This window comes from Terrapene carolina, unplaced genomic scaffold, assembly GCF_002925995.2.
Source record: "Terrapene carolina triunguis isolate 2854851 unplaced genomic scaffold, T_m_triunguis-2.0 Scaffold17, whole genome shotgun sequence".
In the NCBI taxonomy this organism is placed as follows: Eukaryota; Metazoa; Chordata; order Testudines; family Emydidae; genus Terrapene; species Terrapene triunguis.
Window position 1 is genome coordinate 10,261,364 of NW_020664368.1, and position 72,089 is coordinate 10,333,452.

Genomic DNA, 72,089 nt, shown 5'->3' on the forward strand with positions numbered 1-72,089 from the left:
CCTCTGGGTACTGACTCTCCCTGCATCATACTCTTCCATTTTTCCATATCCAGCCATTTTTCTTTGCAATTAAAAAAGGTTGTCACTTACTCACACAGTGTGTAGAACTTGCTGGTGGTTGTTTTCAGTTTCTCCTTGTCACCAGTGTAGTATATGGAGACCTAGACCAGATTCGAATTGAAAAAGAAGATCTTTTATTGTAGTACTGCCTCCATCTTGGAAAAACTTGCTCACCTCCTGCCCAAGCCCCCTGGAACGTGCTACGTACAATCTTGGGGGTTCTACCAATAAATAGTTATTCTTACGTTGGTCACCAAGTGGCAATAAGCATAACAAAAAATACTTAATAATTTATAATACATATAATAACTTAATAATACATATAATACTTATAATTCCCGTCACAACCTGGAATAGAACCCAGGCTTTGTGAGTCTCAACAGCTCAGATCCACAAAGAGTAACACAAACAGGTCCAATTCATAAAAGAAGAGTTTGAGTTTGTGACTGGTAGTATCTATAATCTTAAGTTTCCAAAGGGTGACTAAAATCATTTTTCAGAAACAGAAAGCATGTTTGGAAAATGGAAAAAAAAAGTTGTTCTTTTTAATACTGTCATTTTGCTTTGCATTTGTAAGCTACAAAGCAGTGTTTACATCATGTAAGGACTGGAGAGTGTACAAAAGATTCAAGCAAACCCAGTGAACTTTAACACTCAGATGATTGACAAAAAGCTTATCTGCTTCCCTAAAGGCTTTTAAAGTAATTAACTCCCCATCATTTTCAGAGGGAACAGTAATTGTATATTGATTTAGAAAAGGCAAAGTGTAAACCACATATGAATCAAACGAAATCAGTAAGTAACATCTGTATCTGTGTACGAATGTTCCCATTCCATATACACTACTCAGTGAGAGAAGAAAAAGTGTAGGTCAGTGGCTCTCAAACTTTTTTACTGGTGACCCCTTTCACATAGCAAGTCTGTGAGTGCAACCCCCCTTAAATATATTAAAAAAAGTTTTTTAATTTATAACACCATTATAAATGCTGGAGGCAAAGCGGAGTTTGGGGTGGAGGTTGACAGCTTGCGACCCCCCCATGTAATAACCTCGTGACCCCCTGAGGGGTCCCAACCCCCAGTTTGAGAACCCCTGGTGTAGGTGGACTTGTGTGGTGCTTCAGCTCAAAGGGAACAAAGTACAGGTGGAGGATAAGTCACATACAGCAGAACAGTTCTAGTCCACTCCTTAACTGAGCTGTTTGCTCTCCTTTCCCTATCAAGATGGGGTTTTAAACCTTCTATACTATTTCTTTCTTTCAAACTCTTCATCATTAGCATTTCCTTTTTGTTCAAGAACATTTTTTATTTTCTTCAGGACAAGTGCTGCTACAGAGCACCTGCTGGAGAAAAAATGCAGAGGCTCGAGTCCTTGTGAATCCTGCTCACTTTGAACACTGCATCCATGTTGACAGCAAACGATGTAGGTATAAAATATACAGACACCAGTCTATCAAAAAGTACTGTTAAAACTCACATAAACTGGGTGAGCTGGGCTTCAGGATCAGAGGATGAGAGAGGCTTCACAAAAGATGTGGGCCGATGTGTGTAAAATCTCAGAGACAGAGACTTGGGGTATGCCTACATTGCATTAGATACGTGATTGTAGCTTGTGTAGACATACTTGAGCTAGCTAATGAGGGAAGCCACAGGAGTATGGACTTAAGCTGTACAGGCCCGCCAAGGACCCTGGGTACTTACTTGGGTGTCTAGCCCACACTCAATTCCATGCTGCTCTAGCTTCTTATGAGCGATACTCACGCTAGTTAGATTAAAACCAGCTGAAAGCTAGCTTAGGTATGTCTACACAGGCTGCAATCATACCTCCAACTGTAGTGTAGACAAACCCTGTATTGCCTCTGGGGCCTTGTCTACACAAGAAATTTTTACTGTTAAAATTCGCCTTTCATTTGGCACATCTCTGTGTACATCCACATGCAATTTTGTGTACTGCTGGTAAGACCCTTACTTTCTGTTGGTGGCTGAAAACCACCTCCCTGAATGACATACAATGTTTACTGGTACAATGCCAGTACCACTAAAAACAGTCCTCCAAGAACAGTCCCACAATGCTCTTGTCCCCACACAGCAACTGCTCTGGTCACAATTTTGAAGTCTGGTGCCCAGACTGGAAGCTTCCCCTCCTCTTTAAAATTCCCAGCATGGTTTTGAAATGACTCTCTTCCTGCTTTATGAGCACATAGGTATGGCTCCACTTAAAGTTACTTTACGCTGCTGCCTGGTCCAGGAAAGCAGCCTTTTTCACAGCCTTTGGGAAGATTGAGCAGCACAAGCCTAGCTGCAGAATAGCCATAGAAATAAAGATGTCTATCTGGACATTGCAGAGGGCATGCAGCAGCTGAGGTGCCATGGGAATGAGCTGCAATGCCAGGCAAAGGGGAATGAACTGTGACAGTCCTACCAGATCGTGAGGGAGGGCAATAGAAAATCTGCTACCCCCCATGCCTGCTGCTTCTATCTGGAGCTGGATGCCATAAATGGAGGGACCCTTCCATCACCTATAAGTGGCAGTGGGCACCTCATGAGACCAGTAGTGCCTAATGATGATGAGCTCATAGAGGATGGGGATAAAAGCCAGGAGCTTTTTTTTGAGATGCGGCCAGAGCTGAACCAAACGAGTCCAGAGACAGAATCCAGAGGGGAAGGGAGTTCAGGTAGGTGTATTAATACACATTTCCTTTTTCTTTTCTCTCTCTTCACGTTCCCCGAAACAAACAAACAAACAAACGGCTTCACATTCCTCAGCTTTCCAAAATAGTTAGTGCATGGGCAGAGAAATTTTACAAGAAAATTGCCTTGTAAAGTAGCCAATTTTTATTTCAAAAACATGCCTTGGTGGTAAAATTAGAGAAAACTGTAAGAATTTCAAGATTGTGACCATTTCAAGATTTTGTCCAGGCAGCCAGATCAAATTTCTACTAACCACTGCATAAATCAGTGCATTGATTACAAACATGAAAAGAAATGTACTGAAACTGATTCCTGAGGAGTCAAATAAAATTCACAGAATATTTCAAATAGCCTCTGTAAGTGGTCATTCAGACTACCCGATTTTTATGAATAAACTTGAAAACTGAACATGTAACGTAAATATACACAGGGCTGTGCTTTGGTTCTCCAGTCCAAGAACCCATGTCCCAAATGAATCATTCACAGGCTGTGCTCTGGGGCTGGTTCACAAGAAGTCAGGGATTGGAGGAAGCACATGGTAAAAGAAAAGCAGAAGGATCAAGAGGAAAAGTAGAAGAATCGAACAATCAAGAAGTGCATCAAGGAACAATGCCGCTCCTGACAGCAAACTCAGATGCTTCAAAACATAATGAAGCAAAACACCCAGACTTTTACCCCAGTAGCAAGGTTTGAACAATTCTATGTTCTTGGGCCATATGCCATACACACCACCCCCAGCAAGACAACAGCGTAACCAGCCACAGTACCCTTTCCACCAGGGCCAGCTCCAGGCACCAGCGCAGGAAGCAGGTGCTTGGGGCAGCCAATGGGAAGGGGCGGCATGTCTGGGTCTCTCTCAGAGGGAAGGACTGGCCGCCGAATTGCCGCAGAAGAATGAAGCGGCGCGGTAGAGCTGCCGCTGAAGTGCTGCCGATTGCAGCTTTTTTTTCTTTCTTTGCCACTTGGGGCGGCAAAAAAGCTGGAGCCAGCCCTGCTTTCCACTCAATCCCAGTATAAAACAAGAACGGCTATGATTTAACCAATGGAATGTCATGACATTTTTAATAAGGCATGCAACAGGGCAGGTGCAGGGCATGTACCTGGGAGCTCAGGTGCTGCTTCAGGCGCTAACTGCATACTGCCTTCTTTCAGTAGGAGAGGGGCTTGATGGTCTTTTCCTCCAGATACAGCCGGCAGCTCAGTACCAGGATGGGCCTGAAGTCGCCTGCTGTCAGGCCAGAGAACGGCATGGGCAGCAGATAGAAGTCCACCTCGATGCTGAGGACAAGGGGTCTTTGGCTTGGTCTGGCATATTGTGGGCAGTACACACAACTCCACAGGGGATGGCAGTGGCTGCTGTGCCCCTCTGGCCCTGCAGGGGGCAACCCAACCTTTGTGCCACGCCTGGAGACTCAGTGGGTGGCTTCAACGCCTCACTCCACTTAGGCCTTCTCCAGAACCATGCAGGAAGTGGTTCCTGCTCTCCGCTCCACCTGCCACTGCTGGGCTTCAGGTCCCATGGACAAGTCCCTTCCTGCTGTGGCACCTCCTATCTGGGCTCCTGGTTTCTGCCAGCTGGGAACAGCGGCTGAGCTGCAGCTGCCCGCGGGCACTCAGCAAGCTCTGCTGCTCCCCATCCAGCCATCTCCTGCGCCACTTCTGCTTTCAGGCCCTGATCCCTACTCCACAATCCAGCGGACGATTCAGTTCTACATTTGCATGCCTTAGCTACATTTTCCAGTGCACAGCTGGTCAGGAAGTCTAGGCAACTTGGAGCATTGTATACCTTACCAGCAAAACGAGCTGAGAGGGCAGAATTGGGATGTGTGTCCCGTCTATTGCACCACCACAGTTAGGGAAGCCCATCACGTTGAATCTATTATTTTCTGTGCATTGCCCAGCACCACCATCCTGTGCAGCAGGACATACTTAATGGCCTTGCACACCTGGATGATGACAAGCACCCACCACAGATTTTTTTCCAATCCCAAACTGGTTGCACGATTCAACTCATGACAGCCACCCATTTTCCCACCGTCAAAGCAGCTCTCATTTTGGTGTGTCGGCACTGGAGGGTTGGGGTGAGCTTGGTACACAACTCCAGGAAGGTGGCCTTTCACACTGAAAGTTCTGAAGCCACTTCCGATCATCCTATATTTGTATAAAAGGCCAAAGGGTGAAATCCTGGTCTCATTGAAATCAATGGGAGTTCTGCCATTGTCTTCAATGGGCTCAGGATGTCACTCCATTTGTTTAAAATGGGCCTTATCTTTATAATGAGACAAACGAAGCTATGGAGCTGAACAGTCTCAGAATTATGCGTGTTTTGAAATCCAGAGCCAAATGTTAATTATATCACAAACTCCTGATTCTCCATTCCAGTCCATTTATTTTGGTGGTTACATCAGTACATGGATTGGAGACTCAGGCACTTAGCATTTAATTGCCTTTGTGCAGAACATTTTTCATTTTACAACAGTTCCAGAACATTTGGACAAAGTGGGCTCCAACTTTGATCTAATGACAATATATTTATTTTATAGGAGGTGATTTTTTTCCTGGCTGATCATGTAAAATATTAATTTAACTTTAGCAGAGAGCGCTTCAATTTGTTCCTATACCCGAATCTGTTATTATCTCACCATTGCAGGCCTAAGGTAATTTCCCATTTTTGTATACAAATCTTAAGTGACTCACAAATAGATTTCAGCTGTTATCAGAGTCGAGGCAAGCTATTTGTCAACTCGTTGGATCTGGGCTCGTACAGATTTTTAATCTTGTAGCTGTTTCTAATATCTTTTATTCTTATTACATTTTTGCCCGTCATTAAGAAAATATCCTTTCTGAGGAGATACCAGTAGAAATACTTATTATTGATTTTAAGCCAGTTTTCCATAGATCATATAAATGTTTGAATAACAGGGGGTTGTATGTTGTCCACTGTCTTTTTAGCTGTTTAGTAAGACCTTTAAATAAATAAATGGAGATATACCTATCTCATAGAACTGGGAAGGGACCTTGAAAAGTCATTGAGTCCAGCTCCCTGCCTTCACTAGCAGGACCAAGTACTGATTTTTGCCCCAGATCCCTAAGTGGTCCCTTCAAGGATTGAACTTACAACGCTGGGTTTAGCAGACCAATGCTCAAGCCACTGAGCAACCCCTCCCCCTAAGACTTCTGAGACTACATGGCGGAGCTATGTGACCTTTATTTTGATCTGAAAACCTGTTGTGCAGCCTTCTTTCATATTCTAGTCCGGAATTAGATGTACTGATAATTTGTTACTTTGTTTGATATCTTCATATAAAATATCTAAGAAGGGGATTGGAACAGTTTGATTTTTTGGAATAATTTTGCTATGTTACATTTACACTGGGCTGCTTTCATGTAGGGAATTTGCAAGGTCTCTTTTCTGATTCTAGGTACACTATTTGGCCCAGAAATAGCTGGATTGATTCTCTTGAAAATTATGGGAATATTAACAGAAAAACTTGATGAGATATTTAAAGGGTGGCAAGAGTAAATTAAACAAATTAGGAGGGGTAGATCCTCAGCTGGTGTAAATCAACAGAGCTCTGTTGAAGTGAATGGGGTGAAGGTAATTTAACCAGCTGACAATCTGTTCCTAGGGTTTATGTATTTTTTCTTCATTTTGCTGTTGTTTTTTTATATTGAGAGGCTTGTGAATGAACTTTTTGACTAAATTGTTCTGTTGGGGGTCAGAGCACATCCTGGATAAAACAAGATTAGAGATCAACTGATATCAAGGTATTTCCTTATGAATTATATCCTAAGCATGGCATCATGTGGGCCCACAACTTTCTTTGCAGTCTGTATTTTCTTCCCAAATGAGCCTACTCTAGAATTACACTGCACCTAAGGATTGCTAGGCCATGGAGAGTACTCTCTGCTTTCAGCCAGAAGGATAGTGACCAGGCCTTTCTCCATTGTGATATTCATTTAGTTTCCAAACTATGTGGATTGAACAAATGAGTCCATTGTACCTATCTCCCCAGTACTTAATCTCTCTCTTGTTACAGTAATAATGGGAAACTATAGCATACCAATCAGTTAATGACTACTAATTGTCCTGGAAATTGAAACCACAGGCAGGTTGCTCTTGAAATATGCAGTGAGAATATGTCAAGGTAATATATTACAGTGGACGGTGACTCTCTAATTTTTTCCTGTAAATGAAGTTTGTAATTCGAGGAATTTATTTAGATTTGGTAAGGATAAAATCACCTAAATGGGAATGTTTGTCTATTCCATTGGTTCTCAAACTTACTTGATCAGGCCCCCTTCTTTGTGTTTGTAGTTGTTTAGGCCCCACCCCCAAACCCGGTCGCTTGGCCAGCAGCCACTGCTCTCTGGCTGCCCAGCTCTGAAGGTAGAGCAGAGAGCAGTGGCTGCTGGCCAGGCATCCGGCTCTGAAGGCAGCACTGCCACCAGCAGCAGTGGAGAAGTAAGGGTGGCATGGTATGGTATTGACACCTTTACTTCTGCGCTGCTGCTGGTAGCGGCTCTGCCTTCAGAGCTGGGTACCCAGCCAGCAGCCACTGCTCTCTGGCTGCCCAGATCTGACTGTGTGTAGTAAGTTTCTTTTCCCCTAAATTTTCTCATGCCCCCCAGAATACATTCCATGCTCCCCAGTTTGAGAACCTCTGGTCTATTCTAATGAAATATTAATACATTGACAAAAAGTACTAAAGCAAGAGATGATGCAACCAGTCAGAATGCATAAGAGCTAGGTTTTACAAGGCATTTACCAAACAAAAGCCTATTTTTCTATTCTGTAATTAATATAATTGTAGTTAATGTTTATATTGTTTCTATAGTGAACATGTAAATAGTGAATTGCTTGTTTTGACTTTTTTTTTAAAAAACCCCACAGCCTAATGAAATATTTTAATATATTCAGCTCTAGTTCTAATTCAATGGAAGAAAATGAAGGTGTAGAATAAAATTGCATTTTTCTTTTGAAATTTCTAAATAGTTGGTTTCAGTCATCTCTGTTTAATAAGGACTATGCCATGGCAGCAGGGTGGATTGATTTAAATCAAAGCAATTTAAATAACTGATTTTAATCCTGATTTAAATCAGCACACAGGAAACCTTGATTTAAATAATAAATTTTAATTGTGTTTTGCATTTGTACTTTTCAGTTATTTTCCTAAAGAAAGGTTGATTTCATGTTGATTGGTAACCATTAAAACACATTGATTTGCAATTAAATATAGCATTTGCACTATATTTGGTGCTTCTTTTTGTTAACCAGGAGGATACGTTATGTTGGTACACTTATTTAAGCAATTGTATAGCTTAACTTATATATTTTCAGATTTTTAATTTTTACATATTTTATTATATCAGAAAATGATGAATGCTGTGTTTCTTATTTATGAGATGATTACTCTTCTACTTGTGATTTGTGTCAAGCACTGTTGGATGGAAATTCAAATTCAATTACAATGCACAAAAACAGCATTTAGGATTTGTTATTACATAAAAGTACTTTATGCTGGATAAATAAAAAAAAAGTTTATCAAAACATATTTGTATTTAAAACGAACTAATTTATTAAACAAAGGAGTATTATCTGTACATAGTGAATTGAACTGATTGTTTCTGGTCACCATGACCTTCAAGATTTTAGAACTAGTAGATCTCATTTTCTTACGCTTAGTTTGTATTTATAGACTGGAAGATGAAAACAAGCTTTCCTGTTTTTTCAACTCCCAATTGATTTCTCAACTGTAAATGAGCCAGTTATTGAACTGAGCTAGTTGAATAAACTGAAATGAAAAAATATTCTCTCTGCACAAGAAGAAGTGGCTACTGTTGTAAAAAGTCAGCTTAGTACAGGGGTCGGCAACCTCTGGCATGCGGCTCGCCAGGGTAAGCACCCTGGCGGGCCGGGCCAGATTGTTTACCTGCCGTGTCCGCAGGTTTGGCCGATCCCGGTTCACTGTCCCAGGCCAATGGGGGTGGCGGGAAGCCGCGGCCAGCACACCCCTCGCCGCAGCCAGTGGGAGCTGCGATCGGCCGAACCTGCAAACGCGGCAGGTAAACAAACTGACCCGGCCCACCAGGGTGCTTACCCTGGCGAGCCACGTGCCAGAGGTTGCCGACCCCTGGTTTAGTGCTTCAGCAAACTCTGGTTCCAGGTGCTTACCTAAGTGGATTGACTTTCTTTAAAATTTGGCAGCAAACATGTTCTGCTTAATATTTTTTGGTTTTAATGTACATTATTATAATAGATTATAATAAATTTAGATCTTAACAGAGGCTGTCAGTTTCAAATTTAACTTCGGGTTTATACTTTAAAAATAAACCTATATTCAATTTAAATTTAAAAATCTAATTTTTAAAAGAATCATTAATCACATTTAGAATTTGAAAATATTTCCCTAAAATGCTCTACAAATATTTCAACAAATTTGCAAGTGACTGTATTAGTGGCAGAGATCTTCACTATATGTGCATTTTACAGGTATTCAGGAATAATATTAAATGTTTCTCTATTTTGTACGCTCTACAATTTCAATATATCTACATAGGTTCATTCCTGTTATTGCATAGACACATACTTCCTGGGAAAATCAGTCAGAGTTTTGTGTTTTACTGAAAGATCAGACCTATGTAATGGAACCAACCTTCGTATTCTGAAGTGACTGGATAAACTTAGAGGGTCAGACTAATGCTAGTGGTGTTATATGAGGCATACATGTAATCTGAACATAATTTGAGAGCAAATCCAAGCCTTTTAGATTGAATGGCCACCATTATGAAGTTTGGATTGTGCAGGAGTAACTATGCCTTGTCTTCTCTTGGGTCCTGAAAACAGCATGTGTATCTGATCATTCTAGCTGATTGGTTAAGCTGGCAGCAGGGAAATGTGATACTTGTCGTCTCTTATTGAGATCTTGGGCATCCTGACATAAGACTTCTAAGGCACCTAGACACCACAGAGATGAGCCACAGATAAATATGCTGACACTATTTCACAGAGCTCAATTTTAAATCCATAAGATCTTCTGGGATATTGTTACATCATAGAGATGGATCTTTGTTGTTTCAGTTATGTGCCATGCTGAGAAATGCAGCTGGAGTAGCTGAGAGATTAGTTGGTGGGCCCTAGCAAGAGAGAGATGGCTGGGGAACAGATTGGGGCAGTCTTTCTATCCATCTTGTGGTATTTATATGACCCCCCCCCCCTTATCTTACCATGGTATCTGAGCATCTCACAGTCTTGAATGTATTTGTCTTCATAACATCCCTGTGAAATAGAGATTATCCCCATTTTACAGATGGGGAACTGAGGCATAGAGCGCTAAGACACTTACCCAAGTCACACAGGAAGTCTATGGTGGAGCAGGGAATTGAACCTGTGTCTTCAAGACTAGTATCCTAAACACTGGACTATCCTTCCTTGTGTAAATCACAAACATGTGGGCAGCCTCAAAACTTAAATATAAATTGATGCCTTAGTATTCACCTGATCTTGGAACATCTGTGTGCTCGACCAGTGTCTCACTGCGACTTTGAGCATCCCGACTGCTGCTCCAAATTATACCAGCTCCCCTAGGAGTCCATATGGCAAGTATCAATTTTCAGAGCTGTCAGTGGGAGTCAGAGATAGTGTAGAAATTGCTGCATCAGTGCTATGTCACTGGAAGGCTCTCCTGCACTGAGGTAATCTACCTGTGTAGCACAGTGTAGCTACACTGCAGCATAAAATATAGGCCTGGATGTGTAAATTCAGGACTGGTCTGTTCTGTACATAGTAGTTGAATCTCTAGAAAGGATAATCTCTGCCCAATTATTGTTGAGTGAATTGTGTGCAAAATATGGTGCATAGCCAGTGCCTCACTTGTTGTATTTTGAACTTTGTGTTAGTCTTTAGGTGATTCTGACCAAATGCCTTTATTATTTCTTAGCTGGTCACAGCTTTAAAATGTAATCATAATTATTCTGAAATTGTTTCCTTTATTATACTTCAGTTATTAATGGATGCACTCAGTATAGCCAAACTGCTTACAAGTAATGTAGTCTACTTCCCTAAAGTTAAATTGACTTAGATGTATTACAGCCCAAACTCTGCTAATATGTTTCTTTCTTTGTCTTGTCGACTTTAATCATATCCAGTATTAAAACAGAATCGTTGTTAAATGTAGTTAATAAAACGTTCAAATTCCTGTTAATACTTCAGCTAGTTGTTGAATCTCAGAGAGTCAAGTACTTTAGAAGGACACTCTGAGAAGAGAGTTCAAGTGATTATGCAGAAAATTGTGTGAAGGTAAGTTAGTGATCTGTGTTGTGTGTGGCAGAGGAATAGTTTCCCCTATTGCTCCATTCCATTTGAAATGTGTTAGATGTTGCGTGACATATTGTAAAGCTCCAGTGATTGTAACTGAACTTTTGTGAATGTTGTAACTTTTGAGCGGCTGTTAGAAAGGTTAAATCTTGGTTATTTTTAACATTTTCTATGCTGATACAATTTTTACCTTCCAATATTTACTTTATTCCAAAATTGTTTAATACACCTCTACCCCGATACAACGTGGTCCTTGGGAGCCAAAAATCCCTACCGCGGTGAAACCCTGTTATATCGGGGTAGAAGCGACAGGGCTCCAGTGGTGATTTAAAGAGCTCCGGGCTCCGGCCGCTGCGGGGAGCCCGGGCCCTTTAAATCGCCGGCCAAGCCCCGCTGCCACAGCTCTGGGGTAGCAGCGGCAGGGCTCCAGCGGTGATTTAAAGAGCCCAGGGCTCCGGCCACTGCGGGGAGCCTGGGCCATTTAAAGCGCTGCCCAAGCCCTGCTGCCGGAGCCCCAGGGTTACCGTGCAATATGCGAACCCGTGTTATATCGGGTCACGTTATATCAGGGTAGAGGTGTATGTATTTTTATTTCTTTAACCCTTTGGTAGTTCTTTTCTGTCTCATTTGTACAGTATTTCAAGAGTCCAACATGTAAACTTGGCTGTAAATACCAACCTTTTCCAGAAGAGGCTCTTAGCTACTATTGTTAGCTTGTCTTTGGTCTTTTATTTTAAACTGCCATAATTACTTCAGACCAACATATTTCTCATTGATTATTGGCCAGTGAAAGAGACATTCTCCTGGATTCATTAACTCCCAGTGGTCTTTATTTCCTGCAGAAATGCATGGTTACTATTATGATCTACATAACGATATCCAGAAATAAACCTTTAAAACATCTTTTTGAACCATACCAACAGCCTCTTTTTAAGTTATTTGTATTACTAATTAATTATTTTCATAGCACCAACATTGTGCTAGACATTTGCGTAGGGCTTGGTCCTGTACCCTTGAGCTTAGGGCAAGTGTTTCCATTAAATTGAATGGATGCAGTTTCAAGCCTCTAGTACAGTGGTATTCAACCTTTTTTCATTTGTAGACCCCTAAAACATGTTGAATGGAGGTGCGGACCCCTTTGGAAATCTTAGACATAGTCTGCAGACCACAGGTTAAAAACCACTATTCTATGGTAATGACAGCCTTTTGTGGAGCCCTTAGACATAGTCTGTGGACCCCAGGTTGACACCCACTGCTCTAGTGCACTAGATGCTAGTTTAGTGGCAAAATTGGGCTGCTGTGCTTTGCATTTGCATTCCTCACAGTTCAAGGGCTGGGCGTATTCTAGAATCAGCAAACCTCCCTTGGAGGGGAAAGACTGACAGTTGGGCTGATTTGGATAATCTCGAGAGGAAGTTGCATCTGAATGGTCTTGGCTGGGAGAAAGATTGCCCCGATGCAAGGCACTAGAAAGGTGAGGTAGGGAAAAAGAAAATGAAGCTTGATGTTGGTGGATCACACCTTTACCCAATCCCTTTGGGAAGTTCTGGTGGGCAAGGGGGATGCCTTTTTTCTGCTTCTTTTGTTGCATGTGTAACACCGTCGGACCCCGGTTGTCGGTGGCTGGGATCAAACCTGGCACCTTTGGAGCTTAATGCATGAGCTAAAAGACATGGATCTTTTAGCTAAGGCTGTAGCAGGCTCATCAAGCTCTAGTTGCCCCTAGAGGGGGATAGAATGCCACACCAAGAAGGCATGGGTTACATACTTCCCTTAGCTGAGGAAGTGCATCCTGAGCTTCAGAGACTTTCCAGTTGATATCCTCGATGTGCCCCCTCTTGTAACGCCAATGGACCCAGGTCGTTGTCTGCCAGGATCAAATCTGGGACCTCTGGAGCTTAAAGCATGAGCCTCTACTGCATGAGCTAAAGGATACATGTCTTTTTGCCAAGTGTGTAGCAGACTCATCAATCTATAGCTGGTCTAGCTGCCACTAGAGCAGGACAGAGTGCCACACCCAGCAGGCATGGGTTACACATGCACATGATTTGACTGTTCCAGGCATTATAAGGAAATGGAATATGCCCTGAGGAGAAATAAAGGGGACTATAAAGGAGGTCACTCACCACTGTGGCACCTCCTGCTGGCTTATCTCAGTGGCAACTGCAGTCCATTGTCCCAGGGCTGCTTCCCATGTGGCTCCAGCACCCTCTTTGCCCTTGCTTCAGGGCCTCAGCCTGCAAACCCCAGTAGTCAGCCAGAAGTTGTCTCCCATTCCCCTGGTCTCTGCTAGCAGCACTGCTCTGTCCAGGGTGCTGGCAGTTCTCTCAGCCCTCCTAAGACACAGTCCTTCCTCCCTGGGCTCCCAGCAAAGAACTGCCCTCCTCTGCCCTGCAGCTCCCTTTTTATATGGACCTACTTGGCCCTGATTGGCTGCTCCCTTCAGCCCTTCTCTGATTGGCTGCCTCCTGCGCAGCCTCCCTAGGGCTCTATTAACCCCATAGAGCAGGGGTCGGCAACCTCTGGCACGCGGCTCGCCAGGGTAAGCACCCTGTCGGGCCGGGCCGGTTTGTTTACCTGTCACGTCCGCAGGTTTGGCCGATCGCGGCTCCCGCTGGCCGTGGTTCGCCGCTCCAATGAGGGTGGTGGGAAGCCACGGTCAGCACATCCCTCGGCCCACGCCGCTTCCCGCCAACCCCATTGGCCTGGAGTGACGAACCGCCGTCAGTGGGAGTTGCGATCGGCTGAACCTGCAGACGCGGCAGATAAACAAACTGGCCCAGCCCGACAGAGTGCTTACCCTGGCAAGCCGCATGCCAGAGGTTGCCGACCCCTGCCTTAGAGCCCAGTGTGGGGCAGGCGCCCCATCACGCAGACACTTTTACTATTCTATTGATGACTTCCTCAGTGCAGTTGCAGAACTAAGCAAGTCTCACTCCTCCTATCATATTTCCACTCCCTTCTCCCCATTTGTGTGTGTGGTTACTCCAGTGAATGCTTGGCAGATTGGCCAATCAGGTTTCACTGCTGCTTTATGACCACTACACTTAGGCCTCACCTGCAGAGGTTTATAAGTCAACAATTTTTTTGGGGTATAACTAAGGTGAGAATTTAAACTGCAGGTACACTATTCTGGTATAAGAGTGTCTTTTCCAGATTTGTTTGTAACTTGGGAAGAGATGTAAGCTATACCAAAAAGACACACTTATTCCAGAATAAGTGTGCCTACACTGGAGTTATACCATCATAACTATATTGGTATAACTGGTAACACTTTTTCATGTAGCCAAACCTGTAGCCTATGGATATTCTGGGATTTCATTTTGATCACCCTCCTAAGAGGTCTAAATGCTCTACTTATTCTATTTTTCATATCTTTTCCTTTTGTCTCTAACTTCACAATGACTGCAGGGAGAATGGAGATATGTATATCTGGGAGTAGTAGAGCTGTTAAAATGTTCAGTGTTCTTTGCTGAGAAAGGGATACTTTTACAACAAATCAATGATTACATTTCCTGATTACTAAGAGAATGTGGGGATATTAGTATTGCCTTTTAAATTAAAAGAAATCTAATATGGTGATTTATCTGACACAAGTTGCAGTACCTTATGTATGGTGTTGAGTTGTTAGGGTATTTGTTTTGATTTATATATCTGCGTGCACTTAATTATTTCTGTTTCTTCTTGACAGCCTGCTAGAAATGCTGCAGCTCACCTTGTCCCTTTGTAGAGTTGATGAAAAGCACCTGTGTGGGCTGGAAGCCTTCACAAAAAATTCACAAGGTAAAAAAAGGTATCAAGATCCCTTCCTTTTATAGACACTCTAGTATCAGTGAAGTATAAGGAAATAAACTGTAATGAGCATACAGTGCAGTTGATGATTCCTCTGCTATGAGAATTGTTGATTCTAGAAATGTATTTTAAAAGATCCACCAGCAAACATTTAAAAGTAATTGCAGGGACCTCAGTGGTACACATAAAAGCCAGCACATCACAGCTGAGGTTGAAATGCTGGGTTTTATACTGCAAAAAAAGACTTATGGCAAAGAGTCTCAGAGCCCAGGTCAACTGCTTGGGCTAAAAATAGCAGTGTAGCTAGTCCAGCTCTGGCTGGAGTCCAGGCTCTGAAACCTCGGCAAAAGGGTGGGTCTCAGAACCCAGGCTCCAGCCCAAGCCAGAATGTCTATGCTACTATTTTTAGCCCCATAGCCAGAGCCCTCCGAGCCTGAGTCAATTGACCCTAGCTCTGAGACTCTCTTCTGCAGATTTATTTTGAAGTGTAGACATACCCATAGACTCCTGCTGCTGTGCCTAGGTATTAGCATGATACATAAGACTACCCACTCTTTACAGATCTCTGTAATGACTACACAGAAGGTAGTGAAAGCGAGCTGGTTATAGGATGTGGCTGTGGGACAGATTGTGGTAAAATGAAATCTAAATAGGTAAGGAAGTTCTCCAGTGGTGATAGATGCTGTGATATTGGGTCTTGTCATCATGTGGAGATGTGGCACTGTGTATTCAGGGCCGTCCCTAGCTATTCTGGTTTCTGCACTTCCTGCCGCCGGTGAGTGCAGGCCCGGCCCTGCTGCAGTCCTCAGGGGAGTGGGGGCAGGGCTCAGCCGGGAAGAGGCGGGGCTGGGGTGGAGGCTTTGGGGAAGGGGTTGGGTGGGGGCGGAGCAGGGGTGGGAAGAGGTGGGGCTGGGGCTGGAGCAGCACTCAGCTGCGCAGGGCACCAGGAAATGTGGTGCCCCAAATTTCCTGGTGCCCTACGCAGCTGCCTACATTGCGTATGGGTAGGGACGGCCCTGTGTGTATTGATGGGATGCAGTATGAAGCAGATGAAAAGAGACACACACAGAAATAATCTGAAAGGAGCTTGTCCTCAAACTAAGCAAGAAAAATTTAGTGTATAGGTTGCATATAGAAAAATAACTGGTAACTCCTCACCTCCATACCAAATTCTGATCCTGCTTGCCTTACTCAGATGTGTAATCCTACTAAAATCAATGGTGCTGTGTAGTGGCGTGGCAGATTCCAGATTGCATAGGACAGCAGAACTCCTTTTTTGACCCACCCTAAGCTCATTGCTAGTACCCTGCATAAATCTCCAGAGTAATTACTGATGACTCATGCAGGCAGGCAGTGGTGATCGCGGATTAGCCACTGGGCCAACAGAGCCATGCCCAGGGGCCCCAGCCAATTGGGGGTCCCCAGAAAAATGGGTGCCCCCATGCCCCGATGCGCTCCGCCTGCCTAGCGATCCTGCCGGGGAGTGGTATCAGGACTTGGGGGCTTGCCTCGCTCCGCCTGCCTGGCGCTCCAGCCAGGGAACGGGATTGGGGCACAGGGGTTCCCCGGCAGGAGCGCTGGGTGGGTGGAGCAGGGCAAGCCCCCAACCCTGCTCCCCGGCAGTAGTGCTGGGTTGGCGGGGCTAGCCCCCCACGACCTGACCCCATTTTCCCTGCAGGAGCGCTGGGGGTGGGGCAGGTGCGACTGCAGGCGGAAGGGGTGCAGAGGGGCCCCCACTTGCTCTGGACCAGGGGCCCCACAAAACCCTAATCCACTCCTGCTGGCAGGTGGATCTTTTAGCTCCAACCAGGAGGCTTGGAAATATCTCTCTGAATGATATAGAACTAGAGTTGGGGACAAAAGAGGGTCCTTGAGGATAATCAAGCTTGCGGAGAAAACACTGTGTAACCTGAACAATTATTACATTTATATGATTATGTATTGGGCTGCAACTTACACTTGTCAAGGATAACGGGTTCTTTTCCTGGGTGGCTACTTAAGGTTAATTGAGAAGATGAAATGTGCTGAGACACAGCGAGAAACTTTATTTAATGCAGACAAGTATAATTGAAATCATAGGAAAGGATCAGTATACATAAATATAAGAATATGATAAATACAATAAAGTGCTTTCCTGTATTGTTCATATTTACAATCTTGTACTGTGCCTACTTACAATTTATGGAGACCATATATAATCTCCCAGCAGCTTGTCATTAATTAACTATGGAAGTACCACTAACAATTCCAAGAATATGGTCAGCTTTTCTCTATACTACAGTCCTAATCCTGCAAGTGTGAGCATGTGTATAGCGCCAGGGAACTCAATGGGACTATTCACATGGGAAAGTGGCACAGGGTTAGATTCATAAAGGGACTTAGGGCCTAACTGCCTTTTTAGGTACTATGGTGGTATGAAGTGTTGTTGTAGCAGTGTTGGTCCCAGGATATTAGAGAGACAAAGTGGGTGAGGTAATATCTTTTATTGGACCCTGTTGGTGAGAGAGACAAGCTTTCAAACTGACATAGAGCATCCTGAAGAAGAGCTCTGTGTAGCTCGAAAGCTTGTCTCTCACCACCCACTTTGTCTCTTTAGATACCACTGACATTCACAAAACTACTGTTCAGCTGCTGCCTAATGCTGTAGGTGCCTAAATTCCCACTGGTGGGCATGTGCAACACCACTTAAGTCCTGATGTTGCCTCAAAGCTAACAAGCTGCTTGGAGCCCTTACTTACGCCTAAGCCCCAGCCCTCAAACCAGGCATTTCCCTGCCTATCTTGCCTGTGAGACACGATCTGGTAGGCATGTTGAAAGCTTCTCTAACTCACACAAAAGATAGCTGGGGCAAGCAGGTGTGTGTGTGTGTGTCTCCCACATCCCAGGTGAGTGTTCTAACCACTGGGATATTAGTGTGTGTGTGTGTGTCTCGCTCTTTTGTTTTTTGCAACCCTCCAGGAGAGGGTTCACAAATGAGAATCCTGGGAGGAGGGAGGTGCCTCCTTCTGGCCTATCTGTCAGGACCAGAAAAATAGGAGCTAGGCACCTAAATGCCTTTGAGGGTCTGGGCCTGAGCCAAGCCCTTTTCTTTGTAAACCTAGTCCAAAGTGCATAAACATTTGCAAGGTTCAGGGAGGTCTAACTTTTTGATAGTCTTAGATTGTTTTTGTATTCTAGTGTATGCCCACTCTCTTGTTTTGCTTTTGTTTTAACTTTTCTTTATCTTGAGAATCATAATAAAGAGCAACCAATGTGAGTTTTGACTGGGTAAGGACAGCAGAATTTGTCTCTGGGAAAAATACTGTCTATCTCCCATCCACAACCAGACTTTTAAGTTCCTTCATCCTTACACAATAATGTCCTCTGCCAACTAAATCAGAAAATATGTAATTTATTATTGTATTTTTAACAATGCATTACCTACAAAACAATTTTAGAAATTGACGTTTGCCCATATTTTTGTTCTTCCTTTTTCTACCCACCCTCTGTTTCTTTTCCTATCGTTCCCGCCTCCATTTTCCTTCTCTACCAACCTTCTAATCCAGGGGTCAGCAACCTTTCAGAAGTGGTGTGCTGAGTCTTCATTTATTCACTCTAATTTAAGGTTTTGCATGCCAGTAATACATTTTAACGTTTTTAGAAGGTCTCTTTTTATAAGTCTATAATATATAACTGAACTATTGTTGTATGTAAAGTAAATAAGATTTTTTAAAAATGTTTAAGAAGCTTCATTTAAAATTAAATTAAAATGCTGGTGGCCAGGACCCGGGCAGTGTGAGTGCCACTGAAAATCAGCTCGCGTGCCACCTTTGGCACGCGTGCCATAGGTTGCCTACCCCTGTTCTAATCCATTCTCCTGTATATCCCCTAATAATTCTGTCTCTTCCTTCACCTCTTACTCCACACTTCCACCTCACTGTTCATCTCTTTTCTTCAAGGTCACACACTTGTCTGCAGGGTTGTTCTCTTACCATTAGACAATACTGCCTTCCACAGATACAAGGGAAGAAATGTAGCTAAAAGCAATGATTCTTAAATTATGGTCCATGAAGCCCTTTTTGTTGTTCCAAGAATACAGTATCTTAGGAACAAAACGGTATTAGGTAGGTGATTGAGAGGCCTAGGAGAGAAGTCCATGATAGACTATTTATCTTAGAAAATGGTCTGCAAAATGAATAGTTTAGAGAATCACTGGGCCAAAGTATGAGTTATATCTTCTCTTATGCATTACTTACTGATATTAAAGATGCATGATATACATTTCTGGAAGCTAACCACCATGTGTCCTAACAATTATTCATGTAACAGTGAACATTAATTTTCCAAAGATGTGCACTTTTTTTTTTTTTTTTAGCACAGTGTGGATTTTAAGAAATGCCCTTAATAAAACAATTAAAGCAAACAGAGCTTTGTCAGACCCACTTGGAAGAAAATGTTTGATGTAATTTTTGATAATGATTGTATAAATAGTGTACACTTTGTTTGCATTAAATGCCTCATGATTCAGATATTCTTCATGAAACCTATGGTGGATTTTTTTCCTCAGAGGAAAACAACATTATAAATGGTATGATTTATAAAATTCACTGCATAAATATTTGGAAGACACTTTTTCACATCCCATTTAATATTGTTTAGAAAGTTTTAATATATAAATCTTTGAATAAGATAAAATTAAATATTTTGAAATTAAATCTATGAAAAGTTTACTATGGAAAAAATTAATTAGTATCCTGAAAATGTTGCTAGTAACAAACTTCAGGTTATGAGACATGAAGTTAAGTATGCATATACTTAAGTTTTGCTTTAAATATACAATAACTTATTTGATAGTCTTGTGCTTAAAAACTATATGTAAAGTATTATGACATTATGCTTCAATATACGGTATTGAAAAGGCAAGTTATTCTCCCAAATTTTTTCTTTTGATAGCATCTCTAGGTCTATTCTGTATTGTCCCAACATGTGCCTAGCCTGCACTCCTTGGGAGTCTGAAGCTCCCAAAACAGCTGTTGTAAATGTGAATGTTTCAAGACCAAGAATTGAAATGTGAATGTTTCAAGACCAAGAGTTGTGTCAGGTCCACCTGACACAATTTATCCTTCTGCACAAGGGTGTGTGCAGGAATAAAAATTTGACCCTTTTTGGAGGGGCACATCCTGTGCCCCAGCTGCAGCCCCGGGGCTGGAGGAGCTTATTCTCTTCACCCTGGTCCTGGAGCTGGAGGAGTTCTGTGCCCCTGCTGATTACTTGGGGGGATGGGGGGCTGTGCCCCTGCTTGATCCCCTTTGTGCATGCCCCTGCTTCAGTACTATTGAACTGTCAATAGCAAATTAAAGGCCTGATCCTGCACATCTCGGCCCTGACTCCCACACAGAATCCCATTGACTTCATTGGGATTCTTCATGGGAATAACAGGCTAGGTAGAGCTGCTTGAAGCATTTGGCTCTAAAATTCTTTTTTTTATAATGTATTTCTTACTGATGACCTCTTGTGTGTGTATATAGCATTGTAAGTTACCTTTTTTATTTTTTTATTTTTTTTGCACAATAGAAATACCAGGGGCCAGAGTTTGCCACTACTCAGCCCAGGTAAGAGTGACAGAATCGAGCCCCAAGTAAATATTGTTCTTTTGCCAAAAGGTCTCATATTTTTAGGGTTTTCCCATGGGTCGGTTACCTGTCAGCAGAGAAACTCGGTGACATTGACTCAGGGTATTTTCTAGTGTAACATATTTATTTACAAAATGTATACAAGTCCTATTTGCTTTCAGCATAGAGAAAAAACAGCAGAGTGGTACAAAGCCTGCTAGCCAGGAAAGCAGCTCTGACTATTGGCTCCCTCCCTCTTTTGGCATGTCTCTCTTCCCATCCAGCCTATCTCTTTGGCCAAGGAAGTCCATCAACCCAAAGTCAAATGGCCTTCATTTTCCTAAATACTGAGACTGGATGTTTCAAGTGGGCCTGGCTACCAACTCTCCCCTTGTCCAGCTGCTCTGAAACTCAGAGGAACTTCAAATTTCTTTTAAAGGTATTTCTTTGAGGTTATAGATGCCCATCTTATAGGTTAAAACCAACAAAATAATACAAAAGAGTGGCAATATCTTCAACTCAGTCCATTCCCCCTCCTCAATAGTCTCAGAAAAGATGGGTTATGTAGCAAATCTGTGCTCTGGCTGACAAAGTGGGGGGAACTGGTTCCAAAACTAAGGTCCCCTCCCAGAGAATGCTCTATCATCAGTGAGGGGCTCCAGCTCAAGATCCTCTGCTGATCTTAGCTGTGGCCATATGTCAAAAGGAGAGAGAGGCAGTCTTTCAGGAAACCAAGTTCCAAACCACTTAGGGATTTATATGTTGAAACCAACACCTTGAATTTCACCCATGAGCTAATTGGGAACCAGTGGACACCAGAGCTCCCAGCCAGTGACCCTGCTTAAAATGTAGACCTCGGCATTCTGCACTACCTTCTGCTTCCACATAGTCCCCAGGTGTGGCCTTGTGTACAATATATTGTGGGAAGGCCCATATCAGAGAGAAAATGTTGTACTGTTCTTGCCAGGAGAAAAAATTGCTCTTGGTCTCAGCTACCACTTGGATATCCGGAGCAGCCCAAGATCTATCAGCACCTCTAAGTTGTGCACTTGTTTGATTAATGGTGGACATCCTCCTTCAATGGCGGGTGCCAGATGTTTCTCCAGCTGTTCCCCCAGACAGGTCTGACTATAAGCAGTGTCCAGTGTGGACAGGTCTCTGCTAATCTCCATGCAGATAAAATGAGGGCTTAATCCCTAATGATCATTTTGGTGAGGCTGCTGCAATCAACCCTGCATAGCGTGGTCCTGGGTGATGCTCCAAACATTTAACCTTTCTATCACGTTTTGTATCAGATATTTATATTAGTATTTCACAGCATGCTTTTCATTGCTACCCTTGCCCTAATAATATAGTGTAATAGGAAATTACTGATTTTTAGTACAATTTATGATTTTGGTACAATTAAATCGATATCAGATTTGTCTGCAGCATTTGGCATTGTTAGTGGTAGGCTGCAGATTTATTTTTTAAATTTTTGGCTTGTGTGTCAGCCTTTGAGGGGGAAATAAGACTTTTTCCTTACATTTATTTTACCACCTCTTAGTTATTGTGCATCAACTGTTGCTCAAAACTTATTACATATAAATAACTATGCCTGTTAAAGAAAAGAAAGAACAGTCAGCAGCACAGTTTTTTCACAAAATTTCATAACTTCTGCTAATAAAATAAGTATTTCCTTCCCATAATCCACCCAGGACAACTCCAGTTTGAACAAGCAGAGCTATTTAGTTTTTTTTTTTTTTTTAAATAAAGAAACCAGTATGTTTCTGGAGACACACGGCCATTAGCTCCAAGCAGTTTTAAACCGCCTGCTATAAAGAGGGTGGTTTATTCATAAATCAATTGATATTTTTCTGTAATCTTTCGAGCTTGTAGTTTCTTAACCTTGTGTCACAAAATATTTCCATAGAATAAAAGGCTCCAAGATGAAATAGCAAGCAGAGGAATCATGAGTAGTAAATTGTAAAGACTAGGAACATTCTTTTCTTTATTAAACTGTATCTTGTTTGAACAACAGAGAAAACCAAAGTCTCATTCTTCGAAATGTGGTGTTATAACAATGAGTGATTTACTATTTCAAGTTAGTACTGTAGTTGGAAAAATCACTTTTTTGGCATATGTTTTCCAGTACTCAATCATACAGACAGGATTATTTATTTCACACATTTGTTTCTCAGGGCGAAAGGCAAAATAGTTATAAGGTAATAGTGTCCCCCTCTCCCAACTGGCTTCCAATCCCCTTCCATTTCCCTCACTGGCTCCCAGTTCTGGTCTCCTTGCCCAACCAGTCACAGTCTCCAACTCCCATTTGCAGTTTCTCTCCACTTCTCCATTCCCAGTGTCACCAGTCTACTCCCTTCCTCCCCCGTCCAGCTTTTCCCCCCCGGCAGCAAGGAAGTCATTCAGAGCAAAAGAGAGAGAGAGAGAGAGGCTCCATACTCTCAGTTCCAGTGCCCAGTCCCACTCAGAGCAGCTGTGGGTAACCATTATAGGAAAAGTCCTTCTGTATTGCCATAGGCCTGGACTGGAAAGAACATGCTCAGTCACTCTGTGGAGATAGCACACATGCAGTATGGTCGCAGGGAGAGTATGTGACGAGATGAAGCATGCTCAGTTGCTTTGTGGGGATGATGCATGCAGCCTGGTCAGCACTAGGAGCCATGAGAGGCTCAAACGTGTTTAGTGAGTATGAAACCTTCTGAGATTTTAATTGTTAAGCTCTAGCTAGTGTCTACTGAGTAGGTGCAAACTGTGATTTTTTTTTTTTCAAAGGCTCATCACTTGGCCAGATTTGAGCAGATTTTCACAGGGATGACAAAACGCCACCCCCTGCCAAATTTCAAGACCCCTTTTCCAAAGCAAAGGGGCACTAGAGCATTGACAAGACGGGGTCTGAGGCAGACACCCAGGATGGGAAAATTTCAACCCAAATGGTTGAAGTTTGGCAAAGTTATGAGTTACTGAAAACAGGGTTTTATAATGGGACATGTTGGGCAGCCTCACCTATAATATGTCACGGACATGTAAATTCAAGTCTGTTTATGACTGAGGTAAATACTATTTCTTCCATCTAATGAACTAACTTCTGTGAAGTGCTATTGCATCCCCAGGCAGTAGCTTTGCTACTGTTGTATTAAATGTACAAATGGTTTATGTATCACTGTGTTCTACTCCGGGGTGGGGGTGGGGGTAAGGTTAATAAAGCTCCTATAGGAACTATAACAGATGGGGATGGTTACCTCTGGGATTGTAAAACAGCTCCAGAGAAGTTCCCCCCGTTGGGGTTGTTCGCATGTAGCGGTTCAAACTGGGTTTTCCAGAGACTAGGAGACAAAGAAAGAACTTTGTATAAAAGGGATGAGCTTGAACGGACACAGAACCTTCTTTCTGATCCAGCAAATGGACAGGGTCTTCTGTCCAAGGGGGGCCCAATCCTTGCAGAAGGGTTGAAAAGATTTGGCTTACTAGTGCCCCATAAGACTGATGAGTGACTCCTGGTATTGTCAGTGTGTATTTAAATCTGTTTATTGTTTTTATATGTTTTCTTTTTAATGCTCTTCTCTTAAGAATAACTGTGCTTGCTTAGAAGGAGCTGTGTGGTAACTGCTGGCAATACACTGCTCATAGCCCTTGGAGAGAAAGAACAACATGCAGGCACTGGCCATTAGGCAGACTGGCTTGCTCGGTAGAGAGAGAGAGACTTGAAACAAATCAATAAAACTAACACCGAAAATCAATTTATGAATTTTAAAAAGTTGCTAATTTGAAACACTTAAACTCACAGAGCTTTTAATTAATTAAGTTATGCTTAATCTAAGCAACTAAAATTATTTATTTAATTATGGCATTAGTCAGTGAAGTCTAACTCAGTCATGAGACGTGTTCGGAGTCTTTTCTGCAGACAGAAAACTGCACAGGTCCAAGATATCTCCGGCAGATTGCTAGATAAAAAAACAGCATGGAGTCTGTAATGCTACTTTCTGTAACTGGAGGAGTAAAGGTGGACTGACGGGGCGGGAAAGGAGTAGATTGGGATTCTGGGACTCGGGAAGGGGGAACAGTGACTGGGAAATGGAGATGACTGGGACTGGTTGGGCAAGGATTACATTTGTCCAAGTTGAATTTCATTTTATACTGGTAAATTTCAAATATCTGAGGCCCTTTGGATTATTTCTCTGTCCTCACTACACACACTAGGTTTACTATACCTTTCACTTTCATTTGATGCCCTAATGATGCACCAATGAGCAGTGAATAAAACTCTATAATGCATTATTTTAAATAAACATAAATTACTTTAGTGTAAGAATATTCTATGCCTTTTAAGGCACTTTTGCTCCTCTGGATTGAATCTGTAAAGTTTAGAATTTTAACAGACATATTTTTACTTGTTTTTTTTAAAGGAGTTTAAATAACCTGGTTCTCTATGCATTATTCAAAATAGCCAGATGCTTTGGGGATTTTGGTTGCCTTTGGAAGGAATCTAGCATTTCCAATTTAGTGTAAAAGTTTAAACTGAAATATCTAGGTCTAGCATAGTTAGCATACTTCAATACTTTCTAGCTCATTGAAGACATGAGTGAATTGTCTCTGTAATTAGTTAGTTTTGGTTTCTAAAGTCTTCCAGACTCTCTTGTGGTTGGAAAATATGAATGTTTTTTATGTCTCAAGGAAGTATTTTCTCCAAACAGCTTTGAAGAGTTTTACACTCTTGGCCCCATTGCCTTTTAATTTATTTTCTGACTAATTAGGGCCAAATGCTGCATTATAAAGACTGAGGCTAGGACAAGAAGCAATGGGCTTAAATTGCAGCAAAGGAGATTTAGATTAGACATTAGGAAAAACTTTCTAACTGTCAGGGTGGTTAAGCGCTGGACCAAATTACCTAGGGAGGGTGTGGAATCTCCATCATTGGCAGTTTTAAAGAACAAGTTAGACCAATACCTGTCAGGGATGGTTTAAATAATACTTAGTTCTGCTTCTGTGCAGGGGACTGAACTAGCTGACCTACTGAGATCCCTTCCAGTCCTACTTCTATGAGTCTATGTAAAACCTCCATTGATTTGGAGTTGTGCCTAAGACCTTGATTCAGCACTTTAGAATTTTTCTGTGGTTTTTTTTTTTTTAATGAATTGAAAGCTCTTCCTGCTGGCTTGTTTGCTGAACTGACCACAATTTCCACAGTTTCTCTGCATTTCTGGAGGAGAACTGATGTTTTTTCTTCTGCTCTCTGAGAGAGACTTTGTTAAGGATTTTTTTCCCCTGGGAGTTTTCTCCCTTTTTCCCCAGCTTGGCCTTTGTTGGGAGGGAGAGGGTCGACATGGAACTTCATTTGGGAAGGCTGGGGACTCTCCTAGCTTAGTGTCAGTGATTGCAGTAGTTGAGCAGCCCTAGCATTAACAATGAAAGGTCACTTACTTTCCCATTGAGTGAGTGAAGTGCAGTGCATGGGGAAGATTACCTTAGTGCCAGAGGTTTCTCCTGGTGATTACCACCCTATGGAAACATGGCAGGGCCTGTTCCTGTAGCCAGGGGATAACTGCCCCCTGCTTTGATGCATAGTGCATTGACGCATGCTAAAAGGTTCAGTAAGGTGGTTCATCATCATGCCTCCTGTATAAACAAGTCCTCCACTTTGCTACCAAATATTCTGGGATCGCCTTGAGGCAGCTTTTGGACCAATATTGACTGTTTGCTCTTTCACTGGAATCTGCCTCCAGACATACACACACGAAAATAGCCCATTCTCTCAGAAAATATGGCAATTTGGTGCTTTCATTCAGATATGGCTCTCCAAGTCTGGTCCTGCCAGTTTGGCAGACAGTCTCTCAGTTGCTTGATCAATGCTCTTGAGAAGTTGAAGGAGAAAACAGCCAGCGGCTGGCCCAGCACTGTGGGATTCCAGGGTGGTGTTTTATTTTGCTGTTATTTTAAAGTGCATTAGTTTCTTTCCAGTGCAAAGGTGTATTGACCATGCTGAGAATCTCTGAAAACAGGTTCTATTTCATTTACAAAAAATAGGTTATGAGCAGGAACATGTAGTGGTGAATAGAACTGGCCCAAATATCCATTGCTCCAGAGGGAAATGCTGACTCTAGCCTGGTTGTTAGGGTACTCACCTGGGATATGGGAGACACAGGGACTTGAACCCAGGCTATAGGGTCAGTCCTTCTGGCCTAATGAATATTAAATTATTTCTATTACGTGAAACATCTCCAACAGGAGCAAATGAGAGTGACACACCTCAGAATAGTCAATAGCCTGGCAGCTATGGCACTCAGCTGGAATGGGGGACACCCAGGTGCAAGCCCTTGGTTTAAATAGGGCAGAGCAGGGGTTTAAACCTAGGTTTCCCACATCCCAGGTGAGTGTCCTCACAGGTGGAGTATTCTGGGGTTGGTCTCTGTTTAGTTATTTTTTCACAAGAAAAGGACAACACCATTTCCTGCCCAGCTCCAATGTGAATAAATTGGGTTAAAAATAGAGGTCTGATACAGCCTAGTCACCATCTGGTCACATTAGAAATCCTGCATGCAGTATTGGCATGCCTGGCAGTTCGAATAAGTAGGGCGGGTGGAGATAACGATGGAGATGCATTGTTTGGGGAAGTTGGTGTTATATCTTATCACTGTATGACTGGCCAATGGCGGTGGATTAACTTCTCTCTCCAATAAATTCACCCACAAGCTTACGGACAAAGTGTGATTTTCTCTCATATTAATTTTATAATGCCCCAAACTGTGCTAAGTATTTCACAGAAAACATAGTATCAGAGGGGTAGCCATGTTAGTCTGGATCTGTAAAAGCAGCAAAGAGTCCTGTGGCACCTTATAGACTAACAGATGTATTGGAGCATGAGCTTTTGTAGGTGAATACATGCATCCGACAAAGTGGGTATTCACCCACGGAAGCTCATGCTCCAATACGTCTGTTAGTCTATAAGGTGCCACAGGACTCTTTGCTGCTTTCACAGAAAACATAGAAAGTTCTGGTCTCTGCCCAGTGGAGCTGAGAATCTAAGGACTTGATCCTACAATTGGCTGCAGGTGGTCAGATTGCTGTGCCTCCAGAGAGCCCTACTGAAGTCAAAGTGTGTCCACGTGGGTGCAGGGGAGCTTCCCAAACATGACTCATGGTAGGATCTGGGACTGAATTTTAGACAAGACAAAATGAAGTGAGTCAGGACAAGAGTTACAGAAATAGAACGGGGGTCGCAATAATATGATCATGCAGTAAGTAAGTTTTGGCCTGTCCACATCTTGTTTCTGTTAAGATTATTTTAAATAAAAAAAACAAGAAAGTGATAATGCATCCAGTTTTGCCCCCCTCACCTCCAGAAAGGATGTGAAAAAATTGGAGAGTCCAGTGGAGGGCAACGAAAATGATGAGGGGGCAGGGGCACATGACTTATGAGGAGAGGCTGAGGGAACTGGGATTAATTAGTCTGCAGAAGATAAGAGTGAGGCGGGATTTGATAGCAGCCTTCAACTACCTGAAGGGGGGGTCCAAAGAGGATGGAGCTCAGCTGTTCTCGGTGGTGGCAGATGACAGAACAAGGAGCAATGGTCTCAAGTTGCAGTGGGAGAGGTCTAGGTTGGATATTAGGAAAAACATTTTCACTAGGAGGGTGGTGAAGCACTGGAATGGGTTACCTAGGGAGGTGGTGGAATCTCCTTCCTTAGAGGTTTTTAAGGCCCAGCTTGACAAAGCCTTGGTTGGGATGATTCTAGTTGGGGTTGGTCCTGCTTTGGGAGGGGTGGGTGGGGGGAGTTTGGACTTGATGACCTCCTAAGGTCTCTTCCAACCCTAATCTTCTAGGATTCTCTGATTATATGATAAGGGAATGAATATTATTGGCTCATTTGTTGTGGGCATCTCTGAAGAAGTCTGTTTGAAGGAGGAATTTAAATGAGGGAAAGAAGGTGGCTTGTCAGATTATTTCCTACATATGAGTGATATTAGAAAAGGTGCAGAGACCAAGTGGCAAGGATTGGGTTGGATTTCAATCAAATTTAAACTTTTATAGTGGGGGAATCAAAGAAGGGGAGAAGATGGTCAGATTGACAGTCCAGGAAGATAAACTGAATGTCTGCAATTTAGATGGACAGGAAGGGAGGCTATGTAGATTTCAAGCTGAGCAGGGAGGAGGGGCTGGGGAATGGTTGAGAGTTCTGGCTGGGTGTTGGGGTGGAGAAAAACGATCAGATCTTTGAGATGTCGTGGAGGGAGAAATGGCAATATTTGGACATGGCCTGGATGAGAAGGGAGAATGAAAGGGTGGAGTTTAAACTCACAAGCCTGGGTGACAGAGGTTGGTGTTGGGAGTGCCAACAATGATGGAAAAAGAGATGCTAGTGAAACTCACTAGTCAGTTTATGTTACAGGGTCCCCTATTCGATCCCCAGAGGATATGAATCTGTTGCAATCTCAGCTACAGAGGTTGGCTTTTTAGCTCAAACTGTAGTGACTCATGCTTTTACTTCTGAAGGTTCTTGGTTCAATCCCTGGTGTGTTGATCAAGATGGAAGCTGTCACACTATCTTACATTGAACACTTACTAGTTGAACACTTGTGTCATGTTCAGTCTCCTTCCCCTTCCAGCAAAATGTCACATGCCTCTTTCTGCTACACAAGTAAGATAGGTTTCTTTAAAATCAGAGCCCTACTTTCTACCTTACTTTGATATTCTGATTTTACCATTCCCTCTATTATGTTTTTTAATAATATATTTGGTTGTAATTTATAGATGGTACTAGGAAAAATGAGTGATGTCATGTCACAATTGCAGCCTTAGAAATTTAAAGTTTAATTATTATCCAGTGAGTGTATATTAAGGCTAATGAAAGAGTAACACAGTGGATTTATTGTTCACCATTAATCCACACAGCAGAAAAAGTTTAGGCAAGTGTAGTTGAACCCTTTCCCGACTTTCAGCACCATGCCATAAACTAGCTTTGCTGTGCAGTGCTGCAGCTTGCAGATATGCTATTGTTGTTGCCTCATTTTTCCTATTTATTTCCTTTTATCCAAAACAGAGGGAAGAAGACAATTGGCTTTTATGTTGAGATTATCAGTTAGGTGGGGGCAATCAACACTGGGGGCAAATTGCTCAGCCAGGGCTGGATTAAGGGTAAATGGGCCCAGATCCACCAAAAACTTTGGGGCTCCTTGAAATCAAAGGGTCTCTTTTGAACTCTGATAGTCTAACTTCATCATCCCGCAGAAAGATTCTTTCTCCTAATCCTCCCTTAACTCTCCAGTGGGCTTCTTGATCTAGTCCACCCATAAATCTTGGTTTCTCACTGCAAACCAGCTCCCCTCAGACCTCCAGGATGGATCCAAGCATCTTGCTTAAATCTGCCCTAGCAGAGCATTCTCTTTTTAGGTGTTTTCTAAAAAATCAAAGATAGAGTGGATGGCAGAAAAATCTCACTGTTTTGTTAAAATTAGGATAGGTTAAGCAGAGCCAGAGACTTAAATCTTTAGAATGCGGCTGTCACATTCTAAAGGGGCAGATGGTAGGTAATTCTTCTGTGATCTGGCACAGTGAGAGTGAGGAGATATATGCTCCTCCCGATATATTACTCCTTCAAGAGTGATTTATTGTAAATATATAGAAGTCATGTAAGTGTATATATGTCCATAAAATAAGGAGAACCTGGGAAATTACAGACCAGTTAGCTTAAATTCAGTACCTGGAAAGATAATGGAGCAAATAATTAAGCAATCAATGTGCAGACATCTAGAAGATAATAAGGTGATAAGTAATAGGCAGCATGGATTTGTCAAGAACAAATCTGTCAAACCAACCTAATAACTTTCTTTGACAGGGTAACCAGCCTTGTGGATGGGGGAAGCATTAGATGTGGTATATCTTGACTATAGTAAAGCTTTTGATACTGTCTTGCATGACCTTCTCATAAACAAACTAGGGAAATACAATCTAGATCAGGGGTTGGCAGCCTCTGGCACGCGGCTTGCCAGGGTAAGCACCCTGGTGGGCCGGGCCAGTTTGTTTACTTGCCGCGTCGGCAGGTTCGGCCGATCGCGGCTCCCACTGGCCGCGGTTGGCCGCTCCAGGCCAATGGGGGCTGCGGGAAGCCGCGGCCAGCACATCCCTTGCCTGCGCCGCTTCCCGCAGCCCCCATTGGCCTGGGCCGGTGAACCGTGGCCAGTGAGAGCTGCGATTGGCCGAACCCACCGACGCGGCAGGTAAACAAACTGGCCCGGCCCACCTGGGTGCTTACCCTGGTGAGCTGCGTGCCAGAGGTTGCTGACCCCTGATCTAGATGGAGCTTCTATAAGGTGGGTGCAAAACTGGTTGGAAAACTGTTCCCAGAGAGTAGTTATCAGTGGTTCACAGTCAAGCTGGAAGGGCATATTGAGTGGGGTCCCACAGGTATTGGGATTTGGTTCTGTTCAATATCTTCATCAATGATTTAGGTAATGGCACAGAGAGTACACTTATAATGTTTGCGGATGATACCAAGTTGGGAGGGATTGCAAGTGTTTTGGAAGATAGGATTAAAATTCAAAATGATCTGGACAAACTGGAGGATGAAATGGAATAAGGACAAATGCAAAGTATTCCATTTAGGAAGGAACAATCAGTTGCACACATACAAAATGTGAAATGACTGCCTAGGAAGGAGTACTGCCGAAAGGTATCTGGTAGTCATAGTGGACCACAAGTTAAATATGAGTCAAAAGTGTAACACTGTTGCAAAAAAAGCAAACATCATTCTGGGATGTATTAGCAGGAATGTTGTAAGTAAGACAAAAGAAGTAATTCTCCCACTCTACTCCATGCTGATTAGGCCTCAACTGGAGTATTGTGTCCAGTTCTGGGTGCCACATTTCAGGAAAGATGTAGACAAATTGGAAAAGTCCAGAGAAGAGCAACAAAAATGATTAAAACATGACCTATGAGGGAAGATGGAAAAAACTGGGTTTGTTTAGTCTGGAGAAGAGAAGATTGAGAGGGGACACGATAACAGTTTTCAAGTACATAAAAGGTTGTTACAAGGAGGAGGGAGAAAATTGTTTTTCTTAACCACTGAAGATAGGACAAGAAGCAATGGACTTAAATTGCAGCAAGGGCGGTTTAGGTTGGACATTAGGAAAAACTTCCTAACTGTCAGGGTGATTAAGCACTCGAATAAATTGCCCAGTGAGGTTGTGGAATCTCCATCATTGGAGATTTTTAAGAGAAGGTTAGACAAACACCTGTCAGGGATCGTCTAGATAATACGTGTCCTGCCATAAGTGCAGGGGACTGAACTAGATGACCTCTTGAGGTCCCTTCCAGTTCTACAATTCTATGATTCTATGAATGTCCCATTGAACCTTACATCTCAAGATAGTAGAGTTGGAACCATGAAGAGTAGCAGTAGACCTTTATTACCATTCCTATGTAAAGTTATATACCTAGGAACATAGATTGCATTCTGGGATGCAGTGACTCTGAAAGAGACTTGGGGGTCATGGTGGATAATCAGCTCAACATGAGTTCCCAACATGGGCTAATGAGATCCTGGGATGCATAAACAGGGAAATCTCAAGTAGGAGTAGAAAGGTTATATTACATCTGCCTTTTGCATTGATGCAACTGCTGCTGAAATACTGCATCCAGATATAGTGTTCACAATTCAAGAAGGAAGTTGATAAATTGGAGATGGTTTAGAGGAGAGCAATAAGGTTGATTAAAGGATTGGAAAACATGACTTATAAAGAGAGACTCGAGAAGCTCAGTCTATTTAGCGTTTCATGCAGAAGTTTAAGAGATGAATTGATCACAGTCTACAAGTACTTACCTAGAGAACAAGTATTTGATGATGAAGTGTTCTTCAATCTATCAGATTAAAGTTGATTGGAAGTTGAAGTTAGACAAATTTAGACTGGAAATAAGGTGCAAATTTTTAACACTGAGGGTAATTAATTGTTGGAACAATTTACCAAGGGTTATGCTGGATTTTCCATCACTGGCAACTTTTGAATCAAGATTGGATACTAAAAGATATTCTGTAGTTCAAAAAGGAATTATTTCGGGAAAGTTCTATGTTCTATTATGCAGGAGATCAGACTCTATATCAGGGATCGGCAACGGCATGCAGCTTGCCAGGGTAAGCATCCTCGTGGGCCGGGCCGGTTTGTTTACCTGCCGAGTCCGCAGGTTCGGCTGATCACGGCTCCCACTGGCCGCGGTTCAGCGCTCCAGGCCAATGGGGGCTGCGGGAAGCGGCGTGGGCCGAGGGATGTGCTGGCTGCCGCTTCCCGCAGCCCCCATTGGCCTGGGATGGCGAACCGCAGCCAGTGGGAGCCGTGATTGGCCAAACCTGTGGACGCAGCAGGTAAACAAACTGGCCCGGCCCGCCAGGGTGCTTACCCTGGTGGGCCGTGTGCCAAAGGTTGCCGATCCCTGCTCTATATGATCACAATGGTCCATTCTGGCCTTAGACGATATGAAAACCGTTTCTTGTTTATACAAAACTTACTGGATCAAAGATATGGTTAAAAAGCATGAACAGCGACCCAAACTGTTTTAAAATTACTATATCTCTGTTACCAAGCACCTAGACCACATCACGTTGTCAGACCTGTGCTACCAAATATGCTGGACTGCCTAGTCATCACTGCAATAGTGCTATCTGGCACTCTGCACTTTTCAGTCATAAATATGCTAGTGCCCTCAAGCATTCCATACTACTTCAGAATTTCTACACCAGAGTTCTCAAACATATCAGAGTGCTCCAGCATCATTCAACAGTGCTAATAAGCACTTCAGTCTGCTCCAGCATAATAATACCCCAGTACTACGACCATTTGCAGACTGCTCCACCAGATTAATCAAATACTATCAAAGTACTCCTAAATGTCTCAGCACCATCACCCCACATCTATACAAGTTGCCTGTTGCTAGGCTCCAGTTGTATTGAACCTGTTATTCTGACCTCTGTTTAGAACCCTTGTGAAATCAATTATGCAAAATTCACTTTTATGAGCAGTGCTATATTTGGTGTGCATTGATTCTCCCTGAAAGACTTCTATAGTGGAAACTGTTACATACTCATTGCCTTGGCTAAGAGTACATGGGGACTGTAGTTATCAACATATTGACTTCATTAGGAGCTGTGGGTACTCAGCACCTTGAAAATCAAGCCATTATTATAGAAGCATTTCTGCTCTCAGTTACTCCAGTTTAAAGCAGGAGAAAGTCAAACGAATTTCATCAGATTTAAACAGAGATTAGAATCAGGTCTTTAGATTTTGAATAGCAACATAGAACTTGAAATGTGTTGCCAAGAAGTCAATGAAAAAATGGAGTGTAACAATATCCTTTTTTTCAGAAATTTGTTTTTGGTGAATTTAAATTCCATCTCCTCAAATTATTTTATATCCAGTATCTGAGAATACCCCACAGCTGGAAATCCAAAGAAGGTCATTCTGCAGGAGCATTTGTTGATAGGCTTTTGGGGATTTTTGTGGTACTTAATACATAATATATAACAAGATGCCACCTCATAATATAAAACTGTCAGAAGAGTGCACACACAGTAATAAGAAATAGTGAGAGGTACAGTAAATGAATCATTTCTTTGTCAGCCAGTAAATTCTTCTCCAGACCTCTTTAGAGGAAGTTCTTCACGTCTAGCTATGTTTCTCTATTTTTTCTGTGGTGATTCAAGATGACTCTTACTCTTCAAAGCAGTATCTTTAATTCCTGCTCTCTGGCAGGGGCTTAGAGTTTATGCTAAGCTGTGGCCTAAAAAGAGAAGACAGGAGGAAAAGAGAAGTAAAATAAATAAATCACACAGTAATGTAAACATCTTAGAAGTCACTGGCTTGCTGTCAATGCAAACTGATTAAACTTGCATGGAGGTAACCTCAAGAGATTAAAGCATTGACATGCCGCACTGTGCTGCTGAACGTTAGAGTACATATTAATAGTACAGAAAAAAATCCTACACAGTTTCCAATGATCTGTACAATTAAGGAATGAAACATTTTGATTGTCTCATGTGTTGGCAGTGAATGCTGCATCAGACACTTCATTAGTATGCATTGTTGTATGATCTGATTTCCTATTGTAGCTGCAGACTACCACTGGCAATCATAGGAGGTACAGAAGATTATACAATCTATAGATCTTGGAATGATTTCTAATTGAATGTAGCAAATAAGGAATCTGTAGTTTGCTCTGATTCATTTATGTCCAAGTTAATATAGTTTTGGTGAAAAATATAAACATAATAACACTTAAATTCAAAGTCCAAACACAAATTATTGTTTAGTAACTCAGATTGAGAGTCAGCTATGACAGTTTACTGAAATACACTAGGTATTTAATCTGTACTATGTATTTTGTCAGTATGTGGAACATTTACCTATATTAGGTGTGAGATCTTCTACAAACCAAAAAATACTTCAATTTGACTTTAGCTGTCAGTACCTATTTCATAATGGAATGGTCATGAGAATTATAGGTTTCATTATATGTCTAGTTCTTAACAGAGGATGATTTTATCAATCTCCTTCTCATGAAACATTTGTTTCAATCTCAGAGCATTTGTTTGTAAATGTTGCGAATGAATAAATTTATGAATAAGCTGGAAAATAAACATTTTTTATTAGAGGTCTACACCTTTTTGACTGGCTTTGTTCTGGGAATCTTACAATACCTTGCTGGCTATCAAATATTAGCTGTTAAAAAGATTTAAGATTGTTGTCTAATATTTCAGTGACACCAATAACTTATGCCATGGTTATGTTTGCATGGTAAACCCTGGTTTTCAGGGAATAATATTTTAGCTATAACCATTCATTTTGCTTTAAAACTCAGCTAACAAGGTCAAAGCCATTGTAGAGGCCTGTTCTTATTGAAGTCAATCGTACAACACACATTTTGTGATTAGTATCAGGGGGTAGCCGTGTTAGTCTGAATCTGTAAAAAGCAACAGAGGGTCCTGTGGCACCTTTAAGACTAACAGAAGTATTGGAGCATAAGCTTTCATGGGTGAATGCCCACTTCATCAGACACAAGTAATGGAAATTTCCAGAGGCAGGTATAAATCAGTGTGGAGATAACGAGGTTAGTTCAATCAGGGAGGGTGAGGTGCTCTGCTAGCAGTTGAGGTGTGAACACCAAGGGAGGAGAAACTGCTTCTGTAGTTGGATAGCCATTCACAGTCTTTGTTTAATCCTGATCTGATGATGTCAAATTTGCAAATGAACTGGAGCTCAGCAGTTTCTCTTTGGAGTCTGGTCCTGAAGTTTTTTTGCTGTAAGATGCCTACCTTTACATCTGCTATTGTGTGGCCAGGGAGGTTGAAGTGTTCTCCTACAGGTTTTTGTATATTGCCATTCCTGATATCTGACTTGTGTCCATTTATCCTCTTGCGTAGTGACTGTCCAGTTTGGCCAATGTACATAGCAGAGGGGCATTGCTGGCACATGATGGCATATGATGGCACATGATGGCATATATAACATTGGTGGACGTGCACCTGCACGTCCACCAGTGTTATATATGCCATCATGTGCCAGCAATGCCCCTCTGCTATGTATCAGGGTTGGCAGGGACCTCAGGAGGTCATCTAGTCCAACCCCCTGCTCAAAGCAGGACTAATCCCCAACTAAATCATCCCAGCCAGGGCTTTGTCAAGCTGGGCCTTAAAAACCTCTAAGGAAGGAGATTCCACTACCTCCCTTGGTAACCCATCCCAGTGCTTCACCACCCTCCTAGTGAAAAAGTTTTTCCTAATATCCAACCTAAACCTCCCCCACTGCAACTTGAGACCATTGGGCCTTCTTCTGTCATTTGGTACCACTGAGAACAGTCTAGATCCATCCTCTTTGGAAACCCCTTTCAGGTAGTTGAAAGCAGCTATCAAATCCCCCCTCATTCTTCTCTTCTGCAGACTAAACAATCCCAGTTCCCTCAGCCTCTCCTCATAAGTCATGTGCTCCAGACCCCTAATCATTTTTGTTGCCCTCTGCTGGACTTTTTCCAATTTTTCCACATCCTTCTTGTAGTGTGGGGCCCAAAACTGGACACAGTACTCCAGATGAGGCCTCACCAATGCCGAATAGAGGGGTATGATCATGTCCCTCGATCTGCTGGCAATGATCCATTATTAGTTCATAATGAAGAGTAAGGACCTACTATTTAAAAACACCAAAACACTTAAAACAACTAATTATATAAGGTAGAGAAAAGAGTCACTGTTACTGCAACACCCTTGGTTTTTACTACATAGTCAGCATTATGGAAACATAAGAGTGTACCAGCGCATATGATGGATCTTTCATATGCAAATGTATTATATTGTGAATATGCATTTGCACTGTATTGTACATAATAATGATGTCAAAGGAGCCATTACAGTGTAATCTGTCAATGTGTATCTGTCAACCTGTCAATTAAGACTCAAAACATGACTGAATACATTTGATGTTGTGGTTCTATAAGACACATTAACAACAGTTTGCATGCTATATTTGTAACTTTCTCAGTCATTGCAGTGTGCACTGTGAATGCATATTAAGAATAACGTATTGTGCTCAGCTAAATTTTAAACATACTGATTGGCATGTCTCCTCCACCTTTTTTAAAGTACTGCCATAATTTCTCCTACAGTCAAAACAAATTATATAAAACTGCCATGGCCTATGTTTATAAAATGTTACAGGTCTGATTTAAAATCACAAAAGTATGACTGTATTTCTCTGGGTGTTTGTAATAAGAAAACTGAATCTTTAATTCAAATCACTGGCAATAGTGGCCTTAAGTTATTATCATCTTCAGGCTGCATGGTGGTCCATGTGAAATAAGTTAATAGGCTCAGTCCAGTTCACAGTGGGCAGGTATCCACATCATACAACTACCTCCACATTTGTTACTACTGGGAGCTCTTGTTGGAGTCTTCAAAGAGAGGTCAAAGATTCTGTGAGCCTGGAAATACTCCATTATCCCACTAATAGTGGTCCTGTCAGAACAGAGTTGACGCACATCGATGGTGACGTATGGGAAGTGTGCACTCCCACTATACTTGCTTTGCCTGCTTTGGGGAGTATACAAGTGATTCACTCTCCAAGGCTGTTAATCTGTGCACTTCTTTGGCTTCACCCTGATGCCAAGTGGCAGGACCTACTGCCATTTTGTGAAGGTGTAGATCCTTGCTGAACAAGTTGCGACTCCACCCTAGTTTCACATCCTGCAGGAACATTGCTTCACATTTCCTCCATGGAGTCCTTTGTGTTCACTTTTTATGTTGTTTATAATTTCCCAGAAATGTATTAGTGTGTCCTATATAAATTAATAAATGAGCAAAAATCAGTGCAAAAATTAATTTGTCTGGGTTAGTATTGAGGACTGGGAAGACAGAAAAAAGCAACAAATAGAGGAAAAGTAAGGGTATTTAAAGTAAAAACAGTTTAATGCTGGGGTTTATTTCATAAACTGTAAATTAACAGTTTGTACACATATGTGCACACATGCATGTATGTGTATCTTCTATTACATTGCCTTATTTTAACTGACAAACTCATATTTACACTTAGACTAATTTATTATTAAGATAAAAATATCTACCCAGTATAGGGGGATTGGCTTTTCTTAACATTATCAGTATTTTCATGAATGTTCCAAAGTGTGGGTGAAAATCAGTTTTTGCCAGTATAAAATCAGTAAATACTGAAAAAAGGGCCTTAGCCCATGTGGTTGTGAGCACAGGAGCATCATTGGTACTGTTCACTGATACCTTCCGCGCCTGCCTCTTCTGGAGAGAGAGGAGGACCCTGCAATGTGCCAGGTTGCAGCCTCATCTTTCATCTTCTCTAGAACCTCTTATGGAGTTTCTGGTTTCATTTTTTCCTGCTCCTGTTCCTCTATGCGCTTCCTATCTGTGGCTCTGCAATGTCCTAAGATCTCTTCATCAACTTCCTCCTGGCATTGGCCTAGATGACCATCTGTCAATCCAGGAGAAGGAGTCTGGACTGGGCGTTGCTCTGTGAATCTGCAGCCTATCTACAGTCCTTTGTCCATTCATGCATCTGTGCAGAGTTCCTTTGGGTGGTGTCCATTGACTCCTTGGACGACTCCTCAGAGCAGCGGGCATTGTCTGGGGTTCTCTGCTTGATCATGTCACCCTCTGAATCCCTTGTTTTGACCCTGCACCTTGCAACTTTGTCCCTGTTCTCCTCCCCTTCTTTGTCTCATAGAATCTGTTGGCCTTAGTCACTCTTCCCTCACCTGAGGTGCCTTTTATTGTTTTTGGCTGCATTCTCTTTTGTCAAATAGGCTGGGACTTTTCATTACATTCATATAATGATTAGTTGCCACTAGATGGCACTGGTTATTGTTTGAGGAGTACCTACCTCTCTGGTTATTATGAGCCCAGCATGGCATGTGAGATTTTTTCACTTGTGACCTGGGAGCCCAGAACAAGCAGCTGTGCCATGGAGAGACATTTATTAAAGAGCACTCTGTTACCTAAAACGTCTGGTCTTCTCATGCTACTGTTACTAGCATACTAGGAAGAATCAGCCTATTCTGTCATATATACAGCATATGATGTGATTCCTGCAGTACCTAGGAACAGGCAGAGGGTTAAAGGCAGAATTAAATCTTAGTGCAAATTTTCCCTCCTTGAGGAGTTTAAGTCAAACTCAGTATTATTTCTGTATAGTTTTAACTCATTTAATTCAATGAAATCAGCTTTATGGAGATCATGGCCACTGTGAGCACCCTCCCCCTTGTGTCTTTAATTGAATTTCCTATGCACATCTCATTTATTACAATATTATCAAATGATACTGAAAGTCAGTATTATTCTCTACATCAGACCCTGCTCATCTCAATATGGCAATTGCAGAGATTGTTATTCAACTTGTAGGTAGAATGGGAAAAAAGACATAACAGGAACATAGATTATTTTTATTTTAAAGTCTTCATTCCAGGCAAGCAGAAATTGCTTGTTTGCTGCATCTACTAGTCCACTGACTAAATCCTTTATTGGACTGATGATGATAATATATGGTAATTAATATGTTCACTCTGCCTGGTGGGAATATTTCACAATTCAAGTGATTGAGTTCTGACAGGGATTTCTTGTTAGTGGAGTTCACTTATTTATTTCCTAATGCTTATTGAGTTCTCTGAACCTGTTCAGTGGAATTTCTTGAGAGCAAGAGGATAAACTAAATGGGCTGGTTTCATGGAGAGGTGTGTTCTGTTCTTTTTTCTTTTCAGCTTTTAAAAACTTTGTAAGGGCATATGTACAGTTAAATAGAATATCTCTTCTGTGATAATTGAGGGAAAATAATTGACAAAATCCGATGGAAACCTGAATATGAAGAAGTCAGATAACACTGCTTGAATATTACATTGGGAAAATTGAGTTTATGTTAGAACTTCAGATCATATGCTGCTTTCATATTGGAAGACACATCCAACTGATGGAAAATGCATTTCCAGTGAAATTATTCAGGGTGGGATTTTAAACAGTTGAAAGTCACTGGCACTTGTGCTCCTAGCTCTGCTTTTAAAAATCACACCTCAGCAGTGTTCCATACTGATTCGTCTAACACATGGGACCATATTTGATTGATATCAGATTTATTGTAAAGTAAACGATCACTGAATTACAAGGTTATAAATAAATTGCAGTAAAGGATTCTGGTGCCATCATTAACACAGGAGCACAGCATCACTTTTCTTCTATCTGTTTTATTGATTTAAATCCATTTTTAAATTCACATTTTCTATTAAGGTATCAGGCCAAACTATTTTTGATTTCATTTTTTTAAAGTGAAGCTGAGAGCTTGGTAATGATTCATTGGAGACTGAGAGTGCTCAGAGACAATGCCTCAGTGCCAATCTGGAAGGACCATTCCTAAATCTCTCTTGCTGCAAACTAAGCTGATTACTTCTTTTCTTACCTTTAGTGGGCATAGAGAAAAATTGACCAATACTGTTTATAACAACCTTTAACATATTTGAAAACTGTTATCATGTCCCCCTTTAATCTTCTTTTCTCTAGGAGACTAAATATGCCCAGTTTTTATTAACCTTTCTCATAGGTTGTTTTTTCTAAATGCTTTGTCATTTTTGTTGCTCTCTTCTGGACTCTCTTCAGTTTGTCCAAATGTGTGGTGTTCAGAACTGGACACAATACTCCTGCAGAGGCCTCACCAGTGTGGAGCAGAGTGGAACAATGTAGACACTCTTTGTATTACATATAACACTCTTGTTAATGCACCCCACAATGATATTTGTGTTATTTTGCAACTGCATTACATTTTCGGTTCATATTCTATTTGTGATCCACTGTAACCCTCAGCTCCTTTTCTGCAGTGTTATTACCTAGCCAGTTATTACCCATTGTGCATTTGATTTTTCCTTTCTAAGTGTAGTACTTTACATTTTTCTTTGTTGAATTTCATCTTGTTGATTTCAGACCCATTCTCCAAAGTCTCAAAGTCATTTTGAATTCTAATCCTGTCCTCCAAATTGCTTGCAACCCCTCCCAGCTTGGTGTCATTGGCAAATTTTATGAGCGCACTCTTCTCTCCATTATCCAAATCATTAATGAAAATAGTAAATAGTACCAGACCCAGAACAGACCCCATGCCGGACTCCACTAAATACATCCAACCAGTTTGACAGCGAGCCATTGATCACTATTCTTTGAGTACATCTTTCAACCAATTGTGCACCCACCTTATAGTTATTTTATCTAGACCACATTTCTCTAGTTTGCTTATGAGAATGCCATGTGGATTTGTGTCAAAAGCCTTACTAAACTCAAGATATATCTACTGCTTCCCACATCCACTATGTCAGTAGCCTAGTCAAAAAAGTTTAGGTGCATTTGGCATGATTTGTTCCTGCTGGCTATTATTTATCACTCTATTATGCTCTAGGTTTGAGCAAATTAAGTAATCAATAATTTGTTCCAATATCTTTCTGGGTATTGCAGTTAGGCTGACTGGTCCCCTTTGCTCCCTTTTTAAAAATGGGTACTATGGTTGTGCTTCTCCAGTCCGCTGGACTTCACTCATCCTCCAAGCGATCTTAGCGATAATCCCTAATAGTTATGAAATTGCTTTAGCACGTACTGTAGGGTCAATTTCATCAGGTCCTGCTGACTGTAATACATCTAATTTATCTAAATATTTATCTAATCTGTTTTCCCTGTTTTGGCTTGTATTCCTTCCCCTTCTTTTTTTGTACAATGACCAGCACAACGAGGTCTTTGGGTATTACCGTAATGTAAATGGATGATAATAAAGACTTGCATGATAGTTTAAAATTGCAGTGAGTTAACATTTTTATGCTACATATTTGCAAATTACGTTACTAAACCTTATGGAATGTTATAGCACTATAGAGCATACTACCTTAATTTGACTTTCTGCAACTGCTTACATAGAAAAACAATCCCCTTACCTCTGGGGCAGCCGTCAGTCCCATATTTGGAGATGTTCAAAGCCTTGTGGGAGTACCAACCTTCATCTTTAGAAATAATCAGATTGGCCAGTTTTGCCAGTCCAGAAAACAGGGAGAGTCTTGGGAGAGAAATATATTGTCCCCTTTCCAACTAGTTCACTGAAATGCAAGAACTGGAGGGGTATGATTTGGAGTGCCTCACTTCTGATAGTCCGGTTCAGCTCTTGAGCAGAGTAATTAAAGAAATACTTAACCTTATTTCTATGCAAAATTACACCAGAACTCTGTTCTAGACTAGACCCTTGGCAAAGTGGCTTATCCATAAAGTATTCATTACTTCTCGCAAACAGGGGCCCTGTACTGTGCTAATAAAGATCTTTCCACTAAAAAGGAGAAAATATAAACAAACAAAACACACAGACACAGTCTGAGTAGCACAATGGAATCTCTAGGAGCTCGGCACTTCTGGAAATCATGCCACTTTATTTAGATGCCGAACTATGGATTTAGGTACCTAACTTCAGATATCTGACTTTGGAAAAACAATTTTCAACTGACTTGACCAAGGCAACAGAAAGGAGAGACAGTGCCATCTTAGTCTGACGAGGAATAAGTTCTAAAGAGATTTGAAAGAAACATGGCTAGTAAGTGTCACTCATCAGAAGTATTTTATATATTGGGATAGGTATAAGGGTTCTACTTTAAAAAAAATCATTTGCATGAATTGGCTAATGGAACTAGAGATGTGATTCTTTACTACTTGGTTTATTGTTTTCCATTGTGAATAGCTATAATCTATCATGTTGTGGTTAGTAAATTTCTACTGAGAGTGTTTTTACATCTTGTGATGAAAATGAATCTGTAGCTAACTTGCCAGTTATCTCACTTATCAAATTCCCATGCTTTTTGAGTTTACATAAGAGTTTATTGATAATGGCCTTGAGTGCTGTTGATTTATCCATGCCTAACTAGGCAGGGAGATTGTCCATTTGAGCACATGGATTTCTATTCCCCATACACTCTAAAATGACCTCCTCATATGAAAAATCTTTAACTGTAGTCACTGCTGCAAATGGTATGGAATAGTGGGAGGATGAAAAGAATGCTGCAATTCACATGAAAAATGGTAACAAGGCTACATAAACATGGCTGTGCAACCTTGAAAAGAACAATATGTTAAAGGAAGTTAGCAGTAATACGTTTTTTTATTGGACAGCTTTATGTAGGTACAGAAGCTATTTAAATTTTAGTAAGGCATAGATGAAGCTCACATGTACAGGACTGCAAGTCCTTTTATCAGGTTAGTCAAAATATTAATGGAACTGTTTATGGGTTCACTACATCAGTAGGTTTCACACACCTCCTGCAATTCACCTCCCTGTGCTTGTATCATCACCTCATTTCACTGCTTCCTTGCTACCCTTTTCTATGATTACTTGCTGTGTGTAACCATCTTCCATGCCTGCTCCTATACTATTTGCTATACTACTAATCAGCTGTTTGTAATGAGTCTCCAAAGTGAGAATTCAGAAGTCCCAACTGGAATGCACCACTAGCATTTTAAGATAGCACATTCATCTTACCTGGTTCGTGTCGCCATATGCCATCTCTGAAGCAATTGTCTCATTGTTCCACATTGACTCCAGCTCCAGACTGTTCAATCTACATCACTGACTGGGTCATATGTGTTTCCTCTTCCATCTCTTGATTTTCCTTGTGATAATGTTCATCATCAGCTAACACAGTTGCACAGCCCCTATGGTGTGGTTCTGTTGACTAAAACATTGCTTGTACTGTATTTTTTCATTCAGTTTCCACAACTTCATCCATGTAATGTCTCTTCATAAACTCTTGGTTATGGATGGTGGCAAGATCATATTCAAGGATCTTTTAGGTGTGTAATTTTAGATCAAATGTCCTTTTAAAAATGGGCTGCCTCTTTTGTGTGCAGTCTACAATGTTGTTGCTGGACCAGTGGTTCAGGTGTTCTGAGCCATACATCAAACCCTATTGGTTTGGTACACTAGATAAGGTGGGCCAGAGTCTTGACCATAATATTACATCCAGTACAACATCATTTCTAGTAATGTCACAGCTCCGTCAACCGGGCCAATGGGGGCGGCGAGAAGCGGCGCGGGCGAGGGATGTGCTGGCCGCGGCTTCCCGGAGCCCCCATTGGCCCGGGACAGTGAACCGCGGCCAGTGAGGGCTGCGATCGGCCAAACCTGCCGTGTCAGCAGGTAAATAAACTGGCCCGGCCCGCCAGGGTGCTTACCCTGGCGAGCTGCGTGCCAAACGTTGCCAACCCCTGCCTTAGTATATAGTGATACCTCTGTGCTCTATTTAACTTTGAACAGTCTTAGAAATTTTGCAAACCAGTGACCTGTGTACATTGTGATTTTCCCTGTCTGAGTTTTAAATAGTAACCCCCACCACTCAGGGAATCCCCAAACCCAAATAAAACATATTTAGGGAAAAATCAGTAATCAGTTTACTTTTACACATGTTGCATCAGGGAATCAAGGGTCTGTTTTCTTCAGATCAGTTCTTAGCATGCACATAGACAGCTAACTTCTATGTCAGAAGTTATGAACCATGCATCATGGCACTCTGCACTTCTTCAGAGAAAATTAGATCCAACAACATTGTCAAAAAACCGTTTTTATATCTGTTATTTAGAGTCTTAGCTATTAAAAATTGATCTCCTGAAAACTCAAGATTCTTCATAGAAAGTTGATACGTTAAGGATACAATGAATGGATGCAATTAAAATCTCCACATTTTCTAGGCCAGGTGTCTGCAGTAACTGGAAAAAGAGATACTGTGGAATTAGTCTGTGGGGAGTAGCCAAAATTGGATTTTATTGGTTCCCAACATATATTGGTGAGCTTGGAAATGAGAAATTTAGACTAGTGAACCATTATAACAGGGTGATGGGATGCAGAACTATTTTTTGCTGACTCACTCAGATGTCAGGTGTTAGACATGCAGAACTATTTTTACTGACTCAATCTGACGTTAGGTCAGCTAAGTTCTATCAGCTATACCAGAATACAAGGTGAGATGGAGTACTTCTCTGAGGCAGAGAGAACTAGGGGGCTCCTGTCACGAAAACACAAGGAACAGTTACGCTCAGGAGAAAACTTAGGCTGAGATTTATATTGCAGTTATTTAAGTTTTCCATAAAGGGAAACTCCAGGAAGAGAGGGAGGGGGGATTCTGGGCCACTTTCATTAGCTACTGTGGTAAGAGCAAGGTAAGAACTACACCTGCCCTGTGCTTGTGGGGAGAGGTTTGTACTCTTGGCCTTAAAACTTGTGAAAACAATAAATGCAGTCAAGGCAGAAGAGAGGAGTACCTATGGACCAATGGCTGAGGATCCACCTGCATGGAAACCTGTGCATTGTATACTCAGTCTAATAAGCAATTACAAGCAAGCCAGCTAGTTAGCCTATCCTTCACTAAAGAGATTTTCTTTGTTAAGGATTTTTTTCACACCAGAGCATTGTAAAGATGTCTCGAATGTTCTCCTGGCAAAGAAAAGCAGGCAAGAAAGTTCTTAAAATAAATCAAAACTCAATAAAAATATGGATGCTCTTCTTGCTGTACTCTCTTTTTAACTTTATTTTGTATTGTTTTTATATAAAATATAAACACACAATGAAGCAAAACATAGAAAGAAACACACAAGATGGAAATAGCATATAAACAACAAAATTCAACTTTCATTATTTACAAAACCTGAAAAAACCCCAAACCCAAAACATAAACAAAAATACCCTGAATCTGTAGAGGTCATGCAGAGCATCAATTATTAAAGTGACTAAATAGTTAAACAAGTGAGAGCATAACCTATGAGTTTTGGGGACTAATGTATACCACACTGCAAAAGTATGCAATAATTTCATGAATGACCAGACATCCTCATATACTGTACTGGCTTTAATAAACTTGTAAGGAACTTGAATACTATTGTTTTGGACATGATATAAGAACCTAGACAGACAGTGGTAGTGTTAGACCCACATTATGGAGCAATAAACTGTGGCACCCTTTCTGTATTTAAGGGGCTGATGTTGCATCTGATTAGGCTCCCACTGCTAAGATGCAGTGCTACAAGACCGATCTCCAGATCATCCATCATACCATAAAATGGGGCATAATTTGACTAAAATGGGATGGAAGCTGCACAAAATACTAACCCACAGTCTGTCATCGGGAAAATGTGGATAGGAAGGTGACATTTTAGCATGTAAATGTCAACCTTATGTGGAATAAATTACACACTTCTGTATCCATAGCAATAGGGGCACTAGGAAGATTTTTGGCTTCTTATGACTTCCATATCAACCAGCTACATCAGAAACAAAAATATAAAACTGAGGAATACTATGTGAATTTGTCACATTTCCTGGAGGACACTGGGTCCATAAACCAACAAATGCATGAAAATGAGATAAAAATATACTATTTTCATCTGGGATAGATACAATCTTGCTTCAATACTGTTCATTTTATGTAAATTTGTTCTTACTTTCCTTAGACCAATAATACTAAATTTTTCAAGTAAAGAATACGTTGTGAAATATGTATCATCATTAACTTGTCATTTTCTTATTTAGCTGAATACATCTGAGATGAGCAAAATGGGTAGCGTTGTCTTTTTATTGTTTTACAATGCCCTGTGTGAATGAACCCTTCAGAACAGAAATAGCTTGAGCAAAACATGAAATGAACTTGCAGTATTTTCTGGAAAATGCTTTTTTGTAAAGTGAGACATGACAGAAACATTTTTGTGTGTGTGTTATAATACCTCAGATGTGCTATACTAAGAACTAGTTGTGGTGATACAGTCTAGATCAGTGTTTCTCAAACTTTTGTATTGGTGACCCCTTTCACGCAGCAAACCTATGAGTGCAACCCCCCCGTATAAATTAAAAACACTTTTTTTGTATTTAATACTATTATAAATGCTGGAGGCAAAGCAGAGTTTGGGGGTGGAGGCTGGCAGCTCGTGACCCCCCAAGTAATAACCATGTGACCCCTGAGGGGTCACAACTCCCAGTTTGAGAACCCCTGGTCTAGATAGCTCACCACAGTCAAAAGACGTGTGTATGTTCTGCTCTTAATAGTATCAGTTGAGAAAAGCTATTTCTTATGCTTGATATCATAGACAACATAATGCTTTAAGAAGACAATAAAGAGACTGACTGGACCAAACAGTATTTCCCTTGAGACATTTAGAGGATGCTTTCAAGAGCAGTTAAAATAACGTAGAGATTCTCCACTAGTATTTGTGGTGATTGGGTTCACAAAGCACATTGTTGGGTCTGTCTGCAATACTGTCATTACTCCCTGCTAGAAGAGTTGACTTGGTAGAAGACTCTTAAAACTTTCAGGCAAAATTTCCAGGGGTATTAGAGGACCTGAGCAGACTCCAAGGAGATTATAGGATTCAGATGTGAGAAAATGCATTTCCCATATTCTTTCACCTTGCACACTTCTCATTTTTGTAATGGTAAAAAGTTTGTGATGAGTTACACTGCCTACAAAGTAGCTGGAAGACTTCTCTCATGTTCAAACTCCTGGTCAACCTGACCAGTGCACACAGGTGCTGGCTAGGCTAAAACCAAATGGGAAAATCCATGCCTGTATAGATGTAACTTTTCGAAATGAAGAGACTAAACCCACTGCAGTATTCACACCATAACTAGACTTAAAACCAGTGGACTGGGTGACATGGATGAAGCTCTATTCTCAGTAGTTGTTGCTGGTTAACCTGACACACATTCCTTTTGAGACTTTAATCAAAGCAAATAATTTAAATAAAACAATTAACATGCAACAAAGATATAGCCATTTTTTCCATTTCCATTTTAACTTTATTTGCAATGTTTGTAGTAGCCAAATCGACTTTATCTATGTTTACAGAGCCACTGCTTTCCAAAATATAGTTTCCCATCCTGTAAATGCTACCTACATTTTTTGTTCCTAAATGCATCACCTTGCCTTTGGGTGTATTAAAATATATGTTGTTGGAATGAGACTAGTTTATCAAACAATTCAGATTAGTCTGTATAATTGACCTGTCTTTTCATTATTTACAACTCCAACTTTTGTGTCACTTAAAAATTTTACCAGCAATGATTTTATATTTTCTTCCTGATCATTGAGAAAGATATTGAATAGCACTGAACCAAGAACAGATCCCTAGAGGGCCCCAATAGGAGCACATTTTGGATGATGATATCCCGCTGATAATTTTTTTTTGGAGATCTATATATAGAGTTGAGCCTGGGACACTTGTAGCACATTTAAAATGAGGATAATAGCTGGGTAATTGGTTTTGATTGTAATAAGCAATTCAATACAAGGGATCAGCTCTTGTGGGTTGGCTTTTATTGTTTCTATTGTGTTTTAAAAACATATTTTCTACACTCAAATGCCATTAGTTGTAGTCAGTCTTGTGTTGAATAAGCCATATTGTTCTATGACTTTTTTGCTATTAACCAGGAATGTCTCCAATAATTTTGATGAAATTTTGGCTGGAAGTATGTGATGCTTCCTGGGGGATACCCAGCATTGTGAGGCACTTCATTACCATCTGCCTTTAGCGGGAGGAAGTTGTGTCTGTGCCTGCCAGGGGTCAGCTCCCCAACTCCACTGGCCACGGGCACTCCCATCTAGGCTTATGCAGGCCCCGCTATCACTCTAAGGGTTAGCGACAGGGCCCTGAGCCCTCTGAGTGTCTCCCGGGAGAGTCCAGCCCCTGTTCCACTGGACACACAGTATTCACAGATTTGCTGCTTCCAAAGAAACAGTACAGCCCATCTTACCAGTGTCACCTCAGATCACTTCTCTGCTTAACACACAGCACTTAGATGTGCTTATAGTGAAATCAAGATTAGATTTATTGACTAAACCGTAGACATTCAAAGTAATAGCAAGCAGAAGCATTGGAAACAAATGGTTACATATAAAATAAAAAGTCTAGGCATTCTAGACACCAGACTTATTCAGATGGTACTCTAATGTCTTGTAAAGTAACGCTCACCTGTAGCCCTTTCAGCATTTTACAGCCACAGCAGTGATTTCAGCAGGCAAACACGCTTATAGCTTGTCTCCCTGGGAAAGAATCCAGGGTGTCTTTTGGTATCTCATGATCTATCAGAACAATCCTTTGTGCTTATTCATAAACAGGATACCCCCTGCTGATTGTTTCTTCCTGTGGCTTTCCTCTTTTGTTGATTTTGCAATATCTTGATTAGCATCAGGCTTAGTATGCAAATAGACATGCATTGTGAGGTGGACAATACATATTTGACTAGACAGAGAGATAAGCATCTGTTACCACTTGCCTGAAATGAATATTTCTGAGGTTTGTCACCTCCTGGTGACTTCCATTAATCCCAAATCTTTAAGAACATAATTTGACTACAGATGCATAACTTAAATAATATCTGTAAATACATTTCACAATGATTTTGATGACTAGAAGGCAACTGGCTTTTGGTAGAGACTTCACATGGTGAACTATAATGCCTATATCTGACCCAGGGGATCCCTGTAAAATCTGTGTACCCCTGTGCCCTCCTTCAGTTGGTCCCAAAGGGTCACAGAGTGGATGTTAGCCACTACTTCTTCAAGAACAATATGTAGTATGTAATGCTATTACCTGCAGCCCTGGTGGTTGAGGGACAGATTTAGATTACTCCCTGAATTTGTATCTGATCAATTTGCTTTCTCACAAGGGAAGAATTCCTTAGTGTTAGATGGGCAGGATCAAGGAATGAGTAGATTATGTACATATTATTATGTAGAAGTCACTTTTAATCTGGCATATAATAGACAGCCCTGTGATAGTAATTACAAAGAACCTATCCTTATCACAGATTCAGTCTTTGTGGTGTATGGTGTTTGAACATGTCATAGGAGAATGTTGACCCATTCCTTGTATTGGAAGGTTCTTTTTGCCAGAGGGGTCATTGTACATTGCAACCCAGTGAAAGTTTAATTTGCTGGGTTCTCTGGCTATTGCTATATTATTCCTGTCAGGGTTGACATATCCCTAGGTCATAAAAATAATTTTAAAGAGAAAATATTTTGGAATTGTCATTTCACCAGGTTATCTCACATATCAGGTATTTAAAAAAATCCTATTTTGTGATAGACGTTCCTTCAATCACTTCCTGCAAAATCTTTGTCCCCACATTCATTTCAATTGATGTATGCTGAATTCTGTGATATACTATCTATATCAAGGGTCAGCAACCTTTGGCATGTGGCTCGCCAGGGTAAGCACCCTGGCGGGCCGGGCCAGTTTGTTTACCTGCCGCATCCGCAGGTTCGACCGATTGCGGCTCCCACTGGCTGCGGTTCGCCGTCCCAGGCCAATGGGGGCGGCGGGAAGCGGTGCGAGCTGAGGGATGTGCTGGCCGCCGCTTCCCGCAGCCCTCATTGGCCTGGAGCGGTGAACATAGAAAAGATCCATCAAATGCACTTCATATAAGTTTGTTTGCCAAACAATGTTTCATCCTTATTTCCAATTATGAAAAAAAATGACTAGACCACCCTGTCCTTTGTCCCTCCTGTCTGCCAGGACATGCAGTTCTGGTACACAGAGTTTAACACAGATTGAGGGAAACTTTTGTGGAAGCTCCTTGTTGAATTAGTGGCAGCACATCAATAAAGAAAATAGTAAAAGCTTAAAAAACCTTCATTTACCAAGGACATGTCTGGACAGATTCAACATCTGACTTACACAGGTCTCCTAAGGCTGCATCTCTCAGAAGTGGTCTTTGATTGATGCTTTCTGACCTCAGGGTGCAATATCTCTGCTTTCAAGGCCTGATGTTTGTCTCTTTCTGGGGGGGGGGCGATTTCTGTTTCTGCTTATCTCTCGCAAATCAGCTTCCCGTGTCTGAAGAACATTTCACCTATCTCCCATTCCCTTTCTGACAATTGCCTGGTTTTAGCTGACATCCTTTTCCTAACTATGATTATTTATTATTTATGTAGCAGCATAGGTGTGCTATAAAAATCTATTGTGAGACATGGTCACTGCCGTGAAGTGTTTAGATACCACGACGCGTAAGAGCTCTTTAGATAGACCTAAATTCAGTACAATACAAACAAAGGATGAAGCAGGAGGATGGGAGCAGGCAGACTTGTAGTTGATATGTGATGGAAGGCAGTGATGCTAGGGTTCTCTTTCAGCTTTCAAGTAATTTCTTCTCCAAGCATAAATTGGCCACAGACCATCCTCACTTCTCCAAGGCTGTCTTTCTTCCTCAAGCCATCCTCAAACCACCACCTGTATCTCATGTGTTCCGACAGCTCATTGAAGAAGTGTTATACATTATTAATGAGTTAAGTTGTAGGCCATCTTACTGTGGGGCTTGTATTTATTTGTCAAATTAACATTAAAAAAATATCAGGTGAAAGAGCTCAGTGGGGATCTTTCAGTTGAAAAAGCTGTTTTAAGGTTTTTGGGGGGAGAGGGGGTTATGTAAAAGTTGCAAGATTTACATATAAATTGATGATTTCTCTGAGGAGTTGAAAACATTAAAATCTATTTATGACTCAAATGTGTTGGTGTTACCAGCATTTTTGCCCCCTTGTGTTGCTTTCTTTAGAGGCTAAACTAAACCGATTTTTTTAAACTGCTGATGACACTGCATGTGGCAGGAGGGTTTGAAGGCAGGAGCTCAAGTATCTCGTGTATGGTTGTGATAGTGGTGGCTGCTCAATTGCCAGTTGAAGGCAATTTTCTTGCCATGCTGACTGGCAGCCACCATTAAAAATGTAAGCTACTGATATCATGATTTCAGCCAACAGCCCAGCTAAGATCTGCCCTATACTAAATAGCTTAAGATGCAGCTGTTTTTGAGGGTGCCTCTTTCCCTGTGACCCTGTTGTGGAATTGGCTCATATTGTTCCCTGGACTGAAACATCTGTACTGTTTTGCTGATTTGGATCACTAGTTGAGTGGTAGTTTATCAGTGGGCGGGACCGGTGGTGATGTGAAAGGGGTTAATTGTCTATTTTGTGGCTAAGTCTAGCAAGATAGGTATTGATAGCTTTTAATTTTTTGTCAATCTGCCCAGTCATGATGGAAGTGACATAAGTCATTAAAATACCATTTCCTAACTAACTTTACCAGAAGCAGCACTAACTTGGCCACATTACATCATGGGCCACTGAATCTTCGTATGAACTGAAAAAGGATGTGGCATTTCAGATGGTACATTGCTCGTTGTTGCTCATGCATTTAAACAAGCGAATGTTTCAGGATATTTTTCTAAATCTGAAACCTTACATTAACTAGCCATCAGGAGTCTGAGTCTCAAAAGCTGTGACCAAAATAGTTGGCACCATCTCAACTCTGTGCGCTGATTCCTACTTAATTTGTGTGCACTAACCCCATTTTTATGAATATAAAGAGACACTTGTACTTGTTAGCTTTTGACAATAGTTACCACATGGTCATATCTGAGTGTAATTTCTCTGTTTATACCCAGAAGGAAGCAACTGTAGCTGATTTGAGATATCTGTTGGCAAATATGGATTTTTTAATAGTGCCCACTTTAGAAGTGCAGTTACTTATTTAAAAGACTAGGCTCTGTCAGTGCTATATCATCAGCCAACATACATCATGTATTTTAAAGTGGTCTCACTGCAATGACCTCACACTTGGCATAATGGGAACCTTTTTTTTTCCAGCACATAGTCTGTATACCCTAAAGAAGAGTACTTCAGGGGTTACACTGAGCCACTCTGTTTTTTATTACTTCTGTAAGTCAGGAGAAATGATGAACTATTCATCTTTCATAAAATTTATTGATCTTCTTAGGGATGATTTCAACATCTGTTTATACCCTCTTGCAGCTTCCTCATAATATGAAACACAGTATCTCCTCTCTATTTGCAGTTCTTACTGTGCCATGAAAATCTCACAATTACGTTAATTTCCTTTAGTGTTAATTCAGAAATATCTATTTCTTTTTACTGTTAATCAAGTATAGAAAATTACTGCATCAGATTTAGGTGGCTTTTCTGATGTTAATGTCATTCTCATCTCTCCATATCTTATCTGATTTGTTGTCTGTAAATTCAATATAGATTGATTCTTACTGTGGAAAATCAGAAAACAAGGTGTCTATTTAGCAAGAGTCAGTCCTAGGAAGTGGTCAAAATTAACTGCTGGTAAGCTTCACTTTTCTGTGACTGGCATATAGAATTAATTATAGTCTAGAGTTAGTATGGGCTGGTGAGATATTGAGGCTTACTACAGTACAAATGTAACACAAAGATTGTGTAACCTCCACAAACTATCTGGGGACAAAAGTATCCTTTACTTGGAATTTAGAATGGTTTTACTGAAACTTAATGCACCAGTTGTCAGCTGTTCATTAACTAGACTCTATCATTCTGTTTCCACAGCATAACATTTGATTACTTCAAAATTATATTTGCTATTAATTCAGGAATCATGTCTGGATGACTGCATTTATAATTGCATTATGTAGGCAGTGTAATCACCCACAATAGCAAAGGAGGCCTGACCTTCAGATCTGGCCCACTAGCTCCGTGGGTACTTACTTTCCTCCATTGTTCTGTACAGTACATTGTTCAGTTGGATATGTTTTCATTCTTTCAGGCTTTTTTTTTTAGCATAATTGATTAAAGCACCTTCTGTATAAATTGAGTTTCCCATGTGGAGTTTTTAAAGCCTCTGGAACCTGATAAGCTTTTGTAACAGAAGAAGAAATGTTTCATGCAGCTTGAAATCCCTCTTGCATAAAGCAGCATTTCATCAGCTACCGTCTGCTCTGTTGAGCTCTGCTGGCACAATGATACCTGAATCCCATAGCCTAGCAGTAACTAGCTTTTTTGTCCTTGCCTCAGGGAATGGGATTCAAGAACAAGTTGTTTTGTTGTTCAGGAATGGGAGATATTGGTGAATTGGTGCATAAAATAATATAAATGTTCCTTGTTTTAGTGGAAAGAATTTTGCTTTAACCTTATGGGGGGATCCAGTCTCTGTTAATGGTAAATGTAACCCCTTGGTCCCATTTATAAAACTGCGGGTAAGTGCAAAACCATTGGGATTTAATTTGCGAACTTAACAAAGATTGGATATTAAACACACTGACTGCAGGTTAAATGCATTACAAATCAGAATCCCAGCAAGCTGTTTTGTGAAAGGTTCAAACTCTGGCAAACAAGCTGCTACCTCCTCACCAGCTTTCATGTGGCCAGCAGTGACATTCGGCTGCTGGTAAGGTGAAGTCAAATAGATGTGGGAGAACATTATTTTTCATACCTGTCACTTTAAAATATGCCCATTCCTGCAGCTGCTCTGCAGCAGTGAAGTAGAAGTGGAAGTGGGTATATTTTAAAGTACCAGCAAGGAACTATAATTAAGCTCTCACTAGGCTTGTGAACCTATTGCCCTTTTCTTCCCTAAAGGACATGTGCTTTTCCACAAAGCACACTTTTCTAAACACCCACAGCTGTGGCAAAATGCAACAACCGTACTTTTTTGAGTAGCAGATTGTCTTTTTATGTTTGAGCCACTCTAACAATTAAAGAGAATAAATGTAAAAGGCTTATTTTAAATTTAACGTTTTTAAACACTAGCTTTTATAATATGTCAATGGTATGGATGAAGGTACTTAGACTGAATGATTCATTAAAAGTGTGTTTGAAATATTAGATCCCCAAGAGATGAAAAGTAATGCAATGCCTTGTGATTAGTATAGCATGTGTATGTGCTGTTTCAGGCGTCACTCTAATAGGGTAACTGTGGGACTGCAGGTGTTGTCAGGAGGGAATATTATCCTAAACCCATAACCACCCTGCACTGCTATCCTATCCTATGTCATAAGCTCAGTAAACTTGAATCAAGTCTATATTTGGATGGGTGACCTATAAGCAAAACTTGGGTTCTGTGGGAAGTGCTGTTAGTGGTTCAGTAGGTGGCACTGTTTTCTCTCAGTTGGTGTGAGCAGATAGCAACCACATCATGGTATTAGAGGGCATTGTAATACTAGAGGTGTGGTGGATGGAGTCATTTTTTGGATTAATAATACTTAGCATTTTTCTTGCTTAGATCTCGAACTGCTTGACTAAGGTAGGTAAATAATATTATCCCTGCTTTATGGATTGGATAAATGAGATACAGAGAGATTAAGGGCTAGATTCTGAAGTTCTTGCTTACGCTGATGTTAATACAGCGTATACCCCCCCGTTTGTTTTGGCCAGGCCGCTTCGCAACCCCGCAGCGGACTCGAAGCCAGGAAAGAGGTCCAATAGACTGCACAACCTTATTAGGGCATAGTGCTTATCACAGGAAATTTATGAGGGACGTGTCCCTAGTGTTACCACACAAAAAGCCATTTCTGCAGTTTCCGTATTGTACTGTTCTTCCTAATAAGGGGAAGACAGTGGGGCACTAAAAAACCAATCAACGCGTGCCACATTCACTTCCAAAAACTATATACTTAGTCGCTCCTGTATAGCAATTAGAGGTGTCCCGAAAACTAATCTATGTCATGGCCAGTCCAGGTCTGATCAACTTGGGCTTGACCCTCCCTCTCCCGAATCCAGCCTGAGCGTGTGTCGTATAGCCGGCTCGAACTCATTATGTATATGCTCTCCCATCTGGCTGTTATCTGCATGGTTGTAAGTAATTAGTTAACTATCATTGCTTTGTTTGTGGTTACTTTGCTTGTTACCCAGTACTGTGGTTAGACTGAAAAAGGTCTCAATTGTTAATGTGTTTCCTTTCCCTTATCTTGTAAGTGCTTTTTAAAGTTAGTTACATAATAATTGCAAATGTTACAAATTTAGTTACATAGTAATATAGTTGCTTAAAATCTGTTACATAGTATAGTAGCAAGTTAATAAGAATTCATAAAATTAACATTTTATTATAATTATCATCATATAATAAAATTGAGTTATATCCATTTCTCCTCGTCCTGGGTCATTCAACTCAGTCCTTCACCGAGAACCCCTAAAGAACCACAAGCCCCTTTTTTGGGTCGAACAGCTGAGTACTTTACCCTGCAAATAATTACATTGAAATCAGTGGAACTGCTTGTGGAATGAGATGCTATTCAGCAGGGATAAGAGTTTCAGAAACCATAGGTGACCTATGGAACAACGCAGTGCCATACCTGGGAATAATACCTAGTTTTTCTGACAGCCAGTCGCATACCTTATCTACAAGTATAGTCCTACTTATAGTCAGTGGCGGATTAGCCAATGGGCCCATGAGGCCCATGCCCAGGGGCCCCGGCCAACCGTGGGGCCCTGGAAAAATGGACATCCAGTCCCCAGCAGACAAGCACCAGGGCAGGATGGGGGAAGCTCCTGTGTCCCGACCCTGCTCCTTGGCAGCAGCGCTGGGCTGGCGAGCGGGGGAAGCCCCAGCACCCTGACTCCAGCTGTGGCCTGGGACTGGAGGAGCTCTGGCTCCCTGCCATGGCCTCAGGGCTGGGGGATCTCTCACTCCCCGCTGCATCCCTGGGCCCTGGAGAGGAGACAGAGCTTCTCCAGAGTTGGGACTGGGGGGGAGGGGAGGCATAAAAGAGCAAACAGGGGGAGGGTGTAATTGGGGGGGCAGAGCATGTAATTGTGCAGTTTCCATATTATCGCCCACCTATGGGTAGAAATCTCATGAATTAGCCAAGCTAGTGAGATTTTTCATTTTGGACCTAAGTGTCTGAGAGCTGTGCTTGAGATTTTGTGCTGTAAAATCCAAGATAATGATGATATTATTCATATCATGGGAGCACCTAGAAGCCCCAGCCATGGACCAGGACCCCATTGTGCTAGGTGCAAACACAGAACAGAGAGAACAAAGAGGAATGAAAAATACAGTAAGTAGGTATAAATGTACAGCACATGAAAAGATGGGAGTTGCCTTACCAAGGGTGGGGAAGGGGTCAGTGCTAACGAGGCCAATTCAATTAGGGTGGATGTGGCCCATTCCCAACAGTTGACAAGAAGGGGTGAATATTCATATTGCTTACTGTACTTTTCACTCTATGCATCTGATGAAGTTGGTTATAGTCCACGAAAGCTTATGCCCAAAAATATTTGTTAGTCTCTAAGGTGACACAAGGACTCCTCATTGTTTTTGCTGATACAGACTAACACAGCTACCCCTCTGAGAACAGAGAGACAACCCCTGCCCCGAAGATCTGTGATACCTAGCCCCAATTTGACCTTGACTCTGAACACCAAACTGTATCCTAAACCCAATACTGATCCAGTCACCACCTCCTTTGCCTATCTCTGGTATTAGGTAATTCCTTGAACTTCTCACTTCTGAATGTTTGTGTCTCTGGTCAGATGGAAGTCATGGTTATTAAAGGGTTCTAGAAACCTTCTGCAAAACTATACCTTATCCATCATTCACATACATCCACACAACTCTCAGTGAAATCAATGGCTGTTCTGTGTACATCTCTGGGTGAGAATTGGGTCCTGTGATTCAGTCTCCCCAGATTTTGATCAGAACTGATCAAAAATTTCTGCTGAACTGAAATCTTGAACAAAACCAGAAAATAATTTCCACATGTATGTGTTGTCAACAGGAACTACTTTTGAGAACTGAGCCATTCCTTTTGGTACCTAAATATACTTTCATTTAAAAAAAATCATTTTGCCTATATTAACTAAAGCGAACATCGTTATATTTCTTGTATCACATGCAGAAATTTAGAGGGAGAGAATGAGGAAGAATTAGGGAGAAAGGAGAAAAGTAGAGTGATATGAAGTTTTATCTATCTCCATGTGTTTTCCTCATTCTTCCTGTAAGAGGAATGTAAGGTAGTGTACTCATCATCTGTAGCACCCCTTTCTGTCATGGCACATTGCTATAAGGGGTCCTTCTCTTCAGTACCTCTTGCTGGCCATTTGCCTTTCATTGGATCTTCCATGTTTCGGCCTTCCGGACATGTAACAAAGTTCAGTTCTGTTCTGGAGTAACAAAGGGTATGTCTACACTGTGTTGTAAACCCAGATCTGTGGGACCCGGGCTTTTGGGCTGTGTTTCCAAGCCTGTGTTTGAGCATCCACGCTGCATTATAAACCTGGGTTTACAATGGCTGGACCTGGGTCTCACAGCCATGCTAACTTCTCCATGCCGCACTACACAGACCTTCTGACTCAGCCTGTGGCTTGAGCTGCATCCACACTGAAAAATGACAAGGTATAATGGGACTCAGGATCTTATCTCCCCCACGTAGGGTTTTAGGATCCAGGTCAGACTGATTTGTTTGTGAATGGAATGGGTGGGTGTGTGGGTGTGTGTGTGTGTGTGGGGGGGGGAAGTTGGGATCAAACCTGGCGCAGAGCTTGGGCTCAGCATGCAGTATAGACGTATCTAAAATGTCCAACTGAAAGTCCAAGTGAACATTCAAATAATAATTCTTCCACACCTCTTGGGCTCTACTGAAGTGTTCTTACTGGCCCTTCCTCAGGGCCTCACTCCCAGGACACCGATCTGCTCCAGCAGTTGGGCTTGCATGCCTCTTCCTCAGGGGCTGGTAGAGGAACCCAGACACACCCTCTCCTCTGAGTTCTAGCCCAGGGACACTGTATTAAACAGATAGATTTGGTTCTTCAGACATACTGCTGTTTGCCCCTTCCTACAATTAAGCCCTCTTATGTTTCTTCCTTGCAGCTTGTGTTTAACACAGCCTCCCTTTAGTTCTCATGTCTCTGGCATCTCCATTGTCCGGTGACCTAATCAGCATTCCACCCCTCTCGGACTCCACTGAAGTGCTTTTATTGACCCTAACTCTGGGCTTTCCCCACAGGAGCCTAACCTGCTCCTGCAGAGTTCTTCCTTTGTTCCTTGTTGTCTTAGGTTTTTCCTCACTGCCACCCTTCCCCACGGTCTCTGGCAGCTTCTCTTATGGATCTCCCTGCTTCTTGTCTGCCCTAGTTCAGTGCTTCCTTCACAGGAGCCGAAGCTGTTTCGTGTGGGTTCTCCTACCTGACTTCCTGCCTGTTTAAACTCTATCTCAGGGTTCCTGCCCACAGGTACTTGAACCTTCAGGTTCTTCTACCTGCAATAGAGATCTGCTTTCTCTGGAATCTCTCCTGCTAGGCTGAATTCTCAGCTCTATATGAATAGTCCTTCCTAATTCCCTGCAGCTAGGGTCACTAATATAATTAAGTTGCCATATTACCATAATTTGGGATAGGCCACAGACCAGGCTGAGCCTGGCTTACCTTAAGGGGCCAGCCAGCCTGTGACAAGGAAAGAGTACTGAGTTGCTAAGTTTGTACAGTATAGTCAAGATTTCCATGGACACAGCTGATAATGAAATAAGAATATAAATAGCATCTTGATATATTCAGTTTAAGTAGACATCTCTGATTAGTAGTAATTGTGGTCTGACATAGGGAAATATTTTGTTCACTTTTTATCATATCTGTTCTCCCCCACCCCCAGTTTTTATAACTTTGCCTAAAATTGCTGCTATATTATTGTTACACATTTAATTTTTTTTAATAAAAAAGAAATGTAAAATATGGCTCCTTTTGAAGGATAATCAGTGTATAGAAACATCTTGCCAGCATTGTATAAGGGAAGGGCTCTGACTCAGTAAGTAATCACAATAGTTTCCAGCCCAGGTGTTGTTTAAATACCTAAGCATAAGATGTGTTGATTAGCACTAAAAGCGGGCTATTCAACAACCACGTTCTTTTTAAAAAGTATTTTTCTTATTTCCAGATCCCTTCTCCACTGAATTTTCTCACATCCTTTGTGTTGGCAGTGGTAAAATTTCCTATCATAGTCATACTGCTGACTTATTTATTAACATTCTTTTGTCTAAGGAGATTATCTGTCCAAGGAGTTGGAGGTACTGTACCAAAGGAATGTATGGTTAATTGAAAAATGTGATGGTGATTTTATAGTCCCCCAAAATCCAGTCAGTTAATCATGCCCTTTAATTTACCAATTGTTTTAATTGGGTTAAAATAACAACAGGAAAATAAGCAAATTAGCCAATGATGGAGACCATTTTTTGAAAATTATATCCAGTCCCACTTTATTTTTAGGTATAGGCTTTAACTATAGTTGCAACTGTTTCCAACCTTTTGAACTGTTTTATGAAGCATATTCTGGGTCTTAAATGGTCAGTAATAAAACACAGACACCACAATTTTTAAAGTTCCATACGTTACAGAAAATTTGTAGGATTTAAATGGGTAAACTTTTCACTGTGGTTCCAATTATTCATTGCACCTACTCCTTATACATGCCGAACAAAATCAGTATAAGACCAAGACTCTCACTGACTCAATGGGAGTTTGGGGTAAGCAAGAAATGCCCATAATATAAATATATTAAGGTTGTAAAGGCCCAGGTAATTAATATAATATAATATATTTTTGCTAACAGTTTCCTATAACTCACATTAGGGTGATAAACCAGATGGATGTGTGGAGGAGGTGAAACTGGGGCACCTAGCAGAAGGGCTTTGTCAATTTGAACGAGGGTGATTTAAAAGTGAAGATGATTTTAGGAACCAATATTTCAAAATCAGACACCTACATTGTGAATGCAAGGCCTAGACAGGCATCCCTCATATATATAAAATCCTCTGTTGCATGCAGAAATAGACATGTATGCATGCAGTTAATCATTTTGCATGGGTAAATGAAAGTTTTTCATGTCATAGATTCACACAAATATTTGTATAAACATATAGGCAGTCATTTTTTTTATATTGTCCTGAAATGTGTTTTCACTGAAAAATCCCTCATCATGAGAGGGAAGATATTTTTAAAAAACTACTTAAAAGTGAATCCTAAATGAGGTTATCTCCTTCAGATTAATGAGACCTGGGAGGCTGGCAGAGATACTTATGGCTGTATTTCTTAGTCCATTATACAGAACAGAAACAAATGTAAAAAAATTAATAAAAAGTCTGTCAAATGGCCAGCACAGAGTTGTACTGGATTTTCTTTCTTTCTTTTAAATTTGAAATGAATGTAATACTTCTGAAAAATGCCAGAATAAGAGTGTTGGGGACAAAATTATTTGCTTTATCCTCAGATCTGTTACAGCAGTGCCAATGTGAGAAGTGGCTTCCCCCACAATTTCTCAGCTATGTCCTACCCAGACCAGTCCTTAGAGTCCAATTTCTCAGCTGTGTGTCTTACCCAGGAGCTGGAGAAGACCATACCTCTGAAATACCTGACCTCTCTACCGACACTAATAGGAAGGATGCCATGTGAGTGTGGATACTTGACTAGAAAACTTTTGTTGTTGAGGTAGGTCTAACCTACTTTTATACTGAGATATAGTAAGTCTAGCAGCTGGTACACTAGTATAATCATCTCACTGTTACCTTTTGTTCCCCTCCATTTGTTGTATTCGCCTATTGTCTCTCATCATATACTTAGGGTCTACACTGGAGCTGGAGGTGCTATTTCCAGATTGGGTAGCTCTGATTGAGCTAGTGCACTTAAAATAGCTATGTAGTTGTGGTGGCATGAACAGCAGGACAGGCTAGCTTCCCTGACTACAGTCCTGCCTGAAATGCGAAGTACATACTCAGGGTGGATAGCTTATTCCATTGCTTGCACTACTATGCTTACACTTCTATTTTAACATGCTAGGTCAAACAGAGCTAGTGCAGGTATGTCTACCTCAGATGGCGATTACACCTCCAGTTCCAGTGTAGACATACCTTTAGATTGTAAGCTTTTGGGGCAGGGACCATCTTTTTGTTATGTGTATACAGTGCCTATCGTAATGGGGCCCCAATCCTGATTGGCATCTCTCAGCACTACTGCAATATGAATAATAGTAATAATAATAATAATGTCAGTCACCTTATTCTCATACACTAAGTTAATCTAAGGCCATGTCTACACAACGGGCTAAATTGGCATGCTGCGATCGATGCAGCAGTGTCAATTTAGCAGGTCAGGTGAAGACACAACAAGTCGATGGGAGAACGCTCTCCCATCAACGTCTGTACTCCATCTCCCCCAGGCGCGGAAGCTATGTTGACAGGACAGCGTCACCCGTCGACATAGTGCAGCGTCGATGCTGCTGTAAATCGACATAAGATATCTCAACTTCAGTTACTAGCGTAACTTTAGATCGATTTACCTCGTTAGTGTAGACCAGTCCTTAGAGTCCAGTGTGTCTCAGTACTAAGGAATGTAAAAAAAATTAGATATTTCTGATTCTTCCTCATTTTCAACTGATCGTGCACATTGACTTTGCCAAATTATTGCAGCAGCAAATTGTCAATTAGGTGGGGAATAAAAAGCCTCTCTCGCCCCAGTGACCAGAAAGAATAAAGTAAGTGCTTGGCAAGCACTTGTGTAGTGTTCTACTGACTGTAAAATTAAACAGGTCATGTCTAATCTTTTAGGTTAAAAAATTAGTGAGTAAAAAGTAATCACAATATTTTTCCAGTTTACTACAACATCAGTAAGTAATGTTGTAAAAAAGACAGCTGCTATAAAGAGTTTACATACCACTGTGATAGGTGCCTACTCTAAGGTAGATAAGATTATTTGTAGAGGATCTGCACGTATTTTTTGTTTCTTTCTGCTTTACAGAAGCATTCAAAGACATTTTCCAAGACGTGTGCTGACATCACAGATATAGCTGATGGTAAATAAGGATGTTTCGGCATAAAAAGGTGCTATGTAAGTTGTTAAATGTAAGCAGATGTTTCAATTTCATTTCCACTCACACATAAGAACAAAACAATGTTTCTGAAATGGGAAGTACAAAATTAGCAGCTCTTTTGTGGACAACCAGACATAAGGTTGAGGTAAATAAATGAAAGTTTTATCTTTTGCTAAGCTTTACAAGGGTGGCTTGTTTAAGATGGCTCCACGCAGCTACATTATCACACATCCCCTTATCTATTCCTAGTGATAAAACATGTATCAACTTAAAAAAAAAAAAGACAGAACTTATTCCTTCTTGCATGCATCACCCTGCATTTGTCAACAATGAATTTCATCTGATCATCCACCTAGCTTGGTTAGATTCCACCATGAAAATATCAGAAGTAAATTACAGGCTAAAAAGCAGTAAAAGGATTATGGTAAATTTTCAAAAGCACCTAAGTGACTTAGCAGCCTACAATCAATTTTTTAAAGTGACTTAGGTACTTAGGAGTCTAATTCTCAGTAAAAGTCAGTGAAACTCCTAACTGCCTAAGTCAGTTTTGAAAATGAGTCTTAAGCTCCCAAGTCACTTCGATGCTTTTGAAAATTTTACCCATAGTCTTGTTTTTTATTAGAAGATTATGTAAATTTATAGATTCATAGCAAGATGAAAGAAAGAATACATTTAAAAAACCAAACAGCCAAGCAACCCCCCACAAAACCTCTTATAATTACAGAAGGGAAAAGAACAGAAGTCTCAGTTGTGGTTACCTTTGCACTAGGGGTCAACTACTATCTTTCTCTCTCTCATCTAATCTAAAGGTGTTTTATTTTATAGCATCTGTCACCACAGTATCTAACGGCTTCCAAGGTAAATTACATCTGCACAGAGCATTCCTAAAAAAAAAGGAAATATATATTTTTCATGGCAAATGGACTTCCAAACAAAAGTGATTTTGTTTTCAAAGCATTCAGACCAACCTATTTGCATTAATATATTTTAAAATGGAAATAGAGTTTGTCAATTGCTCATGAAATTGGTGTGTCATCTATGTGGAAATGCTACATAATGCTATACTATGTAATAACAACTGATATTGAATTAATAGAAATGGAAAACTCTACAAGGGAAAATGTGATGCTTCCTGGGAGTACCCAAGCTTACGAGGCACTTCACTACCACCTGCACTTAGCATGAGGATGCCTGGACTGTCGGGAGTGAGCTCCCTGACTCCACCAGCCACGGACAATACAAGCACTCTTCTCTACATCTCACAGGCCTTGCTGTCTCTTTAAAGGTTAGCGATAGACACACTTCAACCATTGAGCCCTCTGAGCATCTCCCTGAGATGTCCAGCCCCAGGTCTACTGGACACTCACAATGTTCACAGATTTGCTGCTTCTAAAGAAACAGTATATCTCAGCTTACCAGTTCCACCTGAGATCACCACTTTGCTTAACATACAGTACTTAGGTATGTTTATAGTGAACTCAAGTATAAGTTTATTTAACAAAGCATAGAGATTCAAGTAGAAGTATTGGAAACAAATGGTTACATATACAATAAAACTATAATATGTATTCTAGAGCCTACACTTAACTAACTAGATAACCTAATTTCTTGTAGAATATTGCTTACCCAAAATCCTTGAAGTGTTTACAGGCAGGTGTGGCTGTGATCCTTCGTTTGTGAGACAGACGTATTGTCAGCTTGTTTCCTAGGTGAGAAACCCAGTATGTTTCCTTGTATGCCCAGATATACCTTAATAATCCTTTGTTTTTAGTCATAAACAGTACCCCTCCCCCTGCTGTTTTGTTTCTTTCTGTAGATTTTCTCTCTTGTAGATTTTGTAATCTTTCAACTGGCTTCTCGCTTATTATGTAACTAGGCATCCACTGTGAGACATACAATGCACAAAACACACATGGCCAGACAAGTAGATATGTGTCTGGTACCTCCTGCCTGAAAGGAACATGTCTGAGGTATGTCATCTCCTGGTGATTTGCCTTAACTCTAAGACCTTAAGAACATAATTTTTAGTATAGATACCTAACTTCTTAAATATTATTCATCCATATATTATGGAATGATTATGATAGACCATTGGGCTCTTGGTAGAGACCTCACATGGCACCCTTTGATGAACTATTATGCATATATCTGACCCAGGGTATCCCTATAAAACCCTATGCCACCCGTGTGCCCTCTGCCAGTGGGCACCAAGAGGTTCTTGGGTCACAGAAAGTACAGAGCCTGTAACAAGAGCGTTAGTGCTAGAATAAGCATGTAATGGTATATAGAAAACATACCATTCAGTACACTCAATGATATGTCTTTGAGAGTAAAGTTTTGTAAATAGAAATTGAGTGAAGAGACTGAGGCGGTTTGTTGAGTACTAATAAAAACAACAGACATCTTAAAGGCAGCAGAAATACAGCTTGAGGAGAAAGAAACTGATCAAATTAAAGTAAATGAGCAGAAACGGGGGGGGGGGGGGGGAGGCCTAAGTATAAATTGCTTGAGTCCGGGAATGTGTCTTGTAACAAATGAGTTGCTTATATAAAACTGTCAAAAGGCACCAGTAAGCACATCACCTTTAGTCTGCTAGCTAAGTTACATTATAATCAAAAAGTGTTAAAGGATTCTTTGCGATAGCACCGGAATTAAAATATACTGCTGAACTCCCAGCTGTCAGTGGCTTTAACACGACTGGGTCTAACATGAGGTCAAGGAGCAATGTATCATGATAAGTCTCACATTGCTCCACCTTAGAGCTTAGTTTGGTGAAGCTGTTCTTATGATTGACAATCAGACTGCAGTCATATTTCATTTCATCACCACAGAGATACAGCAGATAATGAAAAAATTGTGATTTAAACAGAACATAGTGGACAGATAACGTGGACTTCAACCATAGCCTTTAATCACTCTGATCTTTCTGGTGAATACATTTAAAGTGAACAAACTAATGTAGAAATCATCAAGATTCAACACTCCACTACCATCAAAAAGTGCCTTGGCAAGCTACTATTTTGAGTGGTTACGTGCATTGACTATATCAAATTAGTCACATTGCTTGCAATCTGTGGAAGAAACCTTACATCTAAATAATTCAATAATAAGTTGGGACTACATTCATCAGTGTTCATTGGGTTCACTTCTGAAAAGGAATCACAATAATTAATACATTATTAAAAATATCTAGTGTTTCATCCTAAAGGCTTCCAAAGTGCTTCACAAATGGATGCACACTTATAGACAGCGATCACTTCATTTATCAGCTGAGGTTTTGAGGTGAAACGCTGCAGCTACAGTGTATGATATGAGATAGGTGCATAGTCTTATATTTACATGATATTCAAATTCATGGGTCAGGAAACAGCACAATTCCAAATCAGAACATCATGAATGTGACCCTCCTGCTCAATAGGGTGGAAATTATCACCATCCCTTTTGGCTGACCTTCCTCCACCTTTTCTGAAGTGTCTAGGACTTTCACTGCAGGTGTACAGATCTGCTGATGACATCTCCATGTGTGGTAGTGTAAGTGGTAGCTAGGAAGTGGACCCCCCACTATCCATGAGCTAACTATTGCCCAAATTTGGCTTACAGAAGAGCATTAATATTCATGCTGTTTGGAAGATTTAAATTTGGTTCACTCGTGCCTCCCAGCAATCTCATGCAACAGCAATACACAGCAATCTCATGCAACAATTTGAAAGGAAGTGATAAAAAACACCATATCCAATTGAGAATTGCAGGGGAATTTACACAGGCATACTGTAATTATCAAAGTTCCAGTTAAACTAAGGCACCTGTTTGGTGCAAGTGGTCAGGACCCAAGTTTTACTTCACATCCAAAAGATGGAAGCTCCAGCAGCAAAATGTCCCTTTATACCATAGGTTGTTTGTTCAGTACTGACTTAGAGAGAGAAATGCCATTTCCTGAATTGCTAACAAAACTTCCTGCAGCAACGACATGTTCCTTGGAGGTCTTCCGGCCAAGTACAAAATGGGCTTGACTCTGCTTAGCATGTAACATTTGGTTTGATCACAGCACAAAGTGGTATGGGTGCAAGATTTATACATCATAATGTATAGATCCAGCTGCTGGCTTATAACGTTTTCAGGAGGAATGGGAAGTATTGGTTTGGTGTGCATTTATATTGTATTTATTATATATATAGTATTTATATTCTGTGTCAGACCTGTGTGCTGAGCCAGGTATTTTCCAGTCTTTGTTTTGTGAAATCAATAAAACAGGCATCCGATTCAAGCTCTGTTTCTATATGTGTAACACAAATGAGTCCAATTAAATAACTGGGAACAAATAGAAATAAAATGAGAGGTTATAAGAGCATCCTTGAGGGAAAAACACTCAATAATATCAGAGTTATGTAAAACAATGAATCACTGTGAAACTGTCTAGGCTTAGCTCTAGGGAGATTTACAGTAATAAGAATGATCAGATTTCCTGAGTTCAAGAGAAACTTCATGAGTCATTATATGTACTCTACCTCTCTAATAAAAAGAATATAAACTCTTGGTATCTGATTCTCTACTGCCTAGCACCTTTTGTAGTCATTAAGTTGGTACAAAGTGAGTGTAAAAATCTTACAAATCAGAATACAATAGCCTTTTACTTTCTTTTTGGACAGCTGTAAATCAATACACCAGGTGTAAAAAAATGTACAAATGAGGCCATTATTCTTTAACCTGAGTGGGGGTGAATGCATGTTGAGCAAGATCAAAGATCAATCAAGAAAAATCAATAGGAAAAAACAACAACATATTATTCAAGTGAAAATGTTATTGTTAGTTTTTCTTTCTTCATTATTTCACTAGGTATTGGGTCAAATTTTCAAAAGCACTTAAATGACTTAGAAGCTTAAGTCCAATTTTCATACCTTAAGTCACTTGTGAATATGGCACTTAAGCTCCTGGCCCACTCATTCTTTGGCCTCTCTGCTGAAAGCGTTAACAAGAATACCCATTGAGATGGTAGTTTTATGTGATGTGGACATTCATCCACCAGGGAGTGGATTGGTACCGCACACTCATTGTGCCCAGACCATTCATGCAGATTGATTGTTGGTCATCATTTACCTGGACAAGAGTTGAACCAATGGCCTAGAGTTGGAAAGCTCAGTATCTCATTTTCAACCCCTTGATCTATCCATTACTACTTGAGAGAGGGCCTGCTTCTTCAGCCATTAAAGTCAATTGCAAAACTCAATGGGAGTGGAATGGTATGCATAGACACTTAAAAAGTAGGTCTGATGACTAGTAATCTAGAAACTGCAAGTAGATCCATTATACTATAGAACGTGGGACAAAATTGAGTCAAGAGAGCCCACTTAACTTAGCAAAATAAAAAGAACAGGATTCATAGATTTTAAAGCCAGAGGGGCCATTGTGATGAAGTAGTCTGACCTCCTATGTAACACATGCCATAAGACTACCCTGTATTAATTCCTGTTTGAATCAGAGCATATATTTTGGTAAAATTTACAATCTCAATTAAAATAATTCCAGTGATGGAGACTTAATCACAACTGTAAATTGCTCCAACCGTTATGTCACTGTTAAGAAATTGTGCTTTATTTCCAATTTAAATTTGTTTAGCTTCAACTTCCAGGCATTGGATCTTGTAATACCTTTGTCTGCTAGATTTAAGGGCACTCTATTATCAAATTTATATTCCAGGGATCGGCAACCTTTGGCACGTGGCCCACCAGGGTAAGCACCCTGGCGGGCCAGGCCGGTTTGTTTACCTGCCACGTCTGCAGGTTCGGCCGATCGTGGCTCCCACTGGCCGCGGTTTGCCGCTGCAGGCCAATGGGGGCAGTGGGAAGCAGTGGCCAACACATCCCTCGGCCTGCGCCACTTCCCGCAGCTCCCATTGTCCTGGGACGGCGAACTGCAGCCAGTGGGAGCCGCAATCGGCTGAATCTGCGGACGCGGCAGGTAAACAACCTGGCCCAGCCCGCCAGGGTGCTTACCCTGGTGGGCCGCATGCCAAAGGTTGCCGATCCCTGTTATATTCCCATATAAGTATTTATTGACTGTGATAAAGTTACCCGTTAACCTCCTTTTTGATAAATGAATAGATTAAGCTCCTTGAGTCTACCACTACAAGGTATGTTTTCCAATTTTTTAAACATTCTTGTGACTCTTCTCTGCACTCCCTCCAATTTTTCAACATCTTTCTTGAATTGTGGACACCAGAACTGGATACAGAATTCCACCAGCACTGAATCCAAAACTAATATAACATCCGTACTCCTGATCAATATTCTCCTGTTTAAACACCCAAGAATCACATCAGCCCTTTAATCACAGCATCACCCTGGGATCTCATATTTAGCTGATTATCCACCATGACTCCCAAATCTTTTCCAGAGTGTCTGCTTCCTAGGATATAGTCTCTCATCCTATAAGTCGGGCTGTCACATTCAGAGGTGCAATTCAGACCACTGAAAGGTAGTGTCACCCATTGTTTATAACCAGGAGTGCCCCCAAATGCTTCTGCTACTATTGGTCCCTGCCTGGGACACGCCTACAGCCAGCATGCACTCTGTGTTTTATGTACTGTACAGCTCTGATTCAACCACTTTGAACCCAACAGCTTTATCACAGACTCACTCTTATCTTTACCAGACTTGGTTAAAATTAGCAGATGACCCCGAAACGTGCCCCCCCCCCCCAAGCTCTCCCAAACATGTGTGCTCTGTAATATCCAGCTCTCTTCTGCAACATTCAGCAGAATAATAAGGTCTGTTTGCACCTGTAAAGTGACAAAATGCACAGATGATCACTTTAACTGGAGATAATTAATTGAAACACAACACTGTTGGTTTAGATTACAAGTAAAATAAGTTTATTAACCAAATAAGAGAGATTTTTAAGTGAGGTCAAGTACAAGAGAGAATTGAATAAAAGTAAAACTGCTTTCTAGCGAATACAACTTAATCTAGCAAGATACAGTCTTTGTCCAATATGACTTTTTCACCCAGAATCTTCCTGCAAGATGGCTGACATCTCCCGCATCCCCAGTCAGGATCTCCTGCATAAACCCAAAGTGCTGGTTCCTTTGTCTTCTTAGCTGAAAGAGATAATATGGTGTTCGTTACCCCTTTCTGTTATAGTCCAGTGGAGCTTTGAAAATGGATTCTCCTGAAAGTTTCCTCTCAAAGTAAAGTGTATTCAAGCAGTGAAGAAGGCGAGATGGAGTATGGTGGTGAAGGAATCGCCATACTGGTTTCTTTCTTGGCAGTGTTTGCTAACATGCAAATTGCGCTGTTTCCTGCAATCTCCTCCCTTTGTTAACTTGATGGCCCTGTTTACTGCTTATATGTACATTGAGGTAAACCCACATTCCTTTCCTTAGGACAGACCTGTTTAATATCTTTATGTAGGCAAGGCTCTCTGGTCTTGAACATGTGTTAGTAACATCATACAGGGGGCATTCATAACTTTACATATAATGTTTCTACATATATTTTGCCATGGTATTATTGACCAGTGAGGAGTTAGTTTTCAAATGATACCTCACAAGGTGTATTTTTTTACCATGTTTATGACAATTTTGTCTAGGGTGTGAATACAGAGGTACTTAGGGTCACAAAGGCCTATATTCTTCATTCCTAGATGTATGACCTTACATTTGGCTGTATTGCAATGCATATTGTTTGATTGTACCTAGTTTACCAAGCAATCTAGAGCACGCTGTATCAGTGTCTTGTTCTTTTCATTATTTATCACTCCCCCAATCTTTGTATGAGCTGCAAACTTGAACAGTAGTGGTTTTATATTTTCTTTGCAGTCATTGATTAAAAAAAATTAAATAGGGAGGGGCCAAGAACTGATCCCTGTGGGACCTCAGTAGAAACACACCTGCTCTGATGATTTCTCTTTGACAATTACATTTTGAGGCTCATTAGTAACAGTTTCTAATCCATTTAATGTGTGACATTTTGATTTTGTATTGTTCTAGTTTCTTAATCAAAATGTTGTGTGGTACCAAGTCCAATGCCTTGCATAAATATAAGTATATTGCATCAACACTATTAACAGCCAAACATGTAATCTCATCAAAAAAGGAATATCGAGTTAGTTGGACAAATTCTATTTTTGTAAACCAATGCTGATTAATATTTCCTTTCTTTAAATTTTTTATTAGTTGAGTCCTGTGTCGCCATTAGCATTATTTTGTTGGGGGTCGATGTCAGGCTGACAGGCCTATAATTACCTGGGTCATTTTGTTTATTGTTTTAAAATAATGGCACAACATTAGCTTTCTTCCAGTCCTCTGGAACTTCCTCAGTTTTCCAAGACTTATTGAAAATCAACATTAATGGTCCAGAGAGCTCCTCACCCTGCTCTTTAAAAACTCTGAGATGCAAGTTATTCAAATTTGCTGATAGAGCAGAGATTCTTGCTAACAGGCTTTCTGCGATTCCTGGTAAATATCACTACGGATGTCTGGGAAGGCATCATCTATGTAAGATAGCACCGTCTGTGATGGAAGTGTTCTTGTCTGATGCCTATCTCTCTGTCTATTTTACACATTTCCCTGGTTTTTCTCTGCAGTAGCTGCTGTGTACCCGCTGGAAGATGTGGAAGCTGCATTGCTTTCTGCTCGCACTTTTCCTCAGGATCAGCATGCTCAGCTATTCCAGACTGTGACAGAAAAAGTGACAGTTGATGCAGACACAGCAGTGAAATGAGAACAGACACACAGATAGATTTTAAGCAGCAGGATGCAACTTTTATTAAACTTTAATAAGTTACCTTCCCCCCCCCTACACACACAGTGGTGGTGCTAGCACATTGGGGCCCCCACAATACTAACCTAACCTTCAGCCATGATTGTCTAATCAAGCTAACATCCCTCTTGGATTCTGTCCCTGAAGTTGACTCCAGTGCAACCCCCCCCAAGATTGTTCTCCCGTAAGTGAATGGCCAGGAAAATGAGGTGAGGCTGCATTGTTCGTCAGTGAGTGAAGAAGTGGCATGAGCTGATTCCCACTGCATGCCTCTTTTTCCAAACCACTGGATGCAAATATCTTTGGCCCTGAGCTGAGATCTGCCAGTGTCCTGGCTGCCCTCTTGTGTGCCCAGTGTAGTGTAGTGTGCCAGCAAATCCAAATATTGAGTAAGCTCTGGATACCTGCGGGAAAAAAAAGTGCCTGGGGTTAGTTACATTTTTTTTACTGTTCCCTGCCATTTTTTCCTTGGTGCAGACCGAAGTCTTGTAACACCTTGATTTCCAGCCCCTATCTCCTGCACTGTCTATGGGCCAAAACTCACTGCAGCTGCTAACATCATTGCCCCAGTTCTTAAAGATCCCAAATTTACCTGGGTCAAGACCACAGTAGTGCCAGGCTTTTCTCAGAACTATTGCCAATTGAACAGGAGTACTTGTGGCACCTTAGAGACTAACAAATTTATTAGAGCATAAGCTTTCGTGGGCTACAACCCACTTCTTCGGATGCATATAGAGTGAAACATATATTG